The sequence below is a fragment of the Rousettus aegyptiacus genome, unplaced genomic scaffold (genome assembly GCF_014176215.1).
Source record: "Rousettus aegyptiacus isolate mRouAeg1 unplaced genomic scaffold, mRouAeg1.p scaffold_m13_p_2, whole genome shotgun sequence".
Lineage (NCBI taxonomy): Eukaryota > Metazoa > Chordata > Mammalia > Chiroptera > Pteropodidae > Rousettus > Rousettus aegyptiacus.
In genome coordinates, this window is record NW_023416295.1 from 3711246 (window position 1) to 3781642 (window position 70397).

Below are 70397 nucleotides of genomic sequence, written 5' to 3' on the forward strand. Positions count from 1 at the left end.
GGTATTATCTGCGGGAAGCGAACAGGTCCTGGGAGCTCGTGCGGTTCTTCCCATCACGAGCCCCGTGGTTCGGCCATGCACCGGGGTGGCGGGCATGACCTGAAGGAAGCTAGCGTCAGGAGCTGGAGGCTGCGTGAGACCGGCTGCCTTCTGCTGGGTCACCCACAGGACTGCCACTGGGGGAGGCTTGTTGAGGAAAGGCAGGCAGAAGTTGGAAGGCCACGAGGCGCCCCGGTCTGGGGTAACGTGAAGGCGCAAACACATGTTAGCAGACAGGGTCACCGGGCCAGCCAGCAGTGCCGTGGCAGGGCTAGATGTCACACCACCCGACACCAGGATCCTGAGGGAGAAGATGCCTTCGGTGTTAGTCACACCCCAGAGGACAGTTTGTATAATTCAGAGGCCAAGAAGCACTCTGGGGACCTTCTCTACTGACAGTATTTGTGATACATTAAGGTAAAGCCAATTAGCATAATAAATCAGATGGGAAGTCGCAATGAGGTCAAACGCCTTCATGTCTGTCAGAGAAAAAGATGGATAACGGTCAGACATCAACCAACCTGTCTTATCTTTCGGTTCCATCCAGATCTTGGGAAAGTAAAACTGTCAACTAAGGAAATTTTTAGAAATACTTAGAAATAAAAACGTAGATATGGATTAGAAAAGTAAAAGTATACATCCTGCGAAATACAATTTTTACCCAATCTACTACAGCAATCGCACTTATCAAATATAAAACCAAGTTTTGTTTTGTTTTGTTTTGATTTTTGCTTTCAGAATACAAGTAAACACCAGGATATAAAGAAAGAACTTCAGCAGAAGGCTTTTTCATTCCTCCGCCCAAAGTGGATGGACTTTTCCCCCTGGGCCGCCTCCTGCTTAAGCAGGACTGAAAAGGATTAGGCCACCGGGCCCCCCCTGGGGCTATGTGAGGTGCCTGCAGAACCCCCTTCCAGGGCTTATCAATCATCCCTCCTCACCCGAGCCGAGCCCGACTCGCCCGTTCTAAACCATTCTCCTCAGCTCTGTCCTTCTCTACCCTCCCCCCTCTGCGTTTGAGATGAAAAAAGACCCATCCTTCACGGCCTGTCATTCAAACCCGCAGAGGTTTGGGCTGACGACATGTTCAAAGACTGAGATGTTTATCTCTCCTTACACAACCTACCGGCTGGGCTGTTAAGATGTGGAGCCAGCAAGATTTTGCAAACCCAAAATTTTCTCTTCATTATTTACTGTTAAAGTGCTCATCTTATTGGTTTTCGGCTGCTTTGAAGAGAGTGTGCACCGTCTCTGCAGCCGGGGTCTCTAGGCGAGGACACATATCAGCAGATGAAAAGGCCATCGCAGCCCCCAGATACGAGTCCCCGACATGCTCTCGCCATCGCGCATCGGCTAAGCAAACTTCTTGCCTGTGGACTGTGGCCTCGAGCTCTCTCCCACTTTTTTCCGTCGGGCGCCCCTGCTGAATCCTGGTTGCTGCGGGCGTTGGTTCGTCGTGTGAGGCCGGCAAAAGAGCCAGAGCCTTTCGTCAGCCACCTCTTTTCAAGCCCCCGGCCGGAACTCCGCCGCAGCCTTTCCCACGCATGCCGGGCCCTGGCCCTTGGGGGTCGTGCGGCATCTCACGGGACTCGCGTCCCTTCGAGGCGGCTGTGCATTAGACGCGCCACATAAAAGCAGCGGCGGACAAGTCGTGTCCGGGGTGTTCCGTTCAGAAACGTTATTAATGAGCCAGTTGATCGTTTTTATTGCACTAAACCTTTAAAACCTGGCACCGCCTCCACGTCGATGGAACAAGTGGAGTCACGTCAGCCGCCTTTCGGGTGCTCGGCCTTCGCAGAGCGGGTGACCCGGAGGAAAACACTCTCAGGTCGAGCCCCTTCAGCCCCGCGGGAGGCAGAGAACACGCTGGGGGGGGGGCGGCAGGGGAGGGGGCTTTGTGACCTTTTAATGAAGTGCAGAAAGGATTCCTGAGGCTTTCCTGCCCTGGGGCCCCCGCCCCACTAATCCTCAGTTCTGTTTCCTCAGGGAGCTCAGGGAGAAAAATGTTTACCCTTAAATTGCCTGGAAGGAATTTTGAAAAGGTTTTAAAAAAAAAAAGGCTGGCGTCAGCTCCCGAGGCCGGTGCCCCTGGGAGGGGGTCGGGTGGGAAGTGGCCGCCGGCTCCATGTTCGCTGGTAAACGGTGCGTCGGCTTCCAGCGGCCAGCGCAGCCGGCTCGGGAGACTCAGCTGGAAAAGCAAACAGGTCACAGGGGGAGAGGCGCCGGGCTTGCCTGCAGGACACCCTCGGTTGTCGTGAGGGGAGAAGCTCCCCCTTTCCGGACAAATAAAAGCCGATTGTTAATCATCTTGTGACATGAGAAAACCAGCGTGAGAAACAATGACGGGTTTTAATGGGCCCAAAACAAACAGACAACAAACTAAAACTGAAACGAGGACTGCTTCCTTTCTCCCTCTAAAGAAATAAACCTCACGACCGGCTTTCTATGGGAGATGAACCGGCAAGAGGAGCTTCTGGAAGGTGGGCGCCCCAGAGACGCTCGTCCGGTTTTGGGGAGGAGGCGTTGCAGCCCCACTGAGCCCCTACCCGCTCGGCCGCACCACGGGAGGCGCTGCACACACGGGTCTGGCTGCTCCCGGTCTGTATTTGCAAAGAGACGAGTGTGGAGGACCGGAGATTGGGGGGTGGGCTGGAGGGAGGTGGGGAGCAGACGGCAAGACGTCCGCTGGGCGTGGGTTAAGTCGCCTTGTCCCCCACCTTGCAGCCACCCGAAAGACCGGCTGAGAGGTGACCGGGGATGGGGGCGGGCGGCGGGTCCCCTCACACAGCGATCCCACTGTCGGCTGCCGCTACTCAGCTCGGCAGGTGGAGACCGGGGTCCCCCGACACTGGGAAAATGAAACGGTCAAGCTGCCACCTAAATTTCCTGCTGCCGAGGAGTGTTTGACCACCGGATGGGAGGGGCGAAGGCCCTTCACGATGCTGTGGTCCTGGACCCCGAAACGCGAGCCAGTTCGCCGGTTCGTCGTCCAGACCAGAAGGAGTTTCCGGCCGAGGGGTCTGGGCGGAGGCGGCCGCTCCTTCCCGTGCTCAGGCCCGAAGGCGCTAGGCTGCCCGGGCCGTGGTCTGCGCTTTGCCGTGACACAAGGTGAAGGGAGAAAGTCTCAGGCTCTAAGATGTAGCCCGAGCCTCTGAGGGCCCGTGTAGGTGTCCCCGGGGCTGCCCTGATGGGTGACCACAAACTGGGTGTCGCTCACACTGCTGGAGGCTGGCAGTCCAAAGGCGAGGTGTCAGCAGGCTGGGGCCCTCCCCGAGGCTCCGGGGAGGAGTCCACTGCGGGCCGCTCGCAGCTCCTGGTGCTTGCAGGGACACCCACTTCACCTGTTCCCAGTGTCACCTGGGGTTCTGGTTGTGTGCCTCTGTCCTCACAGGGTCTTCCTGCAAGGGCACAGGTGTTGGAGTTAGGGCCCGCCCTAAATCCAGGATGACCTCACCCCAACTAATGACGCCTGCAAAGACCCTGTTGCCAAACAAGGCCCATTCTGAGGTCCCTGTGGGACAGGGATTTTGCTGGGTGAGGGCAGGGGATGGAGCTTGGGGGGAAGGGTCACTCTTCAGCCCAGGACTCGTGATCCCTCCACTCCGAGATGGAATTTCCCCAGACTTCTAATTGCTGTTTTTATCACTGCAAAAGTTGTCACCTTGACAAGCAAACAGCTGTGGTTAACTCCTGGCTGCATTTGGAAGGTGTTGCCTGCGGCTCAGAGATGAACCTGGGAGAGAATGTGACATGCCCGCAGCGCAGGACTGAGTGCTAAGAGCCGGGGGACCAGGAGGGAAGAGAGTGCTGACCTCCGCCCGCGCCGGGTGCAAGGAGGAGGCGGGGAGGAGGGCAGGTGGCTGGGCAGCGGGGCACCAGGCGGCCAGGGGAATGTGAGGAGGCGGAGACAACCAGAATGCCCCTCGGGGACCAGACCCTGATCAACCAGCGGGAAGACCCCCACCGGCACGGCCCGCAGTAACCTTGCCGTCTTCCAAGAACGATGCTTCTGCTCTGTGGGGCTTCTGTTTCGCCCATTGGGGGCATGGGTTTCCGTGGAGAGAGGAACCCCTCGAGACAGACGGCGGTAGATAGAGGCGCCGCAGCACAGAGCGGCCTCCCCCGGGGAGGGGCCCGTCCCAAGTCCCACTTCCTCTTAACCTCGTCTGCAGGGTGTCAGCTGGTAGCCTCTGCGGGCCACCACGGCACCTCGCTGTGGCTTTGCAGCTGCATGAGGCCCACTGGAGGCGCAGGGAAGGGCAACTTAAACCCGAGGAGGAAGGCGTGGGAGGTGGGCTTGGTCCGGCCCCGCCCCACCCTCTTCAGGGGGCATTTCAGTTCAGATCCTAGGGCCCGCTTTTGGACAAGGCTTTGTTACAGTGAATTCCTGTTCTTGGCCACATTCCACCGAGTTCCGTGCCTCCTGCCTCCACCCCCGCCCCCCCCAGGCCCCCAGCTGTCCGTGGAAAGCCCCTGCTCGCTTGGAGACTGTCACATGGGAAGCCTTGAAGGAAGTCAGTAGGGCCCATCGGGCATGGCGGACCGAGGTCTCGCTTCCTCTTTCTTCTCTTTCGAGTGCTCATTTCAAAATTATCTCTCTCTCCTCTAGAGCACGGCTTCTTTTTTTAACCCTCAGGCTCACGTGGAAAGAATTTGTCTCGCTCACAGCGGCGGTGCGTGGCGCAAACCGCCGGTGGAGTGATCCGGGCGCCCGGGCTGCTGGCTCGCACGGGGCAGGGGCGGGCATGTCCGCCGTGAGTGCTCACGGCGATGAAGCAGGTCTGAGGCTGGTCGGCCAGGATATAAACGCCCCGAATCAGTCTTCCATTGAGACGCTTTTCTGTGACGACATAGTTTGTGTTTGTTGACGGGAGGATGGGAAGGTAAAACAGGAAAGCCCACGCGGGTAAAGCACCGAGTTACAGGTGGAGCTCTGTTCATAGAGAAATGAGGCGTGAAATTCCCGAGGGTGCCCGAGGGAGTGAGCGGGGGAGCCACGCGGTGCCTCGGGCTCACCGTTTTAAGGTCATGTCCTTCGCGGTCTGGGGGCATCTTAGTGGAGAGCTGGCCTTCGGAAATTCCGCGAAGTCTCCTTCCCTCTTCCCCGTGTCTCAAAGCTCAGCGTCGAACAGATCTTATATGTGCTTCTAAAAGGAGGCGGCTTGACTAGGGGACAGTGAGAATCTGGACCCGTAGGCCCTGCTGGCAGGAAGCGCGAAGCGCGTTACCTCAGTGCGGCGGGTTGGCCAGGCTGCCCCAGGCGCCGGGGAGGGTGGCAAGGCATGGGAGGTCTTCTCATGGTGCCTGGTACTCGGGATGCATCCGATAAGCGGTGCGGGAGGGAAAATCAATACCGCTCCCCACCCCCTCGCCTCCTCAGTTCTTCCAGCCGGGCTGGTAAGTTAGGAGCGGCAGATTAATAGGAGAAAAATCGCGATTTTGATACATGAATGCAGGGAATTCGCATAAGCCTGAGAACTTCCAAACAGTGAGCAATGTGGGGTGTAGATGCGTCGTTTCGGACAAAGGAGAAGCGAGGTGGGCACAGGAGTTGGATTTCGGAGGTGAGAATGGGTGACCTGCAGGTGGCTGAGGAAGAGCGAACACACACCTGGCGGGCAGACTCTCGCGAGGCACCTGGGGAGCAGCGGGAGGCGAGGAAAGGGGGCGCCTGGTACGCAGGCCCCGTCTGAGGCCCTCCCATCCCACCCACCGCACTCCGCCAAAGCAGGAGAGATTTTTTTTTTTTTTTTTTCTAGAGCAGGTCTTTCTCTCCGAATCTCTTAGCAGATAAGAGGAGGGGTCAAAGGTTCCTTTTGAGTCTTGTTTCTTAATGACCGGCTTAAAATCGATAGCCCAAAAGGCAAGACTTTGGTCCCCTTCGGGAGAGAAATCACTTCTGGAGCTTTCTCATGCAGGCTGGACTCCTAACGACCCACGGACAGGCCCTCTGCCCAGACGCCCGGACTCGCCCCACCAAACATCCCAGTTCTCGGAGCGCCAGCGGACACCCCGTGAGTCGCTTTCCTGGTGCAGTCAGCCAGAGGGGGTTTTCCTGCCTGAGAAAGTCGGTCGTATTTCTTTCCTGTGGCTGCTATGACAAGTGACCCACATGTTGGGTGGCTTAAAACAACAGAAATTTATTCTTTCACAGTTGCGCAGGCCTGACGTCCAAAATCAGTTTCCCTGGGCCAAATTCCAGTCTGCGGGGCTGTGCTCCCCCGGAAGGTCTCGGGGAGCCCCTGTTCCTTACCCCCCGCCCCCCAGCTTCTGGGGCAGCCGGCATGGCCCGGTGTGTGGCTTGTGTCTCTGCCTCCCTGGTCACATGGCCTTCTCCTCGTCTGTGGGTACAATCTCCACCCAGGTCGTCCAGGATAATCTGCCCATCTCAAGATCCTCAACTTAACCCTGTGTCAGAAAGCCCTTTTTCCAAATAAAGTCACCTTCACAGGTGAAAGAGATCAGGACCTGATATCTCTAGGGGCCATTATTCAGCCTACTCCATTGTCATCGATGAGGTTTGCTTTTTCAGGCTACATACGATGATTTTTATCACGACGAAGCTTAAGACACTCACTGTAGCCATCGGGGAGTGTAGCCACCTGCGGACATCAGTGGCTCTATACCTGGACCCGAAACAATAACAAGGCGTTATGGGAACCCGGGGGATTGGCATCTGCTTGACTCTACTGTTCGTGTTGCTGTTCCCAGGTCTCCACCTCACTGAAGCTGCCGCTAGAGGAACAGAGCCCTTCTTCGCATGCTTTTGATGAGAAAAGCTGGTGGGGTGCAGGGGAAACCCCCCAGCGAGCTGTGGTTTTTCTTCATTCACAGCGGTGCTAAGCGCGGTATTAAGAAACAGGGCCGCACACCTCTCCTGCCAAAAGCGGGTGTCATTCTCCACTGGTTCTGACAACGGCATGTGTTGCCTCGGAGCCAGAACCGTGCGCTGCTTAGTGTGCATCGCTGCCGAATCCCGCCCCCCCCCCCCCACACACACACACAAATGTGGGGAACGTATCCAGCACGCCGGCCACGGGGCCACCTGTTCAACCTGTTCTGTAGGAGGCCGCCGTCATCCGAAGGTGTGCTTCAGAGTTATACGTGGTCTTTGTTTCTTTCAGTCGTGCTGCGGATACCTAGTAATCATGCCTTTTGTTATTCGCCTTCAGTCACACTACTAGTCCTGTGTAACATTTGTTCAGTAAAAACTGACCGTGCTGATAATTTGCAATTCCTCGACTTCCTGCTGGCGCTCCCCTTAGAAAGCTATCTGGAACAGAAACATGGTTTTGTTGGTGGGATTTGGAATTTGTTTTTCAAAGAATGAAACAAAAAATAATAATAATAAGAGTCGTTTATTATTATTATTATTTTTGTTTGAATTCGAATCAGCTCCCGAAGCTGTGGGACTAACAGCAGATTCGAGAGGCGGCAGGGTGGGGGGCGGGGGGCCCGGGGGGGGGGCTGGGGAAGGACACCGACCGATAGCCAAACTCACACGGCAGCTGAGCGGAAGCCAAAATGCCGCGGGCACGCGATAGCGCGTGTTCTCGGTGGAGACCAAATTGGAGCTACGGATAAGGGGAATTTTAATCAGAAAGTGTTACAGGTGCACTCATCAGGCAGCCTTTTTCATCAGAGTAGGGACCGTGGGCCCAGGAAATCTCGTTAATTCATTCAACCGGCATCTGAGGAGCACCTAGTATGCAGCAGGTGCCCACGGCGAGACGACGAGCCGGTCGGCATCCTCGTCTTCACTGGGAGACATCCTTGCGGAGGAAGCAGGCATTGAGAAGACTAGGGTTCTCCTGATTTCACCCTCAGAGCAAAGAGGATTCTTGGGAGCATCCTGAACAGAGAAAGAATGGGCTGTCATTACTAGATTTGCCTCTGAAACAAACACTGTGGGGAGGCTGTTATGCGCATGGGCGGACCTCGGCCTTGGGAGGAGATCAGGTGTTGGGGCTGGGATGGTGGCCGTAGCAAGGAAGGGAAATACCTGAGAGAGATTTACAAGGGAAAGACCTCACAGCCAGGGGGTGGGTCCGCTCTGAGCTGGGCGGTGTAAGTCTTGATTTGCTGGGATGGCTCTGGTCTATTCCTTTCGGTTTAGCCTAATGATAAATGGTCTTTTTTTTTTTTTTTTTTTTTTTTGCTCCTCAGAGTGACCTGGCTTGAGCACTAACCATTCTGGTCATCCTATCTGTGAGTCACGAGGGGGAGGGTGGTGTTGGAGTGAGCTCTGTGTCTGGCTTGTGCAGCTAACGGAATGACAGTGCCATGTCCTGAGTTAGTGAACGGGACAAGATCGCGGGACCGCGGGCTGCACTGTTGCGAGCACCTCCCCTGGGAATTAAGTCGCATACTTCTGCAGGCTGCATGGCATCCGTATTTGTCTGGCCGGTCTCCCGAGCAGCCGTCGCCCAAGAGTGCCAGGGAAGACAGGTACCGTCCACCACCCTGGGTGTCCTTCTGTCCTTACCATGTCCCACGCTCACCGAGGCTTCCTGGTGACTGTGGTCGCAGTTCCCTGGCCGTCTCATCGCCTAGGAAACCCACGCCGGTCTCACGGGTACCGCTCAGCCCCTAGCACTATTTACTACTGCTGGCCACTGAGTTCCTATCAAGGATAATGAAGCTCTCCTAAAAATTTTCCTCATTTTATTAGATTTTCTTCATATTTAGATCTTGAATTATCAAAAACATAGCACCTTTTTACAATTACTCCTAAAAACAACTTACAAAAACTTAACAGAACTTAATATTTTTAAATCACTCCAAACGAGTACCTTCTGTGAAAATATTTCATTGCACTATAGGAAGATAGGACTGCACGGAACCGAAGTTTTCTGTCTGTTGGACATTTACGGGGAGGAAGGTCCGGCTCCCCATGTGCCATGTTTTCCGTAGGAGACGGATGAGCTCATGTCTCCCACCTGGGCTCGAGAGGTGGGCTTTGTCCCCACAGCTTTGCCTCGGGACCAGCTGTTGCAGGGCTGGGGCATCCCCCGTCCTGACTCCACTCTGAGGAGGTGCAGGGTCCTTGGGGACAGCCCCTCCCCTCCCCCCTTCAGCTGTTCTTCCATCCCCGAACCAGCCCGAGGCGGAAAAACCTGGTCGGATCTGAATCTTGAACTTCCTGTTTCTGGTGGGGTTGTTTTAAACGTGGCTTCACTCTTCTATTTTAAAGATATTGCCTATTCATAGCAAACAAACAAAAAAGGACCGTAGCAAGTAAAAAGTCTTCCCTACGTGAACCGAGGGAAGGTCTCCAAGCACCCAGTTCCAGCCCCCGACCCCAGAGCCACCTGTCCGCTCCTGCAGCCGCTGCCTGGGGACGGGCCGGAGGCCAGTGTGAGCCACAGGGACGGGGAGATGGTGGCCTCGCCTGGGATTGGCGTTCCAGCTTCCTTTCTGGTCCCCGAGGGCTCCAGAAGGGACTCTTCTGCTCCAGGCAGTATGGGGACACAGGACAGGGAGAGGATCCAGTCCAAGACCAGCGTAAACACGGAGAGGGGGACGGCCAGCGGGAGGCCGTTCAGACGCCCCGCGGGGCCTGGCAGAGTGCGATTGACGGAGGCCGCCATGTGAAAGCTGGTGGCTGCGGCCGCTGGCCCGGAGGGGCGGGACGTCTTAATGGGGCCTGCCAGGCAGCTGGAGGATGTGGGGCAGTATCCTGCCTCTGTCCAGCTCTCCCCAACTTGATCCAGAAATAGGCACACCATGAGGAAGCCGCCTGGTGCCAGATGGCAGTCGGCCCAGAAAGACAGGTGCCCAGGGTGGCCGGGACATGCACACGCATTAACAGAGCGGTTCCCAGTCCTCGGGCTCGGAGGCCCGACTGCGGAAGGAGCCCCGATTCTCAAGGGATGGAGGGAACCGGGCGCGGGCGGGGGCCGTCTTTGTTCTGAGGAGAACCTCTCAGGGGGAAGTCGTTTGGACACTTGGTTTTGAGGGGGTGGAGCATGAGGTGCAGCCCGACGTGATAAGCACCGAGCCGAGAAAGGCCACTGCAGGAAAGCGTCTAGAAGGTTCCTTGGGGAGGCCAGGTTATTTTTCTTTGATCTACCTCAACCCACAAAAAGCCACCACGTACCCCACGTGCAGGGAGCGGGGGCCTGGCCGGGGGGTCTGCGGCCCGGGGGAAGGACCAGGTGGCTGAGCAAACAGTGCAGACCAGAGAGCCACCGTCTCTGGTGGGGGACGATGAGGGAGCCGCTCAGGGTGCTAACAGAGAAGGGCCCGGAACAATGAGGGCGAGACCCGGGAGCCGCTCCAGCGGCACGGCCGGGCCTTCCCCCGGGGCCGCTGGCGGACGAACAGTGGAAGGTAAAAGGCTGAGGCTGAGAGGATACGGCTCCGCCCGCCCGGTCCCTGCTCCGGAGGCAGCCCCGGGGTCCCCCGGCGCCCTCAGCCAGGACCTTCTCAGTCCCGCTGTTCAGAGGGGACCTTGCTCAGGGCAGCACCCAGGGGTGCAGAGCCAGGCCGGGCCCACAGCCAAGGCTGGCGTCGGCGGAGGGGGCTCCTGGAGTCTGATCTCAGCGTCGACGGGTCCCCAGACCACGACACGGCGGAGTCTTGCAGGTGTCACTCCAGGAGGAGCCAGCTGACCTCCGCCTCCTCCTTCCCGCCTCAGACCCCGCATGCAGTGGGGGCGGCAGGAGCTGGGGATGGGGCAGTGAACACACACCGACCGCGCCCTGCGGTCCTCCCATTCGGGTGGGAGAAGGCAGGGGCCACCACAGAAACAAACAAGTCTGTGTCTGGACCTCCGGCAGCGACAAGTACCCTGAAGGCAATGAAGTGCCGAGGGCGGGGGCCTACTACGGGGCTCTCCTGCCGCTCCACCCACCGCTGCCGGTGAGGCCAGGCCGGTGCTGACCCAAGCGGGCCCTTCCCACCACCCACCGCCGGCCATCTCAGCCGCCCGCCCTCCTGCCGGCGGGAAAGGGCCTGTGGCCCCAGCATCCCAGGCCCCGGACTTGGGGAGGGCAGGCAGCACCCAGCACGCCCAGCCCCCCCGACCCCGACCCCGGACTTCACGTGGGTGTGAAGGGCCTCATCTCATACGGACGGAATGCACGCCTCCCCTCGAGCGATGCTTTCTCTTCCTTTATCCGAATGGCGCAGGCCGCGCTAACCCTCTATACATGCTTTCCGTTCTCTAACTCCGTCGTATAAATTTAATTCGACTTAGATTTAATTCAGCTTCAAACAAATGCGCTAGTTAATTCTGAGCAACGATTGACGTGTGTGGGAACGTGATTTAAAAATAAGCCTCCGCAATCCTTGCCGCCGTTTGCCCTGAGTAGGGCACAGAAGCCCGTTTCTGCAGAGGAAACAAAGCACGGGAGAGCGAAAACTTGCTTTATCCAAGTTTTTTTTTTTTTAAATAAAACATCATTTTTGGTTCTTTAAAAAATGAAAACATTATTTATATTCCTCTCCCCCAGCCCTCCTCCTTTCTAATATGATCTGTCTACTTGTTTAATCAATGATGCTACAAACAGTCATTCGACAAATATTTAAAGATGAGAAGAATGTGCTCATTGCCTTGAAGGAGTTTCCACCCCAGGGTAGGACAGCAGGAAACACCGCCCAAAGTGCAGCATTCCACCGAAATACCTACCAGGGACCGCTTCCTCCTCCCAGGGGTCAGGGCGTGACCCTTCAATTACAGGCCCCGGAGTATGAAGAGTGCGGGGAAGAGAGACAGAGTCCAGTCCTAGAAAAGGACTTGGAAGCTCCCAAGAACATTCGTGTTTCCGTTTTGAATTAAACCATCTCTTAAAAAAAAAAAAAAAAAAAAAGAATTTTCTTCTAGATTCGAGGCCGTAAGGGAAGGAGGTTCTCAAACTATTCACTAGACTCCCCTTTATAGCTTAAAACTAGAGATCGGCTCCGTCCGGCACACGAGCCATCTCTACGACCCTCGGCGTAGCCATGCGAGTTTTCTGTCCTGGCCGTAACAACTTGCCACCGACGCGGTGGCCGGAAACCACACGAGTTTACCATCTTACGGCTCCGCAGGTCGGAAGTCTGTCTTGGTCTCAGAGGGCTGAAATCGAGGTGTCGCGCGCCGCGGTCCTTCCTGGGGGCTCGGGGCGGGGGTGGGGGGGACTCCGTCTTCTCCAGCCAGTGGAGGACGCATCCTCCTCCTTCAAAGCCAGCAGCGGTGAGTCGAGCCCTTCTCACAGGCCATGACCGTGACTCGGACTCTTACCCCCCCCTTCAGCGTTCAAGCACCCTCGCGTCTGCGTTGGGCACCCCGAGATAATGCAAACCACCCTCCCGTGTGTGTGTGTGTGTGTGTGTGTGTTTGTTTGTTTTTTAACATCAACTGAATAGCACCCTTAGTTTCACCCGTAAGTTCAATTCCTCCAATCGTGTAATATAACACAGCGCAGGTCCCCGGAATGAGGAAGTGGAATTAGCTAACCACAGTAACATAGTAATTATTTGACACGTTTTCTTCTCCTCCCGGTTTCACGCAGCCCTTAAGCTGAGAACACTTGTCTCCGCTGATCACAGTTCCTGGCACTTGCATGCGATGGGTCTCCTGCCCACGGCCCTGCCCATTCCCAAAGCTCTTTTCCCTGCCAAATCCATTAACGTAAGATTTCACGTCTGCCTCTGCAATCTACTTGATTTCCTTCCTAAAGATCTGTTAGCTGTTTTCTATGGCTTCTAAATATTTCCGCGGTTTCTAAACTTCTTGCTGCTGTTCGGCCATCTTTATGCTCTTGAAACTTTTCGAATTTCGAGTGAGTAGAAACGTGCTCGAACATGCATAAAACTCTTGAAATGAATAAACAGAACCAATTACAAGTCAGAGATATCTTTATGGACTGTGGTTAATTCGAAATCAGTGACATGCTCAGAGTCGCGTGCCCTAGAATCCCTAAGCGTGGATTCCAAAAGGTTTGGCAGGTGCGCAGATACATGTCCACCTCTGCGGTGCATCACTGTCCGCGAGCGTGAACAGCGGCGGCCTCGACCGTGACCCCGTGGGAGCCGCCGACGCTTGGGGAAGCATCTCTCACGGCCGTGTTCGCTGACGACAGCATGTCTCCCTTCCCAACATAATTGTCCCTTACGCTTTACGAGTTTATTATTATTATTATTATTATTATTATTATTATTAAAGTTATTGGGGCGACGGGCATTGTGAGTAACGATGACACTTAAAGCACGCCCAGCTGGGGTTTAGGCGGCCATGTCATTGACCGACTCGCCCATCCCACAAACACCAGCGGATGCTGCTGGCGGGCCGCGGCGTTGGCTGGGCTCGCTCTCTGGTTTCAAGGACCAGAAACGGCAAGGCGCCGGCGGCCAGAGCCCAGGGCATTCCGCTCGTTTATCTTAAAAACGTCTCCAGGTGGAGAGAAAAACAGAAAACAGGGCAAATGCCGCCGCCGAGGCCACGCCCAGCCGGAATCACCTGAGCCTCATCCGTGTTGGTTAACGGGCTCAAGACTGGCCCTTAGAACCTAGTTCATCACGGAACTCTGCGCAAGCCATGTCTCCCGCTCGCACCGTGGGCGTGCGGCCGTGGATGCCGAGACCCTCCCCCGAGCGCCTTCCGTGCGGCCCGCCGGCCGCCTGCCAAACGCGGTCTGGTTTCTCTCCATCCCTCTGCCCGTTCTCCTCCCGCGCTTTCTCCATGCTCGGCTACTAACGACTGTGGCCACGTGTCCAGATGTCCTAGGAGACCTGAGTGGTGGCACTGGTCCTCACCAGCGTGTCGTGGTCCTGCTGGGCAGAACTTTCTTACTGGGACCTTGCAGAGGCTCTGAACTGGGAGGCCAGAACGGCTGGAACCTTCTCGACCGTTCTACCTCTGGACGTCATCTTATAAGAGAAACTAACGTCCTTATTGCCAAAGCCATTTCAAGCGAGGGTTTGGTCTTATTTGCAATCAAACGCATCCTGCTGACATAACATTTGTTTGACAGCGAACGAAGCCTTTCTTATTCGGGGCACCGAGGGGAGAGAAGCTCACCGAATGCTCAGGAAAACGCCAGGAAGCTCTGCAGGGGCCTCTCCTTGTGAAGTCACACGTCACTCGCCGGATAGTCCCAGGACCTCTTCTTAGGGGTCACGCCGAACCCTCCTTCGCATGCATCCCCGTCAGCTCAACGGTGTACGTACTCTGAAGCTATGTCACCACCAACTCAGGTTCTGACCTTTCCCCAAAAGAAAAAAAAAAAAAGAATTCTTTAAAAAAATTATCTCCTTGCAGACTCTGCACTGCAAGCAGCTAAAGTTACGTTTGGTTTGCAGTTCATAAAGAACAGTTTAACAGGGAACCCAGCGGCTACCGCTGGACCCCCCACCCAGCCCACGAGCCCTGCTTTCTCTCCAGTTTGGGGCAAAACTTCTAGGCACCCGCTCCATCCAACGGGACTGAGGCTTTCTATCTGTGATGGTTAGCTTTGTATGTCACCTTGACTGGGCCATGGTGCCCGGATGTTGGGTCAAACACTAGTCTAGATGCTACTGTGAAGAGATATATATATATTTTTAGATGAGATTAACATTTAAATCAGCAAAGTTTGCGTTAAGCAGATCACGTTCCATAATCCGGGTGGGCCCCATCTCATCAGTTGAAGGCCTCAAGAGAAAAAGACTGAGGTCCAGAAGCAAGAAGGGACTTGAGCTACAGCATCAACTCTTCCCTGAGTCCCCTGCCCGCTGGCCTACCCTGCGGGCCCCACGACCACAAGCCAATTCCCTAACATAAATTTCCCCAACTGACTGACTGACTGACTGACTAACTACACACACATACAAACCCTATGATTTTCTCTGCAGAATTCTGACTAGTGTACTGTCTAAGAGCGTTTCCTTCCTAAGACCATACTTAATCCTAATTACCCAGGAGAAGAGCATCAGACAGACCCCAAGTGAAGGTCACTCTATGAAACGCCTGAGGAGTGCTCCTCAACATTGTCAACGTCATCCACAGCAAGGGGAGCCTGACAGGACCCCGCGACAGCCCAGGGGGGCGTGAGGACTGAATGCCATGCGGCATCGCGGATGGGTTAAAACTAAAGAAATCTGAATAAGGCGTGGTCGTTAGTGGTTAATAACGTGTCCATATCGGTTCCTCGGTTGTGACGCTAAATCACAGCACCGTGAGGTGTTAATAACAGAGGACATGGAGGTGGTATCGGAATTCTGTGTCTTTCTTGGCAACTTTTCTGTAAACCTAAACCGATTTCAAAATCATAAGTCTACTTAAAAATAGATTTATTACTTTTCTTTCTCACACGTAATTTATTCGAAACCTGAGTACTGAACACTTGCTGTCCACCAGGTGTGATGCTACACGCTGACCGTAGCCATGACACATGAGCCCGGGGCCCTGCCTGTGGGGACCTCACGGCGAACAAGAGACCTCAGGTAAGGGGGCGCACGGAAAACATGGGGGGCCGAGAGGCAAGGCGGCTCTTTTAGATTGGAGGCTCCAGAGAGGTCCCAGAAAAACTCGGGCGTAAGAGGGGGCGAGCCGGCCAGCCTGTTGGGGTGTGTGTGTGTGTGTGTGTGTGTGTGTGTGTGTGTGTGTGTAGGGGTGTCGTCCCAGGCAGAGGGAGCAGCAAGTGTGCGCCTTCTTCGCGGGACAGAGCTGGCCTCGCTGGAGGAACCGAGCAGAGGTCCGTGTGCCTGCTGGGGCCAGAGACAGGGCGACGGGCAGAGACAGGAAGGGAGCAGCCGTGGTGGGGGGCGGGGAGGGCAGCGGGGGGTGTGCCTCTCGCTTCTCTGAGCCTGGAGTGTTTTCTGCCTGCAACAGGAAGCCACCTGAAGATGACATAATCAGATCGACTTCGTGAAATACATGTTCGTTATCGAATCATTAACGAATGCACAAAAGGATCAACATCCTCCATAAGCCCCTCTGTTTTGAACAGCATCCGTTAACCTGCCGTCATGTTAGTCGGTGCTTTTCTTGCTCTTTTTTTTATATATATTAGTATACGGTGAGTGTCGGCCCCTAACCCAGGGCACGGAGCGGTCTGTTTGCGTAATACTCCGATGCGTCTCTCCGCCATGATTTATTCAGCCACCCTCCTATTTTTATCGTCTCTTTCGGTCTCATCATTATAAATGGCGTTATGATGGGTCCTCCCACGTTTAAAGCTCCTCCGTCTGCGTTAACTTTATTATGGTCACTGTCGGCTCTGCTCGATGAAATTCCAGAAACGCGTTCATCGGCGCGTGACACACCGGGCCACTTCACGGCCGCGGCGACGGGACTGGCCTTTCGGTGCGGCCCCGAATCCCGTCTCCTGAGTTCACGTACGCACGGCCGTAGCGAGGTCCCCGTGTGTCACAGGCCCAGCGGCACGCTGACTTCGTGACTTTGCCGCAAAAGTGTGTTTTCTAATGCTTGCCAAACACATTAACCTTTCCCGCAGAGGAAAAAGGCCCAAGGGGCCCTTTTTTCCTGAACCGCCGTCATTTCTGTGATATTATGGCAGTTTCCTCTTTCTCATTTTGCTATTTCACTCACGAGCGAGCGGGTTGGTCAGGCCGGGCCCTCCGATGTGGGCGAACGCACTCAGACGGGCGGCCGACGCGGTTCGTTTTCACGCCGATGCCGTGAGGCGGGTGACGGTGGCCGGGAGTCCGGGCAGGGCGGGCGGAGGCGCGGGCGCACGGGCCTCTGTCGTCCCCTGTGGGATGCCGGCCGGGCTGGCGTGATTCTGCGATTGACATCGACACCGCGCGTGAGGCTGTTTATGGTGGGCGTGGAAACCCCAGAAGTGCCCCCGCTGAGCTCGCCTGGTGTCTGAAAGCTAAAGCGAGTCAGATTGGCCAGAAAAATACTCCCAGCAAAACCGTCCGCTGCCCGGGCTCACGGCGGACGTAGGGGGGCTGGTGGAGGCCACCGCCTCAGCCCTCCGCCGGACGTTTGCGTGTGAGGGGTGGCGCGGACGCACGGCACAGGGGGTGTCCGCTCGGGTGTTTTTTATAGAACCCTTTCCAAATTTAGGTGTATGCAAATCACGCCACGTAGATTTGATCGAGACACAAAGTACTTTATAACCGAATGAGTAATTAGAACGTGTGTGTGTGTGTGTGTGCACGCTAATTATGGGGAGGAAACGGCTTTTCCAACTTTTTAAAGGGAGCTTTAAAGGAAATGTTTTTCTTTCCACTTGGAAAGCTTTTCCTGTTTTTCCAAGTCCCCGCTTGGCAGGGGAAATTCATAGAGGTGTCTGTTCTGCCAACCTCAGTCGTGAGCATCTGACGAAATCCAGACGCATGGATTCGATCCTGTTCAGAGGATACTGTGAACTGCACATCGTCGGCGGCCCCGGAAAGCCCCCCGTCCTCATTTACTTATCACCACGCCCTCCTGGTCCTTCTCTCCCCTCAGGGCTCGTCCTCTCTTGGTTTCCACACTGGGTCCCACCTCCTCGGCGCAGCCTCAGAATGGTCTCCGATCCAGAGTTCTGTCCTTGAGCTCATTACTCTCCCTACACGCGCACCCTACGTGACCTTGTCTAGTGCCAGCACTTAGACAGGCGTCCACGGGCAAATGCCATTCCAAGTGTCTTACGTCCAGCTCCGACCCCTCCCCACAGCTCCAGACCCACGTGTCCGCCCTCGTACACGGACGCCCGACCCCAGTCTCAAACTCGAGATGGCCCAAACACAGCTTCCCCCCCATCGCGCCGAACCCACCCCGCCCCGAGCATGGGGCCACCCCCCTGTCCTCGCTGCCCACTTCCTGTTCATCCGTGACACCTGTCAGCTCGTCCTCAAAACTTCCCCAAACCCCTCACTTCTCTCTCCGGCACTTCGGCCCCGGGAGGAGGCGCACACTGCCGCTGCCTCGCACGGTCCACGAACGTGGCGTCCGCGTTTCGGCGCGTTTGTAAAATGCTGGTGTCCGATGGTGGCAGCTCTCCTCCTCCTCGGCGTTTCTGATGGCTCTCCGTGACAGGCTAAGCCCAAACGCCCGCCCGGCTTGCAGACCCGGCCCGGTGTCCGCGGCCCCTCCGAGCTCCCTCCGTGCTCCTCGCCAGCGCTCTCCGTGCCGGGGTGTCTGGGGCCGTCCCTGGGCCCCCCACGCGGGCGCCTCGCTCGGCCGGGGCCGCCGCGCTGGCTCTTCTCTGCCCGCGGAGCTCCTCTCCGCATCTTCACTTGGCCGACACGCGCCCTTGGGAATCCCGCTGCACGCCGCCTGCTCGGCATGCCCCCCTCACCGGCCGGCCGGGCGACATTCCACCGCCGCGCCTCGTCTCAGTTCTCGCTGGTCGGCCGCTCGTGCCCCGGCTGTCGTACGGCGTCGGATGGAGCAGGGAGTTTCCGGAACCCGAAGCCCACGCTCCAAAAGGCGCGGCGAAACAAACCACGAGTGCTTCGGGAACCATGGGTACCGTTCCGTGGCTCCCGGGGGTGTCCGTAGCGTGTGCTGCGCTCATCGGCCCTTCGCCTCTGTCCTCGCGAAAGGGCGTTCCACGTGAGACCCAGAGGAAGAGGGCGTCCGCGGCTTCCTGTCGCGCCGGCCTCGATGAGGCGCGTGAGGGCCGTGAGCGGGCCCCGAAATGCCAGGCGAAAATCTTATCAGAACGGGGGGGGGCAAAGATCTACAGCGGTTGAGAAAAGTTTTGAGTCCTCACACTTCTGACTTACAAAATGCCGGGACTGAGCGTCCTTGCGTGTTTCTCGTACACCACCACGTGATCCGTTCCTCTGGGTTCGCAGAGTTCCTTCTCCACGGCGACGCTATGTGCTGGGTTTCCCTTGCCATTGCCCTCTCCAGCGATGTAAAATATCTGCGCGACTCGTTCGCGTCTGTCAGAAAGGAATCAAACCTTTCAAAGGCGTTCTCGAGCCCGGATAGTCCCGCGTGTCTAATTCATGAATAAAATAATCATGTGACTGCTCCTTATGGGAAATAAGCAATTAAAGTGACACGCCCGCCTCATTCTGGCGATCTGGGAGGATAGCCTGCTTTTTGAAATGCCTTCGTCCTGTTTGCTCGTTTTGAGTTCAGTTTTATTATTATTATTATTATTATTATTACTATTATTATTAATACAGGCGACCTATGCCAAAGACTCTCTCCGCCACGTCTCGTAATCAAAGTAAAACAATTAGGATGTTTATTTGGTACCGACGCACAGTGCCTGTCTTTGAGACCGCTCCGCCCCCAGTCTCGGACGCTCGTTCACTCAGAGGTCGTCCCGAGTCCCACCCTTTATCCGCGTTCCCACACGCCCGAGACCGCTTCCCCGACCCAGGACAGCTTCGCCGCGTGCGCGAGTTTCAGTCGGCTGCAGAAACCAATTACATTTCACCCTCGAAGTTATCCCTCTGGTCAAGCCCGGAGCTCCGTGGCTCCTGGACTGGTTTCTTGTCGCTTTCGTTGTGACGCTAAATGAAATCGTGGCAGGGATAAGTGGGCGGGAAGGAACCGCGTGTCAGCGCGTGTGGCGGACCGTGTAAGCCGTTTATCGCGTTAGCTGCGCGCTGACATCGTGACATCTTGGCAGGCTTCCATTTGACTGGGGTCCAACGCAAAGTCCTAATGAATCCACGGACGCCGCTGATCACTTCCCATCTGTCTCTCGCGCTGGCGCGATTTCTCTGGGACAAAAGACCCTGCCAGGGGGTTAGGTTACCTCATTCTCCGTCTACTTCTGTGCACGGATTTCTTGACCTGCAGCTTTGGGTTTGCCCCTGGCAGCCTGTGGACTCACCGAGATAGTCGTCTAGGTTCAACGTTACCCACTGGGGCCGCATCTCAGGTTTCTCTCTCTGAAGCACGCATGCCCACGTGTGGTGCCAGAGAGACGGCTCGGGAGGCCATCCTGGACTTGGCGCGAGATCTGACTGCAGGACAAGACAGCGGTTTAGACGAAATTCATAGCCAGAGACTCCTGCGGCCGCTGCCTGGGGCGTTGGGGTTGTCTCCCTTCCGGGATCAGATCGTCTCCCATCAGCTCTTCATGAACGGATTTTCTTCCCGCAGTTTTCCTAGAATGCGTCCCACCTCCCCCTACTTCCTTCCCCACCTTAGAAAACAGAGCTTTCGGAGCTATTATTTTTATACGATGAGGTTTCCTCTCTGCCTTTCCCACTTATTGTGAAAACACTAGGCGTCGAATGTCTCTACCTCTACCTCCCCCGGCCGTAAAAGGCAGCGACAGTGTGAGCATCTCTCATCGGCGTCGTTCAGGGATCATCACAAGGAAAACAAGCCGACGGGGGTCTGCAGGGGTCCCCCCTCCGACGGAGCCCCTCCTTAGTGCTGTCTCTGATTAACAGAGTTCCTCTCGGCTCTATTCCATCCATCCACCTGCTTAGCATCAAAGCATTGTAGGATTTTAGCGGACAGGTGGTCCACTGCAGAGTGACCAGCGTCCCAAATCTCTGCCTCCAGAACTCTGGGAATGCCAGTGGCAGCTGGGGACAAGGTGCCCCTCCACTCAGAGACCCCGATTCAGCAGCTTGCTGTCAGGTCCAGATAGATCTACCTTTTTTGCAAGCTCCCCAGGTGTCTCGATCATCAGTGACGCTGGGGAACCTGGGAGCTTTTCTGCATTTAGATCTGTAAACACCTTATGAGTTCATTCAAACCTCCGCAGGAAAACAGAGGCCCACGACCACGCAGCCAGGCAGGGGCTTTGCTAAGACTGCGGTGGAGAGTGGTTATTGACGTCTGGCACCTTCATTTAAGAAAGACAGGACGGTCTGCGACAGCTTTGGAAAATCTGCATCGATGCGGCTTAAATTTCCTAACACCCGCGCCTGCAGTGGCCAATGCTTTCACATCGCGAAGGCGCGGCTCATCGGTCAGGGCTTCCCGGGGACCCCTGGGGGCTCCTGCAGGCCCCGTTCCCCGAGACACGAACGGGAGGTTTAAATCAGAAGGGAGTATGAGGTTTGGATCAGTTACTGCCCTGCCCCTAGACATGACAACGTAATTATCCGCATTTGCATTTTGGTCCCAGAGCTCCCATTTGAAACCCCGATTCGGCGGTGAGTGCTGGACAGTGAAATCTATTTGAAATACGACACGAAGGCTGAGGGGAAAACATTGCCTGGCGAAGCTGACCATCTCAGTGACAGCTTCGGCACAGTTGGGTTCTTGCTGAATGGTTTTTAGGTTAACTGGAAAGTCACTCAAACAAAAGAGGGAGGCATGATCTCTTTGTTTTTATTTTGTCGGGCGATTGAATCACACACGTTTGTTGCAGGTGCCGTTCAATCATTTTTAAGAAGGCATTGTGATGTTTTGAGAATAGTTGCTTTCTAAAATAATTTCGATAATTTTACCAATGCTTTGAAAACCATTTTAACGATGATTTGCGACGTGTGGACTTCGTATGTCGTTTAAATTAAATTCTTATCTTTTATTGTAGTTGCCATGAGCTAGACGCAAAACATACAAATATAAGAGTTGAATCCATTATAAAAAAAAAAAAAGACGATAATTTTTAATCGAAAAGTAAAAAGTTGGTGCTTGGGACACGTCTGAGAAGCGTGGCCTGGACCCCTGCGTTCATTCCTCAGGCGCGAGGACTCAAGGATCCAGAGCCGGGTTCCTGAAAGCCGAGCCATGCTGGGTGCTCTCCCCAGCGGCCTTGCTGTTTCTTTCCGGAGCAGGTGCTGGAGAGAAGGAATGCCCACTCTGCAGGAGGCTGGCCAGGAGTGTGCGCCCCGTGAGCCCAGACCGGAGGGCCGGAAGGAGGCACCCTGCAAGCACTTTTAGTGATAACCGAGAAGCTCGGGCAGGCCAGGCTGGGGATCCAGGTCAGCCGCTGACTCAGTCACCAGCTCTGTGGGACTTTGAAGGCAGAAGATAAACATGATGGCCGTCAGGGAGCTGCAAAGGGACCAGAGGCTGGTGTCCGGCTGAGGTCGGGATCCACCCGGCCGTGGGCAGTCCCGGTGGGGGAGGGGCTCGCATTATTCAGCACCTTCCCTGGGCACTTCACGGGCATCTGCTCGGATTGACACAGCAGTGGACATCGGTGCCGAGAAGCGTCACTGCCCAGCACCCAGGGTGCAGAGCTGGTGACTGAGTCAGTGGCTGACCTGGACCCCCAGCCTGGCCTGCCTAAGCTTCTCAGTTATCGCTGAAAGTGCATAAAAGAATCTTTAACGTTTTTATCTTGAAATCTAATCAAATCGCGATTGAAAGGCCTCTCAGAAAGTGTGTTTGCTCCTAGGATCTCCCGAGCGGGCACAAAGACCAGGGCGGTAAATCGAGGCAGGGAAGACTGTGGCGGAGGCTGCGCGGGTCACCGTGGGGCCCTCTTACGTGACGGTAAGGACAAGCTCCCCCCGGGGCCGCTCTCGGTCACTGGCCCAGGCCGAGGGCAGAGGGTCTTCGAAGACACCATTGGAGCCGCCTCCTCATGCTGCCATTTGGGGCTCTTTGTGCTGTGGCTTCTGCCGCGTTTCTGAAAATTTCCCGTGTGTCCACTGCATCCCGCAGAACCAGAGCCCTCTGGGCCCTCTGTGCCCGGAGCCCGTGCCTCCCGTCGACCCCCAACGGGGAGTTTGACCCCATCCTGCAGATCCCGGCTCAAAAGCCAGCCCCTTCGCCTTTCCAAGACACGGCCCTCGACTCCCTGGGGCCCGCTGTTCCCGTGTCTCCACGCTCCGCCTGCCGTGGCTCGCCCACCCGGTTAATTCCTTATATATATTTATTGACTAAAAATATCTAATATCCAATACAGCCCCTGATGAGGATGAGTTAGCTTTTGGGGGCACTGGCAGGAATTCGTGGGTTGAAGGACGTTTGCCGAGTGTTAATCTGGTCTTGCTCAGTCGTATCGTAGACAGGTGGGGCCTCCTCAAGGTGCAGCCGAATCCTGAGCTGACTCTAGACTCAAATGACCTCCGACCCGCTCACGTGACTAAATGAACCTGCCCCCCACCCACCGCCTGGATCGACCTGCCCTCCGAGCCGCGATGCTGTCCTTTGTTTTCAGACACCTTCGTTTTCGCCAGCCCAGGGAGTGTGATCTCTCACTGTCGTGATAATTCGTATTCCTTTTCGCATTTGTGTTTGGACCTGGATTGAGCGTGCTGTCACGTTTCTATTTGCCCGTCATGCTTTCTCCTCCCGCGATGCCCGCCAGGAAGTCGTCTCGGTGCACACATAGGTGTGCACGCACGGACACACACGCACACATCTGCTCACACGCAGCGTGCCGTGCGTTTACTGCTGGTGGAGTTCCGGGAGCTGGCCGCCGATTCTGCACCGTGGCCGCTTGTCGGTTACATTGGTTACAAAAACCCCCCTCTGCTTTATAGCTGGTCCTACCGTTTCCCGGGGCGAATCGCCCCGCCTGGCGGAAATACTTGTCCTCTCCCTCCCGGTGTGGCCGTGAGTGGCCCACCTCTCCGTCACTTGCTGCGCACTGGCCACACGGGGGGCGTTGGTCGTAGTTAGACGGTGAGTTCCTTGAAACGTGGCCAAGTTCATCATCCCATCCGCCCAGGCCCTTTGCAAGGTCCCGAACGGAATGGGGGTACGATCAGCGCCTCCGTCATGATCGCACTGGCGTTTACGGGGTGCTGAGCTCCATATATTCGTACCGGATCGATCCCTCACGAGCTCTGTATGAAATCAACACTCCCGGTGCCCCAACCTGAGAATGAGGAATGAAGCTCCCTGTCCAGACGACAGAGGTTAAGAAGCGGTCAGTCTAGGACCGAATGCAGCACCCCAGGCTGCCACACCGCCGTGACGCGAGCCAAGCATTGCGGAAGCTCCCGAAGGTGCCGTCGGTGCAGCCTGCACCCCGACATCCTCAGTGCAGACCTGCCAGGCGTTCCAACCTCACACATCTGCAGGGCAAGCACGTTGTTGGGACCGACCACGCCTTCGGGTGTGTCCCAGGCCGGATCTCCCTAGAGGCGGGACGGGCACCTTTGTCACCCTCTGCCTGCTGGACGCCGCTCTGACGTCTACTGCGGGCGGCCGGCCCCGAGCCGCGGCTTCTCTAGGCTCAGGAGCAGCACAGCTCCCCGCTTCCTCCATGCAGCTCTGCTCTGTGCCTTACTGCGCTCACACTTCCTTCTTTTGTCTCGGGATTCCCCTATTTCTGGTCGAGCTCTGAATTTTTCCTTGTCTCCGTTGCTATTCGAACATGCAGAGTGAAGATCGGGAGAGGTTCCCCGCCCCCACTAGAGCTCAGCTCCGGAGCCTCCCAGAAATCCCCCGAAGGGCACAGAAGCACGCCCGAAGGACGCCCACAGGCCAGAGCCACGGTCCGCCCCATCACACCTTCTGGAATCTGCACCTGCGTTCACGGAGATGATTGCTGGTCATCTTCCTGAGTGACATCAACCCGAGCCAACGAGTTGATTAAAAAGAGGGGCAGGACTTCCGAGAATAAATTTAATTTGAATTCCTCACACGGGCAAGTTATCAGAAGGGTGAGGTCCCAGAGGGTTGCCTGCTAATTGATTAACTGAAAATCAGAAGGTTCTTTTTTTAGAGTAATTGTTAGGTCCACAGGTGTTTGTCTCGTATGACCTCAAATAATAGGCCATTTTAATGGGAAAAAAAAAATGTAGTAAACAACACAATTGCATCCTTAGTAATTATCCAGTTTTAAAAACATATCCCAATGTCTTCAATACAAAACCACTCTAGGTGCAGAGGGCGATGAAAATGTACCTTGACTTTCATGGAGATGTTAACAGTGAGTTCTCAACGTTTTTAAGAGCTGTGTAGAGATGGAATATTGTATCTGGTTTCACTTAAAACGCAGGGCTTTACTTTTTCTTAACCAATGGAACTGGTCACGGCACTTTACCGCGTCCAGCAAGTACAAATCCGATCTTGTCAGATTTAACACAGTTTTTACTATAAAAAGCAGTAAAAGCCCTTGGGAGGTATCACGAGTTGCGTGTTACTTTGTTCTATCCGCACAACCACAAGTGGAGAAGGGTTACTGTTCCCGTTGCAGAGTTGTGGAAACTGAGGTTCAGAAGGAATTAAGTGACCACCCCCCCCCCCTTGGCAAGCTGTGGAGACCTGATGGATCCAAGTCACGCCTTTTCTAATAGCCCATGTCGCTTCACGGAGAGAAGGAGCTGAGCAGAGGAGGAGGAGGTGTGTGTGCTTCTGTGTGACGGAGGGCGACAGGTGGCTTCCGACGCCCTCAGCCCGGAGCTGGAGTAGCGGGTGCTGCTTGAATGGTCGTCATTCGACTGATGCTTCTCGTGTTTGATTCCATCCATTTCATCCTCGTAACAACTCTGAAAATTAAGTGCGTGTCTTAGCACTCCCACTTTGCCTGTGAGGAGACTCAGGCACCGGGAGATTAAGCTGCTTGTCCCCAGCCACGTCCCGAGCAGGGGAGGGGACCCGGGCTGCGCCCTCGGGCAGCTGCTCCTGAGCTGGTTGGCCCAGCCATGTCCCTTCCACAGCACAGCCCCGTGCAGACGGCGTCAGACAGTGAGAGGCAGACGGGGTGACGGGGCCCTCACCGGGGAGCAGGACCCTTCAGCTGTAAGAGCTCTCCTACGAGATGCCGTTGAATCCTGCCATCGAAGAGTCGTTCTTTTGCTGGAAGGAAAGCAGGGATGACCCTTGCGCCCCACCATTTCCGGGTGGCCCGGCAAGGCTTTGCCGTGCACACTCTGCTCTTCCTCAACTGCCTGTGAACTGCCCACTCTCGCTCCTGAACTCGAGAATCCCATCCCCTCCTTAGACACACCTGAGCAGCTCAGGACAATGATCTGTGACAGGATTCAGCCCACGGCCGGGGGCAGGGAGGGCTGCCGCCTTAGGTCAGAGTGGACGTGACCTCGATCGGACAGTCCCAGGGGGGGTCGGCGGAAAGTGCCCCCCGTCCTGGCCCGGGTCTGCCTGCTGGGACAGACTGTGGTCACATGACGGGAGAGACTCTGCCTCGCGCATGACGCCGTAGCTCGCGGTGGACTGAGGCACGGGATCTCCGCCTCCGGGTCGCTTCAGCACGGCTGACAGCGGCGGGCACGACCCCTCGGAGATGGCCGAGCTCTGGCCGCTCCCGCCCTGTCCCCTTGTCCACTCGCCGTGTTACCCCAAAAGGGGACTGTCAGAGCCCCACACTGTCAGGGCTCCCAGGAGAGCCCGCGGACTTACCCCACGACTCCCGGTGAGGGTCGACCAAGAGTTCAGCCAGCGGAGGTTATTTTGGGGTGCCAGGAAGCCTCTCACGCACTGTGTCTTCCTCGTGGGGATGCGCCGTTGAATCCCGCCATCGAAGAGTCGTTCTTTTGCGTAAACGCTGTTTTTTCCCTGCACTATTCTTCAGAAATCGGTACAGATGGAGAGTCGCCCGACAGACGGATGCATGTTTACTTTACATATTCACACATTTGCATATTTTCTCTATTTGCTGTACTCCTAGGGTGTGCTAATAGACCAGCTTGAGAGGGGGTTTGCTGATTAAACCGCACCTCGGATGATAAACAATAAATTTGTGTCACCCAATGAATCATAATGGAGAAAATTGAGTGCTGTCAGCCCGTGCATCCACCTCATTTCTAACCCAGTGTACTGGCTGACCCCAGCCATCGGGGGTGGGGGGGTGGGGGGGTGGGTGGGAGGGCTTACTTTTCTGTACGAATTACCACAGACCCCGTGAATTGGGGTTTAGCTGCGTGGTAAAGGAACCTCTTAGCGAATCAGTGCTGCGTGCGTCGGCTTGAAATGGTATTTCCAGTGGCTTCTAACCAACTCTTCTGCGTCATCTGGCTTTTTCGGGACGGGGTGTTCTGTTTCGTGGCCGCGGGGAGCTAACGCAGCGACTCTGCAGTTACCACACGGCCGGCCGGCGTGCAGCGAGCCGCGGCCTCGACCTTGGGAGTCCGGCTCCAGGACTGTGTGTCTCATTGTGTCACTGCTCTGAGGGGGTCACATCTGTCTCATGACAGCGGACGGAGCTGTGAGGCAGACGCACACGGGCGAGCGCCCCGAGACCAGCCAGCCTCGGCGTCTCCCCCGCTTAGTAAGGCGGCGTGGGGTCCTGCCGGCACAGCCGTGCCCCCTAAGGTGCCCTGGAAACGCCATGCTCGGCCCTGCCCAACAACTGCTCTCATTGTGATCAGGACAGGGGACAGAGCAGGGGCCCAGCCGCCTGCAGAGCGTCTGGCTGCCGCGACCCGCCCCCGCGTGCCTGGGGCGAGACAGGGTGCCGCCTGCAGGCTCTTCTTGCTGGCACTTCAGCCCCTTTTGTCCAGGGCCCTCGTGTCCAGTGCTGTGTCTTAGCCCCCTTTGTCACTCTACCGGAGACCAGACACTCTGCAGCCACAGCCACCGCACAGGGCTGGCGCCCCGTGGTTCCTGCCAACCCACCTCTACAACGAGGTCGCTCCGGTCCCCGGCTGGGGGTCAGCTCGGAATCCCAGACGCTGCCACGGGCTGACACCGGGTCCAACCACTTCCTGAACGTCCTGCCGCCTGGTTAGGTCACCTCGGATGGCACCGTGAGAAACGGCAGCCTTACCTGTCTGTCCCCAGTGTGGCCATAAAAACTGGTTCCTTCCTCCTGGAACCCACAGAGCTGCCTCCTCACTGATGAGCCCAGGAGGCTGTTCAGCTTTTGGTCTTAGAAATTCCTCCCAAGAAAATAACGCTGACTTCTCAAGTCCACACATCCTGACAAGTTGTTACCTAGGAATGCTGGCCTCAGGGTGGCATCAGAAAGAAATGTAAAATTCTTGTGTGGTGTGAGGGAGCTGATCACAGAGCCAGGACAGATAAGAAAGGAATGCGAGCTCGTCCCAGCCTGGAAGCTTATCTCCTGCCACTAACTAGGACAGAGGTCAAAAAAGCTGGTCCTGTTGGTCACCCTTGCTGTGGCCTGGGCGGGCTGCTTTTTCAGGTGGCTCACATCAGGGACCCCTCCAAAGGGAGCCCAAGCCCCGTTAATCATTCCAGACGAGGCTGGTGGAATGTTTTTCTAGGAGAGGCTTGGGGCTTCTGCGTTGGTGGACTCAGCAGTGCCAGCATCTACGAAAGACACAAATTCAAAGACATAGCGTCGCCACCCTAAAAACCGAGACGGAAGGCTCTTTTCCGACACGCCGTCCGCCTCCTCATCCCTTGGCCCGTGTGTCTGTCGCCATGACTTCCACGGAGGCAGGTGCCACCAGCGCCTCGTGCTGAGACTGCCCGTCATCTCCGGGGTGCGAGTCGTTCGAGAGTCGCTGACGAAAGGGGGAAATGAGCGCCTCTCGGTGGTCCCCGCGGGCTTCTCAGTTGCCAGGAGAAGTTCGGCGACATTTAAACAATCGCGGAGCAAAGAGGAGTCTTCGAATAAACGTGAGCGGCAAAAACTTGCCCATGAAAAGTCTTAAAATGTGTAGAAACGAAATTGTTTACTGAAGTTGAGAAACCAGCAAGTCCTGGATCGTCTAAAAACGCCCCCTCTCCTGATCGTCTTGGGGAGGGTGACTGGGACCCTTCCAAGTGTTCACTTTCGCAGCAGGAGTTCTGCTGGGTCGATGAATAGTTCGCCCCTCGCCGATCCCTAGGCCGGTAGAACGAGGCGATCGATCAGATCGGCTGAGGCGGGAGCTGGCGGCGCAGCCAGCGGGAGAGAGGGCGGTCGGCCTCCTGGGCCGCGGGCTTCTCCCTCTTGCTCTCGTCCCTGTTTTCTTTCTTTATTTCTCGCCTCGTATTTATTTTTATTCACGTCTCTTTCACTTTTTTTTTTTTTTGGTTCCCCTCTTGAGCATGCTGCTCCCAACGACTGAGGCTTGAGTCTGCCCGGCCTCCCTTGCCACGGATGCTCCCTGTCCCCTCCCGGCAGAAGCTGCTCTGGCTCTCGGTGTTTCGCCTCCGGAAATTTCCTGATACAGCGGGGTCCTCAGAAAACCTGGGCACAACAGGACAGTAAGCTAGACACAAATGCGGAAGGAAACAGGTGGGAAGGAGGGGCGCTCGGGCAGCAGGCCAGAGGTTCCTCACGGGAGTAACGTCAGGAGGAAAGCGCGAGCCGCCCCCTCGCTGGCTTCTGCCAACACTCCTGCCCCGTCCTCCCTCTGCTGGGCTCCTCACGTACCCCGCGAGGCTGCATAACTGCCCCAAGGTCTCATCCACCCACAGAGAAGCCAGGCAGGGCCTCAGGAAACTTCCAGAACTGAGGGGAATGTCGTGTTGTTTAAGTAGTGCCTCCCCCCACGTCCCCCCGCCAAGGGACTTCGTGACAATAACATGGATTCCATGGAAACAGACCACGGAGCCTCTGGGATGCCACACATTTCCCATCACCACAAGTCACAGCACCTGAAAGTCAGAACATAGCACCTTGTCCCACCTCCCACTTTTATGCCCTGCACCCCGCACTCCCCACAAGAAGGAAGGGAGATAAATAAGCGGGGGGGCCACCTGTCGGGGCGGGGCGCCCCCCTCTGCTGGGGCGGCCAGCGCCTCCCCTTCGCTCCGCCCCGCAGGCACAGCCGCCGGGCTGGTGCCGGGCCAGTTGAGGAGACAATTAGCGTTGGTTGTTTGCTTTAATGAGCAGGGTGGATAATTGTTCCTGGCGGGAGCCGCCGAGGACACAACCGGCCATCTGCGTCCATGCCAGCGGAGTGCTCTCCTCTGAAGGGAGCCTGGGTACGACCCCGCTCCCCGAGTCGCCTGGTCACGCCTGACCTGGGGCGGGCGGTTCGCCCCTCCCACCCCTTTGGGGGGTGGCAGTGTGCGCCCACGGGTGTCTGCAAGGTGGCGCAGAAGAACAGCGATGCATCCTGCGCCCAGGTCCTGGAGGAGGGGGACGAACCGCCTGTGCCCCCTGCCGCAGCACAGCGCCCTGCCCTGCTCAGGGAGATGGCGGGCAGCCGCCTTGGGGCCCGTCTGTCAGCCTGGAGGCCAGGCGCTCCAGCCTCACCTGTCCGCCTGCTCCCAGAGCAACACCTTCCGGGGCAAGAGGTCGGATTTCCGTCTCGGCCTTGGGGTTAGGACTGGCTGGACATCTCTTTCCCCAGCCGCCTTCTGGGCAGCCGGACACCCGCCGTGTAAGCTGATTTTCTGTCCCCGGGGCTCTCCTCTGCGGGGTTTGCAACAACGCCAATTTGCATACTGGTACGCCTGGGTAAAGTTTGGTAAAAGTTGTACATTTTGTGTTGTTTGGGAGGATTGCAAGAGGTTTGGAACATGCCACTTTGGCATTTGGATTATTTTGAGCTAAAGGCAGCAGAGAACCAGCGTGCTCGGAAAAAGCTCTTTACCTCCCCCGAACTGCCAACCATAAGGTAGAAATGTCCCCTTTCGTAGAGGAAACGCACATTTATGAAGGAATTTGGTTAAAGTACCTTGATGGGAGCCACTCCCAGAGGCCGCGCCTTTCCCCTGGGAGGCCCACCTGCAGAACGAGGCTACCTGCTTTCGGCATTGGTCTCCTCCCTTCCCCCACGCATCGTGTGCCCCTACCACTCCCGGAAGGCCCAGACCTCCCCGCCCCACACCCTGTTCCTTGGCTGGGGATGGTGTGTGTTCTCAGTTATCTGAGAATCACCTTGAGTCTCAGATTTTCGTGAGCTCCCTGTGAACATCCATGACTAAAGTTGCCTTTTCTTCTCCTGTTAATCCGCCGTATGTCAATTTAATTCTTAGACCGGCCACAGAACCTAGAAAGGTAAATGGAAGTCGAAAATACCAAGCCCTTCTTTATTAAGTAGTTGAATTATTCAGCGAAGCCAGAAATAGAGAAAAGATTTGCTATGAATAATTTCAAACCTACTAAGAAAAGCTGGCCGGATGCACGCACCAGGCGGTGTGTCGTGAGGGCGTGCACGTGAGTGTGGCTACGCGGCAATTGCGGGTGTGCAGGAAGCTGCATCATTTGCCTATTCAGCTATTTTGCCTGTTTATCTGCTTTCTGGACTTCAGTTTGCTCTCTGTTCCCCTCTTATCTGTAGCCTGAAAGTGATGCTCCCTGAAGTGTCTGTGCGTGATTAGTTGTTTAAATCTGCAAACCTTTTTCTAGCGTATCTGTTATCGGGATTACAAAAGGGTCCGTCTGCCTGTGAACACCTAAGCCAAAGGAGGGATATGGGCAGGTTTTGAGCAAAGAAAGTAAGGTTTACTTGCATTTTCTTTTCAGTATCCAAAGCTAATGGTTTTTCCCATTAGGTTTATAAAAGGAATGCATGCTCATTATTGAGACTGTAGAATGTCCAAGAAAAAAAAAAAAAAAAAACTCTCCACAAAAGCTGGCTTGGAAAACATTATCCATAATCCCACACCCCAGGACACTCACTTAACCTCGGACACGTTTCTTTCCATTCTTTTTTTAATGCTGTTTTGTATAGAGTATACATTATTGGGTTCTGCTTTTATTTTATTTATTTTTTTTGCACTTCTTAAAAATTTTTTAAACATCTTAAATAGCAACAGTATACTGGAAATAAAGGCAAGATTAACTGAGAAACGTATGTAACAAATCGTTAAAGACAACAGGCCCCAAATAGTCACTTATGTTAAGCCCCGTGTCACCAAACTGAGACTTAATTATGGTTTCGAGTCTCCTAGAAATGGAATCGTCTGATCAGCCTTGGTGAGGTCATCTGCAGAGGAGGATCAGTTTCTTTCTTAGTCTTTGTTTCTTAATAACCATCTTAAAATCAATATCCCTAAGGCACAGTTTTTTGGGGGAGGCAAAACTTTGGTCCCCTTTGGCCTCAAGATTGTAAAACCCAAACTCTCAGAGCGACCAATCACAAACAGCCAATCCATCATTTCCTTACTTGGCCTGTCTTTTCTCCACCGAAGCCCACTCCCCCCCACCCCCCGGCTCCTGTCTGTGGGGTACACGCCTGTCCTAATGGCTTCTGGCTTAGTGCCGCCCCATTCAAGCCCATTTTTGTTCAAATGAATAGCCATATATGCGTAAATATGTTCATAATAGCATTCATTACAGTTGCAAAAATATAAAAGAAAAACTGCCTAATTGCTCAGTATTAAGGGGATGGGCCAAGAGGCAAAGGACCCACTCAGTATGGCAGGTTATTCAGCCATCTAAAGCCGCCAGTGTGAAGAACATTGATGGATGTTAATTTTTAAAAACTGGGTACCGATGTTTATGCAAACTAGCATGTAGATTCAAATGCACATGAAAAGGGACTAGAGCAAAATTTAAAAATAACAATGGCCAACATGGTAAGGCGGTGCAAGCTTTTCCTCTTCCACTTTGCTAGATTCTGGGTCTTCTACATTGCCTTTGTTAAGTAATTCCCGTGTTCGTTTTTGTCCTCTAGTGACCTTTCAGTTGTCAAGTCAAAGAGCTGCATCTCCAAGTCCCCTGATAGCCACCTAGACTTGTGGGCCCGGCCACGCCAAGCGTCCCGCGAGTCTGACTCTGATGTGACGGGTTGACTTTGCCAGTTGCGAAGCTCTGACCTTGGCCACACTGTGGAGGCTGGTTCGTTACTCAGAAAATCCGTCGGCACAGACCTCGCTGCTGCAGACCCTGACACTGACCTCTGCTGATGGCACGAGGAGAAGCGAGCGCAGCAGGGCGGAACCGGAGGTGAGCCCTGCCTCTGCCCTTTGCCGGGGGTGGAGGCGGATGGCCATCCCCCAGCATGGGGCCCCTACGGGGACTCCGGGGGGCTGTCCTCAGGAGCCGAGACCCGTCCCCTGTCCTTTCCTGCCTCTGCCACTGGACTGTAAAGTCTGTTGGCCTCTCGCGGTGGGATGATGAAGAGCTGAAGGAAACTTGTCAGTCCCGGGGGCGGGGGAGAGGAATGAATGTCAACAACCCAAATCCATGCATCCAGAAGGGGAGCTAAGCTTGTCCCGGACCTCAGTGGGTGTGCGCACATCAGTGGGTTCGTTTGCTCTCAGAGACACAGTCCCAAGGCCATGGTTGGAAGCCTGGTCATTCTGGTGGCCCAAATAACATGGAACAGAACTGAAGCCAAAGGACGGGAAGGACCATGAGGCACAGTTCCAGGATCGGAGCGCCAATCCCTGGGCCGAGATGCCATGTACGGCGCTGAGAGGAGGTGCTCTGTGGGAGGAGGAGAGAGAACACAGGGCTTCTGATTCCAGCCCCTCCACGTCCGGCCAGCCTGTGGTCCCCTCCCCGGATGAGGCTGGCCCGTGGCTCCAGTGCCTTTGCTGAGCAGATGCTGGGGATGGGACTTGCTTCGGCCAATGAAACGAGAGCAAAACTGACTGACGGTGTGCCGGTTCCTGGCTAGAACTCGAAGAGCCATTGTGGGGTTTTACGTGCTCTTTTCCTCTTTGCCCCAACAACACCTTGGCCCCCCAGTCGCCTGTCCCTTTGGAATGTGGTTGCACAGTCGGGCACAGCGCCAGAGCTGCCCCTCTGCCAATCGGCACCTTGTGTGACGAAACAAACCTTCGTGGTTAAAAGGGACTGACTTAGGGACTATTTTGTTGCCAAAAACAGATGTTAAAAGTGCTGTCCCTTTCGGGGGTCACTTAACCTCCCGTAGGGCGTTTAATAGAGCTGTTTCCTGTGGCACTTTTGAGAAGGAACGAGGTGATGGTGGGGGTGCCTCTGGCCCAAAGAAACGAAGGAGAATTAAAGGGGTGCGCCATGTCCAGGACACTGTGCTCAGGTCACGGGAGGAGACGGTCCGGGGCGAGAGTTTAAGCTGCTTCTGCTAGTTTCCCTCTAAATCGTAATTTCTTTCCTTTCTTAGAAAATACTGATCTAGGAATGAAACTGTTAAAACACACGTGCTTTTTTGCCTTTTTTTTTTTTTTTTTTTTTATGTTTTGGAGAAATGCAATGTTCCAGAGAAAAAAAAGGCATCGTCTTTTCAGCAGCCTGAGCGTGACCTCTCTCGGATGAGAAGCTGCATGATGCTTCCAGGCCCTCCAAGCTCGGATCTATTTTTCGCAAATAGCTGAGCTAGAAAAACCTGTTTATATCCCGCAGAGCTGCTTCTGCGGCGGCAACGGCAGCGCCTTTGCTGACGGGGGGAGGAGGCTGCCCCACGAAGATGCAACGTTTCTGTACCTGCAGCATAGCCGAAATTACGTCTCCGAGGCCTGTGCCCCTCCATCGTTCAGGTTTAAACCTTCAGTCCCTTGTGCCTGGACTGGGGAAGTCGATTGAGCGCCGGCCTCTCCCCAGGCCCCTGTCTCCTACGCACCGCGGCCAGATTCTGCTTTTACGCCCCAGCCCTACCAGCGTCTTCCCTGGGCAGGAATCTTGACTCGCCTCCTGTCGTCCGGCAGCACCTGCCTCGGCTTAGCCATTCTCTCCGATCCTTAAGAAAGACTCATGGTTAGCACCACAACGCAGCAAATGCGTGGAGGAAGCCGCTGTGGCTTCGACAGCAGGCACAAGCTGACAGTTGCATTGTGGGGCAGTGAGGGCGCTGGTGCTCCTGCCGCGGAACAGTTTGCATGAAAAACACTCGGCACCGGGGGACGAGCAGGTTCCCTAGGGACAGCAGCGGCCTGGCATCCGCGACGCGGCAAAATGCGACAGCCACTGCCCTAAAGTGGAGGCCGGATCATTAGCCTCGAGACACACCTCTCGCCCCGGGATGCCGCGCTGGAAGTTTCTCCCTTGTCCCTTACTCAGCCCTCTCCCTGCTTTGATCTGCAGGGCATGCGGAACCCAGAAGACAAGCTAGATGGCCGTGGGCCGCGCAACCCTCCCCTGCGGGAGGCATGGGAAACGAGCCACCAGCGGGAGGCAGGCCGGGAGCCTTGCGACACCCGCACCCCCAAGAAGCCAAACCCCTAGTGCAGACAGCTCGGGGCGGGCTCTCTCCGCGCCGCTGCGCTTTCCTCGTGTGTGCGCTTTTGAGTCAATACAACTCGCGCGTTCCGGCCCGCTGTGTCTTCTGTCCTTAAACTCTTTCTCGCGGCCTAAGACGCGAGATCCGGGTCGGGGTCCGTCTGCAGACGCCCACCTGGTCGTGCGGCAGGTGTCGCCGTAAAGCAAGATCTTTAACCAGACCAGGGAGCCCGAGGTCGCGCTGCGAGCAACGGTGCAGCGATGGCTTTTTAAAAGCAAGTTACACGACGAAAGAGGCGGCCTGACATTTGCGACGCTGCACGCTTGAGACGGCTGCTGCCGTAAAGCGAGGGCCCTAACGACGCACGGGCCCTGACACCCGCAGTGCTGCAAAAGTGTGGCGGCGGCGGCCGTAAAGCGAGTTCCCGCTCGTGCGGGCGGCGGAAGCCGGGCGTTCCCTTGCGTCGTGATCCTCACTAACCGTTTTCTCCTCTCCGGTCCTACGTCATTTCTCTCAACCATGGAAGCTACGTAGCACTTACACTTCGATTGTACATTTCGATTTGGATATTAAAGAAAATTATGGAGAAAACAATAAAGCAGAAACATAACCGGGACTCAGGAGATAGTCCCTGGGAAGAGTGTGTTCTTCCCTTGCAGCTGGAGAGGAGTGAGAATCCTTAGGGCTGGCAAACGAGATGCAAAATTACCAGGGGGGCGGGTGTGCACATCGGGGTGATCGTACATTCAAAGGCGGCAGGGAAATAAAAATTCAAAGGCCTCGAAGTTGAATGATGCACGTATTCTCTGGCTCAGCAATTCTACTCCTCAGAATTTAGCCTATGGCAATAATAATATAAATAAGCAAAGATATTGGCTTGAGAAATCTCATTGCATCATTGTTTTTAATTGCAAAATTAATTGGGAATTAGCTTAATCTATTATGAAACATCCATTTGGTGAAATTCTATGAAGGTGTTAAGAAGGCAAATTGCCATTTAGATATCGAGTATAACCTAGGCTGCGACACTTTTTTAAAGTGTATTATTTTTACGTACCCTAAGCCAGCCCCGAAGTCCCTTGCCTAAATTGTTTTTACAAACAGAAAAGGCTTCATATGCACAGAAAAAACTTTTGGCCTGAGCTATACCAATGATTAATGGTGGTTATCTCAGAGGGATGAAATCCAAAGACTTTTTCCCCCCAATTTGTATGTTTTCTGCATTTTATAATAATACATGAAATAGTACAGTTTCATGCTAGAATAACAGTAATGAAAATTCATGACTGGAATTTTTTGAGTGGGAAAATTTATAGGACTTTTTTAAGGACTTAATGAAAAAATAAAAACTTCTTAGAAAACTGTATATTTAAAATCGCACCTCTGTGAGCGTTAATGTAAAAAGTTAAAAACAATAAAACCTTAAGTGGATCTATTAAGCTGTTGTATCCATAATTGTTGGGTTCAGTTCTGGGAAGTCTGTGAATCTTCGTTTTTACTCTTCTTTATAACAGGGGCCCTGACCCCTCGGGGGCCAAGGAGGTGACCTGGAGTGTGAAAGGGTCAATGCTTATTCTCAGACTGCTGTCAAGACACCCCTTCCCTGTCATCTCCATCCAGCCACTCTCTGGGCCCACCCCTGGAGACCCAGGCTCTCCTGGCCTAAAGCAGTGAAGCCCCTTCCAGCCCCTGATCATCTTCGCACGTAGACAAGAATTTGCATCAAGATAGGGAAAAGGTAAACATTGCATTCCACAGTTACTCACACTCCAAAGAGGCCAGCAGAGCAGTGTTTTAAGTCTTCTTAAAATGGGAGGCTTATCACCAAAGGCAGGGTCCTGTGATCTGCAACCTCTCAAAGGTCAGCTTTGCAGCCACAGAGACTTCAAAGAGCAGAATCTTCACCAATTAAACCAGGGAGGCGGCAGCCCCTGACCCCCTCTGTATTCTGCATAGCTCAGAGCTAGACAGGTTAGCTCGCTCTGGGCAGTAAGTTTCTGCAAGGGTGGAGCTCCAAGCTGGGCCTTCTTAGGGCCTGGACTCAGGGCCAGGGGTGGGGTGCGGAATCATGGGGAGTCGCATCTTTCTTGTGAAAGGAAAAACCACTTTCAGGTTGAGACAGAATTTAAAACATAGTGCTCAAAGGAAAAAAAAAAAAAAGCACCACACACACAAAACAAAAATACGAACACACACACAAAAAACAAAACAATGCTTCATTAGGCAGAAAACCTGAGCGCTTATCCATCGAACAGCTTGTCGCCCAGGCTGCATAGTTCAAACCTTCTGCATTTTCTGATGTGATTCCCAGTCAGTCAAAGAAATGTCATTTCACCTGCAACTCTGGGAGATTTCAGACTAATTATTTTCCACAGAGATGTTCTCTCTTGAATTGCCCCCCACTAATGGGTCCAGGTTCCGACCTTAGCTAAGCATTGAATTGAAGGACAGTAAGTACTCAACATTGCCGGCAGAGACTGTTCCAGATGCTGTGGCTTGGAGAGCTCATTAGCATATTTTCCAGGGCTTGCTAAAAACGTAAGCAAAAGTGAAGATGAGCTTTGAACCCTCACTGAGGCTTTCCTCGTGTGACCGAAACATAATGGCTGTTTCTCTAGGGAGCTTCTGAGACCTCTCCCTTTCGAGTTTCTGGTTTGCTACAGGTTCCCAGGTGCTAAGCCGGGCTCCTCCCAGCCCTCTGAAATTTTCCACCCTACAGGCTGGAAAGGCTGCTGTGAGTCAGGTTTTCCGCCGGGGGGAGGGGGTGGGGAGGGGGAGAGCAGTAAACCTGACCCCTGCAAATAAACTAAATGAAGCCAGGGTTGGGGGTGCCTGGCCAGCCTTCTGCATATGGCAGACCCGAGGGAGAGGGTCCCAAGGGGCAGGTATGGACACCATGGCAGGATCACTAGTTCACACTAGAAGGAGAAGGTCATTCTTTAACATAAAAGTCGAAGCAACCATTTTTGTTCAAAACTGCTCTGAAAGATTTTTTTTAAGGCCTTTGGAAGGAGGCGAGGGAAGAAGCTGTTTCCACGTCAATATTCGGTTATTTCTCGCTGCAGTTCCTTGCGTGAGCACCGATCACGGACCCTTAGTCATAGGCTCAGTCGTCGGGCTCCCGCGTTTCTCACTGCGGGGCAGGCTGCCTCTCTGCGGATGCTGAGGTTTACCTTCGCTCTGCCCGTTCGGGGCAGCGACAAGTTCTCCAAAGCTACCGTCTTCCCAGAGGCCGCCTACGAATCTCCAAGAACACTGACCGCGGTATTTCTGACACCTGAGCCGCTTCCTGGATATCGCCGGCGTGGATCGTGGAGGTGAGGTCTGCAGCCAGGAGAGAGGCTGCCATGTGGATCCAGAGAGAACACGGTGCCTTGGGCGAATGTCTCCATCGGAGCGTTTCCCAGTGGGGCAGCTGGGAGACGCTACACGTACACCCGTGGCATGTCACACTCACACACACACAGGGACTCACACCGGCACACTCCCATATCGCCCATCCCCCACTGTGCTCAAAGGAGTCTGGAAAATCCTGCCAATGACAGTAAGAGCTCTGAGCGGTCCTGCAGGAAAGACACCTTTTCTTCCCCAGCACGTCCCAAGAGTAACGGGTCACGCACCCCCTGCTTACACGACCTGTGGTTTCAGAGAAGCACCCCGAGGAAACGGTGTGCTGGCGAAGCAGCCGCCCGCACCCTCGGACTTGCGTTCGCCTTCCCGCCTTAGACGTCCCCTCGCTTTTCTGCACCCTCAGCTTCCAGCGGGGTGGCGGGGGAGGGGGTTTCTTCCTGTTGTGATGGAGGGGGCCGCCATGGCTTTGGTAGGACGAACCAACACTCCTCAGGCCAGAGGCCGTGTTGACCTTCACCTTCTTTTCTTTGGTAAACCCCGCACCGAACCCGCCCTGCGGCTGGAGGGTGAGCCCAGGGCGAGCCCCGCCGGGTGCTGCTCCCCTTCCTGCTGCCTCGTTCTAAGCCCACACTTAATCTAGGTTAACTGGCTACGCGACGATGATCCCGGAGCGTCCACAGCGCGAGACTGAGCCAATGGCTTTATGGGCAGCTCCCTCTCTCCCACAGTGGGCGAAACCAGGATCCAGAATCAGGATCTAAAATGCCAGTCGTTCAGCAACACATGGTGGCCCTCCAACGGGAGAGTCATGGTCAGCTGTGGATCGTCTCTGAGATGAGCTGAGACAAACAGGATGGAGACGGACTTCACGAGAGAGTCGACCCAACTTCGCTTCCAAAGATGTAGGCAGAGAAAGGCAAACCCGCCTGCCCAGCTGTTTGTGCCTCGAGGAGTAAGTGGCTGGGTTTCTCTCCAAGGCCCTGTCCGCGTGTGCAGGCCATGGTTTACTGGTGGACGAAAGCCTGTTGAGTCTCAGCAGCCCGTGCAGAGAGAGAGACACACAACTCCGTCATCGGGCATGGGAACCGGCACCTGCGTCGGGTCACCTGGAGGTGCCAGCAAAGGGCACCCAGGTCGGGTCACCCAGAGGTGCCAGCAACGGGCACCCAGGTCGGGTCACCCAGAGGTGCCGGCTCTGCAGGGAACCGCTCCCACGTGATTTCACGCTGCTGGCTTCACTTTCCAGGACCACAGAACATCTCAGTTACAAAAACAGGCGCCATCCAGGAAGATCATAATAAATAATGTATAATAAATGGGATGAAATGAGTGGAGTCCAGGCTTACACAGGCTTGGTTTTCATTTCTAATTCGGAAGTTCATGGCTGTGACCCCAAGACGCCGTAAGCCTCCGTTGTGGCAACCGTCGAATGGGTATTCTTTTATGCTAGTCTCCTCTCGTCGTAAGGGTTAAGTGACACGAACCTGTGTATCCAGCGAATCAACTGTTTTACCTTGTGCCCGCCGCATAATAAGCATTTAATAAACGTAAACTATCATGCGTGTGTTGCACATATACTAGCTATGTGACACATAGTAGGTGCTCGACGAATGTTTTCTTCTATGTTTTTATGAGTAAGGAAAATGCCACAAGCCACAATCCTCCCCCACCCGTCTTACTGATAAGTTTACACAGGAAACAATTTCTGTTTGTTGTCTGGGGGGCATTTTTGTGCCTAGAACTTATGCGTGGATAAAACGACCCTTTCTATGTTTTCCCTTAGGGAGCTAGAATTTTTAACCTGGTGCCATTGCTATGTATACTGGTTCTGTTGTTCATACAGTCCCACGGAACACTGGTGACCGTGCTGCATTGCGTGACATGTCACAGCACTGTGGGAGCATCAGCACCCCCCAGGGACCTCGGGTGGCAGGAGGCGATGGCGTCTGTCCTCGTACGGAGGTAGGGATTTGCAGGACACCGGGGAGATGCTCATGGGTAAAGGAAGGCTTCTGCGCCCTTCTGGTCCAGCTTATTTTAAGCAGTTCGAAAGGGGCCTTTTATTGTTCTTCGGTTTGTTCTCTCCCAGACTTCAAAGCCGGGGCGTTACTCCTGGGAACAGAAGAGGAGATTACAGAGTCCTAAACAGTGCGGGGCGGATGGAGTCGGTGAGCGTGACAGCGTCTCGAGCAACGGTACGGAGGGAGGAAGGGAAGAAAATAAACAATTAATCGCTGGTGTGCTTACGGTAAGAGATGTTATCTGACACGGCCACGGGCGTGGTACAGAATGAGGCGGTTTATACCTCTGGAAACAAACCATCTCACACTTCCAATGAGCAAGACAATCACTTGGGGGACATTTTTTTAAAATTTATATTTATTTAGTTATTATGTTTTTAAAGGCCTGTTTCCAGGACTCGCCCCTACTGCTCTGGCAGTAGGTCTGCAGGAGTCTGCCCTGTAACCCGCTGAGCGGGTGCGCAGCATCCTTGACAAGACTCAACAGATTCAATTTGAGAAATCCAGGTCCTAGGGCACCTCTGTCGCCTGGCCACAGGCAGCTGTTGACTTTCTCGGTGTGATTTTGGACTCCTAAGCCCCTGGAGCTCTCTGGAAAATGCTTGCCCTTGTTGGTTGAACAAAGGAGGATTAAATCAAAACAAAACCAAAAAAGCCCCGAACCCTGGCTTCCTCTTTCCTGGAAACATAGTTCCCAGCACTGCGCCAGAGCCCCTCCGAGGGCTGGCGTGTAGCATCGGCCTTGGGAGGGAGGAGGTGGAGCTGGTCCACAGAGGTGAATGACTCAGGACACTGGCCTCTGGACCAGTGGGCACCAGTACTCCCCAGGAGCCTGCAGTGCACCGCGTGGAAACACGCCTCCCCGGAGAAGTTCCACAAAGACAGCTGCTGAACAGCCCCAGAAGCTCACCTGCAGAGTCCGGCAAGGCGCACACCCTGCAGGTGTCCGTGGGCAACAAGAATGCAGAGATTAAAGAAGACCCGGAGAGAGTCACGGTTTATGAACACGAAAGTGGAGAGCGGCTGAGCTCACACTCGGGGGAGAGGCACGTCTCCAGTGATAGCGTGAGGTCACATCTACGTTGGATCGCACCATAAACTAACTAGTCGCGGTTATAAACAACTTCAAGTGATTGACATGAGGCTTCCATGTAATTTTCAGTTCACTACTCGCCGATGAAACGATGAGACTCCTCTGGGCGGCGCGAGGGAGGGCCGTGTGTTTCTCTGAGTGTTTCGCAGACCCGTGCTGTCCCTCGGCAAGAAGGGGGGTATGCGATGAAGTGTTTGGAAAACTCTGGGTTAAACTAAGTGAAATACGTTTCTTTACTGCAGGACTTCTCTTGGTTCTTTGCACATCTGTGGGTCTGACCGCTGGACCCCTTTGGCAAAGACCGTCTTTCAAAATTAGTGTCTCCTGAACAGCTTTGGGAGTGCGGGGCCCCATGACCCCACGGGTCCCCTCCGGCTTTTACAGCCACCCCCACTGAAGCCAGAAGGTGAAAAAGCCCACAGATGCCACCGTTGGTACAGCAGGATGACACACAGCTGTCTGAAAGCCCGCGAGCAGTTATTGACATAAAACACTAAACGTTTAAAAAAATCCATACCTACCAGTCGCAAAATAATCGCCTCTCCGGAGCACACGTAACGTAGACAAGAAAACTGCTATTGTGTGTCCTCAAAAATCAAAGTAAAACCCAGCTCCACTCATATTTGTGGTACAAATTACAAGAAATCGCACTACCATGAAAAAAAAAAAAAACAGTGCAAGTCTCATTGAAAAAGAAAATAGGAATGGCGCCCTTCTCCGGCTTCCCGGTTCGACTGTACTGAGCCTCAAAATCAAGCAGTGATGTGACCCCGGAGAGGAAGGCAGCCGGCCGTCAGCAGGGCACGAACTGTGCCCCTGGGGCCCCAAGAACCAGAGCCTGGGGGGTCCAGGGCCCGAGAAGGGAGTCACGAGTGGGCACAAAAGAGAATGCCTTGTCCTTCCCTTGTTTGTTCCTTTTCTTTTCCATTTTTTTTTTTTTTTTTAAACAGACAGTGACTTAGAAAACTCAGCATCTCGGTTAAGGTAACCTGATAAATAGGGATTATTGCCCGATGAATTTAGTAAAAATAAAACCAAGAGAAGACAGTCTGTAGCCTTACCAGACCGGTCTCTTTCACTTAGTGATTTGCATTTAAGTTTCCTCCTCACATTTTCATGACTTAATAGCTCATTTCTTTTTAGCACCGAGTAATAAAAGTCAGTCTGCTGTCTGGATGTATACCCATGTATCCACCCACCTACTCGAGAACATCTTGGCTGCTTCTAAGTTTGGGCAGCTGTGAATGAGCTGCTACAAACCGTCCATGTGCAGGTTTTTGCGGACATAATTTTCAGTTCTGAGCACACGTCAAGGGGCGCAGTGGCCCGATTGCACGGGAAGGGTGGGTTTTGTTTTCTAAGAATCTGCCCGACCGTCGCGCGAAGTGGCTGAGCCGTTTTGCATCCCCGCCGGCAGCGTGTGTGAGTTCCCGTGCGTCTCTCCTCGCTGGCTGTCGGTGTCCGGACTGGCGCCATTCTCGCAGGAGTGCAGTGGTACCGCGTTGTTTTAACCCACCTTTCCCTGATGACGTGTGGTGCGAACTATCTTTTTATACGCTTGTCTACGACCTACATATCTCCTTTGGTCAGGCATCCGTTCAGGGCTTTTGCCCACTTTTCAAACCGGGTTACTCGTTTTCTCATTGTTGAGTTTTAAGGGTTTCGTTTTGTTTTGTTTTGTTGTACATCTTGTGTATTTCTGGTCAAGTATCTTTTTTGCAAATATTTTCTCCCGGTCTGTGGCTTGTCATTCTTTTCATTCTCTTGACAGTGCCCTTGTGGAGCAGAAGTTTTTAATTTTAATGAAGTTCAGTTTATTACTTACTCTTTTCATGAACTGTGCCTTTGGTGTGGTAACTGAAAAGTCATCACCATACTGAAAGTCATCCAGATGTTCTCCCATGTTGTCTTTCAGGAATTTTATAGCCTCGCATTTCACCTTTAGATCCACAACCCATTTTTAATAATTTTTTGTGAAGAGTATAAGTTCTATGGCTAGATTCATTTTTTCAGTAGGCAAATATCCAATTTTTTCAGTACCATTTGTTAAAAAGACCATCTTTTCTCCACTGTGTTGCCTCTGTACAGTTGTCAAAGATCAGTTGACAATACTAATGTGAGTCTGTTTCTGAACTCTCTGTTTTATTCCGTTGTTATATTCTTTCGCTGATGCCTTGATTACTGCAGCTTTGTAAGAGCTGGGTGCTCTCGATCTTCTGACTTCGCTCTCCTTCTATGTTGGGTCTTTCGCCTCTCCATGTAGACTTCGAAATAGTTTGCTGAAATCAACAAAATAACTTGCTTGGATCTTTATTGAAATTGGGTTGACTCTATAGATCAAGCTGGGAAGAATTGACGTCTTGACAATAGAGTCATGAAATATCTTTCCAGTTACTTAGTTCTTTTTTAAAAAAATTTATTTAATTAGTTTTGTAGTTTCCCTCATATTTTTTTTAGATTCATGCCAAACATACCTATTTCCTATTTCCTGATGTAAATGGTATTGTGTTTTTCATTTTAAATTCTACTCCTTTGTTGTTACATAGAAAAGTGATTGACTTTTGTGCACTTACCTTGTATCCTGCAAACTTGCTACAATTACTTATTAGTTTTAGGCAGGGTTTTTTGTTGTTGTTGTTCTTTTTGATTCTCTTATGTTTTCTACATAGACAAACATTCTATTTTCAAACGGTGACAATTTTATTTTTTCCTTCCTAATCAGTATACATTTTATCTCCTTTTCTTGTCTTATTGCATTAGCTACCACATCCAGTATGAAAAAGTTTCAAGAAATGAAAGCTTTCCCTGTCCTCAATACCTATGAGACCTGCTGTAAAACAGTCGAATGAGGGATATAGAAAAAGTGCTCTGGGTAACCCCGGAGAGTAGCACTCCTGATCGGGGACAAGGGGTGGTGGCCTTGAGACTCCTGTGATAAAGCCAGATGTCTTGTCTCAGTTGTCTTACAAACCAAGGGGTCACCTGAGCCTGATTAGATGATGATGATGGGTGAGACATTCCAAGAGCCACGCCCTTCCACATTCACACTTGAACTTTAGATATAACTGTTTCCCACACTTCGATGGGTGGGTCTAAGCTTGGCCCTTAGGAACTTCCTTGCCACCAGCCCCTGACTAAATTCCCACTCCAGGACTAACTACTAGAGGAGTAGCACTCAGCAACAAATGAATTTTGTAAACTGATGCGCCCCTTCCACATTTTTAAGCTATTAATTTTTTCCCTGTAAGTTTAAAGAGTTGCAACAGATAAAATACGCAGTAAATTTTAACTATTGGCACTTAAAAATAAATTGTAACATCACTCTTCTAAATTATCCGATAGACTCTAAACATCGTACTGAATTAATATAATACACACTATTATCCATTAAATCAAAACCAGCAACAAAAGCTCTTCTTCAGCAATTGGAAAGTTTACATCCTTCCTTTTCTCTTTGAACTCATGTTTCTATTCCCACAGAACTTCATTTGACATGAAACATTTTATGCTTCAAAATATTTTATTGACTGTACATCTCTGGATCCAAAACAAATGTGCCCATGAACAGGAACTGAAATATGTTTCTAATATCCTGTGATCATAAACATCTAGATGCTAAAAATTTCCTCTGGACCACATTATCATTACAATTATTAGCAGCAGAGAATTGATCAAAACACAAATAGATTCCACATTTTGGTGGATAAATGTTAAACATGAAGAGGGAATGTTATCAGAATTTCATCTGTTTGTGAGATGGATGGCATTATTTCAATTTTCAACTAGTTGGTGTGCCTGAGTATTCTAGTGCTAGAATAAGGTGGAATTCAGTATGAAAACGATTCCTATTTTTCATTTTCATAGCTATCAGCACTTAGAATGTTGCCCTTGTCCACAGAATCAATCAAGGCCAATCAATTCTTGGAACTTCCTGAGTTATGTGCTAAAATCATGTAGCGCTCTTTCATCAGGAGCAAAATAATTTTAATGATCAGTCAAACGATGATTGTTTTGAAAGCAAACATTTAGAAACCGTCACCTGGCTTGTAAAGTGATTCGTTATCAGTCACTCGAGCCATTCATATTGTCAAGACCAACTCCAATAAAGAAATGTCCTTTCCTGCAGAGCCCTGTAGACAGGGAAGAGACTGATCCTTTATGAAGTGGGTAAACGGGGCTGTGGGAGGGGGTACCTCTCGGCCGTCACGAGAGCATTCCCAAAAGAGTTCTGTTTAGGACACTGGAACTCTGAAAATGACTCCTTCAACTGCTTGCGCTTGGTCTCCATGGGAAACTCAGCTCGTGCCCAAGGGTACCTGGTCCCAGGCCGAAGACGTCTGGCCAAGACCTGCCACCGGAATCGTCAAGCACAGTCGAAAAGCATAATGAAAGGGAGTTCTCGGCTGAGAGGGTTGATCGGCTACGTATGTCTCGTTCCGTTCTCTCCAGAACAACATCCAGTTACTTTGGGGTGGGGGCGGGGAGGGAGAAACAGACAGATACCCCAGCGGGCGAGAGAGGAGATGACAGTATGAGAGGCATTGAAGAACTAGATCGTGGACGAGTCCAGTGGTCACCGACGTACGCAGACCTTAGACGGTCGCCCCTCGCCTGGCGGGGAGACAGCCTGCCCCTCTCCAGGCGCCTGGGCGTGGGCGATAGAAGCCTCGAGCTGGGGAGATGGCCGTGCAGACATAGAAGGCCCTGGCGCCCGATGCAGCAAAGCCAGCTGGGGACCAGAGCTGTGCGGAGCGGAAGCCTCGCGCCGTGGAGGGCGTGAGCGTCCGGGAGCCGCGCGGGGCTGCCGAGGACAGGACGCATCCACAGGGTCACCAGGAGTCAGAGCCGACTGGAAGGCACGTCACACACACAACGACAGATCGTCAAGAGTCAGCGCGGGGCGCCTCTGAGCGTGGGTGCCCGGGCGGCTGTACAGGTGGCTGCCCATGCGGCAGGTCCTGACCCATGACCTCGATGCCGTGGGGCGTGTGACCCCGAGCAAGTCACCACGCCTCAACTTCCTCACCTGGGCATGAGGGCATCGGACCAAGAGCGTTCCGGTAAATGCCTCCGGTAAGGGGGTTTCCACAATGAGTGCCCCACTCGCTTGGCTGGAGGGGGGCACGTGGGCCCGCGTCCTGAGCGGCCTCAGAAAGGGGACATCTAATGGAGGGGGGGCGGGGAGAGCCCAGGAAATCACACCTGGTACTGAAACAGCTCATCGCAGAGCCTGGGCCTTGTGTGTGCAGCCACTCCAGGTGCCTGGACACCAGACCTCAGGGGACAGACCACGCGGGCGCATGCAGCCCCAGGCAGCACGCACCCCCCTAGGGGGAGGGGCCTGGGTTGCCCGGACTGTGTTCCTCGCAGAGGGGTGGGCAGCCAGCTGCCACGGTCGGGGAGAAATTGTCCTGTAAACTCCTGTCCCAACTCAGACACACCTCTCAGCCTGCACTGGTCTTCGGAGGCCAGGACGAAGGTGGAATTACCTCCATCCTTTAGGAAACCACCGAAGCCATCAAGGCACCCCAAAGGGTGTTGAACGGAATTGTCCTGACGCCCACGTGTCCCCAGGGGCGTCTGTTTGCGCGGCGCGCTGCTCCTTTTTTCTGGACCACCTGGGCCCTCCCCATCTGTCTGGACGACTCGGATTCGTCTGGGTCCTCTCCAGCCAGGGACTCTGGTGACACCCCAGTCCGGCGCCCGCGAACCCTCAGAGGAGCGTTGCCTTGCGACCTCGTTTTCTCTCCTCTCGCTCCCGTTTGGCTGACGTTCGTTCCTTGAAGACGTCATCGCCTCGGCACACGGCCGTGCCGGGGCTCGGGGTAATGAAAGGCGCAGAGACCGCCGACAAGGCTAACTGTGTTTACACTGGACAGCACGCTGGCCGGTTGTCTGCTAACGGTCCCTAGCGCTCTGTGGACACTTTGTCTCACGGAGGGACTATTTCCTAGAAATATGACTAATGGGCGGTTTGGGTGTGATCCATGCTTTCCTGGCCATGTGACCACGGGGAAAACCAAGGTCAAGGTAAAAGTCATAAGCCATTTTCCTAGGGCTCTGCCGACACCCGCTATTCTGGGAACTCTATTCCCTCATTCTAGAAGTTTCCCTGCCCAACTCTTTCAAGGGGACACCCGGAGGTTCCCCTCCCTCCCAGTCCTATGCTGTGAGCGGTGACTGAGGACGCGAAGCCTGGACGCCGTCGCTGCAGGTGCACCCAAGGGGCCTGCTCCCTGCCGGTGCCGGCCGGGCCTGGGTCAAGGCTGCGGGCATCAGTGCCAGGGCCCCGGGTCTGCCCGAGGACCCAGCCTCCTGGGGGGGTGGGGGGGTGGCGGGTGACAACTCCATCACGTAGGGACAACAGATAAACTGGCTCTCCCTCGGAGCACTTGAAATCCCTGAGTCTTTCTGTCTTTGGGGTGAGTGAGCCCCAAGCCTGAGGTGACCCTTTTCGTCCCAGAATGTTCTTTATGAGACGCAAAGCCTCAAACCGTTACACCAGTGGAAGGAAGTCCTGTTTCAGGAGTCTCTCTCCTTCTTCCATAACGATGACCGTGCTCTTACCAAAACGTTGATTATTGACATCTTCCCACCCTACTATTCCCGCAGGCTTACCTGGCTGGCGCCCTCAGCGTGAGTGACAAGCCACTTGTACGTGGCCCCGACTCACCCAGCGGCCCTCGCTGGGTCCCCGAGCCCTGGCACCGAACACTGGGTTTGAGTGTCCTCGCACTTGGGCGGAAAGCTCGGAGCCAGAATATGGCGCCATTCGCTTTTTACGTGAAATTTTGATTCACATATTTGAAAAGGGAACAAATGCATGTTCTAAAAAGTCTCTGAAAATCGAGCAGCATAAAATACAGGTGAGTCTTTGAGGGGCCTCTAATCAACCTTCCAGTCTCTCTCTCCCGAGTGCGAACTCATCTCCAGTGTCCCGTGAGTCTCCAAAGACACGTGTGTGTGCAAACGGGTGAACGCGTTCATGGTCGTTGACTCCGTAAAGATGCACCGGACACTTCCTGTGTCAGCCCAGGCCCCAAGAAGCGGAAAACCGCTTCTGGTCTGAGATCGGAGTCTCAAGACCAGACAGCGGAGACCCCTGGGCCACCGCATTATGACAACAAATTTAAATTGCCTATAATTTTGCCTGCGTTTCTTTCTTTCTTTCTTTCTTTCTTTCTTTCTTTCTTTCTTTCTTTCTTTCTTTCTTCTTTTCTTTTCTTTTTTTTAAATTTGTAGCTAAAAAATCAGGAGCATGTGCTCTATGTTGTTCTGTCATCTTTTTTCGTCCTTAGGTTATTGTTTCAGCGTTTCCCAGGGCTACCACAGAGGCTTTGAAAACCCAGTTTTCACAAATGTCACAGCCATCTTTGTAACGGCAATGAATGGTCTCAGCACCTCAAAATTGCTGACAGCAGGTAGAGCTCCCAGCACGTGCAAGGAATTGAACTCCTCCTCCCCCTCGGAGTTGTTTATAAATGTTCGACGTTTTCTAATTATTTTGGCTTCTTTTGCATAAATTTTAGTTATAATTTCTAGTTTAATTGTGAAGTTCACATGGTATAACCATTTCTATAATTCAAGGTTTTACTTTGCACTATTTATAGCCATTTTATAAATATGCTATAGATGTTTGAAAAGAAGGTGTATTTTTGCTTTGAATCCACACTGTAATCACGATCCCTTAATCAACCATCATTATTTTATTGTCCAAATTTTTTATGTTTCTTAAAATTTTCTATTCATTCCTTGACTTTCAAAGGAAATCTTATGTGGTTCGTTAAAATCTCCTACTACAGTTATATATATATATATATAATTTCTTCTTAGATTTTTAACAGTCTTTGCTTTAAATATATCACTGCTATTTTATTTGGTACATGAAGGATCATAATTATTGTAGTTTCATCATAACTGTATCATTGATTATTTCAATAATCTGAAATAATCTTTTCTACTTAATAATTTTCCTTGCATACTATTTTGTCTGATATCGTTTTTAAAAATTCTGCTTTACTTGATTCGTGCATGCCTAATGTATTTCTTCCCCCTAAAAAGAAATCTCTTCTGTCCTTTAGTTTTAGGACAATCTCATATCAACAATACGCAAATTTTCTTTTGATCCGGTCTTAGAGTCTGAAAAGGAGACTTTAACGCTTTTGTTAATTGTCTCACAAAGTGTGTTTGCTCTTACTTTTGCCATCTCACTTTCACGAATTTCTGTTTTTTGTAAACCTTCGATTTTTCTTTCTTTCCTGTCTTTGCTTTATGGACTGTCTTTTTAAATTCTTGCTATAATTTGGAAGATATAATATCCTATTTTTAACTTCACTAATATTTCCTCTCAGTTGTGAGATACTTCGCCATCTGCCCGAAACTCAGCGCCGCTTTACCAACCTCATACCCACTAAAATGATAATCCCACGGCCACAAATAGAACCAGGCTCTGGGAGCACACGAGAGCTGAGCCGTAGGCAGCACCAGCGTCCCCGGCCTGTCCCCTCTCTGTCCACTCAGGTGTAGAAAGGACTCCCTTCTCGGAGCCTGAGCAGGTGGAAGGGCCATCAGCCACACGTCCGGTGTCGGTAGGTGTTTAACTAGGCCCTTCCTACCTGGAGGAGAAGAGTATTTCCAGATACTGTTTAAACGAAACAGATCTGCAGGTGGTTGGGAGAAGAAAGTGGCCTTCGTCTCGGGATGCAACTCCTGTCTCACCTGGCGCTCACTGCCAGGACCTGCCGGCACCTCTGGACGGCCCGGCCCTCTCTCGTCTGATGTCGGAGCCGTTTCAGAAGCCACATCGTGCGTCCGCTAATCAGAGTGCCTCCATTTGTCCTCATCTGCACCGCCATTGGCAAAAATCCCTTTGAGACTGGGGCCAAGCTTTAATTGATATTCTTAGCTTCTGGTGCACTTGCAATTTTGCAATTTCGCATGTGCCTTCCTGGGGCTTTTAGTGGGAGGCTGGGAGAGGATGAATCAGGCAATCAGGCACCTGCTGTGAGCCCCTTGTTAATCTGGAGTCTGCGAGTTTGGCTCTAAATGACAGCGCGTGAATCATGGCGCTGTCAGTGTTTGTCATGTAGAGCTTGTGTCCCTCATTTCAGCCGTACCACAGCCCGGCGTGCTCCAGACGGTGTGTTGAGGGGAAAGAAAATAAAGCACACCACGTTTAGAAATAAAAATCAGGTGAGGAAGACGGCTTCCACGGTCAACCAAACTGAGAAATCAGACCTAGACTGTGTGGGAGAGAAGGCAGCCCCGCCTCTGCGGCCACTGCCCAGGTCTCCCCAAAGCTCCAAACGAGGGGATAGCCTGGCGAACGACACCGGCTTGTCGCTGCTTCTAGATGTGAGTTAGATCTTCAGAAAACAGAACGCCCGCAGCACGTTTTCTTAACCTCCCAGAGAATCGCTGCTACCGACTTAAAATTAACAATGTATTTTCAAACTTCCTAGAAAATTAATTCAAGAAGCTTCCATTTAAGTTATATCTCCATGTCTTACATAAAACAACAAATGAAAATGCTCTTTTAGTGTTACTCAATATCCAAGAATAATCTTTGGAGATAGACTGTATTTCATCATAAGCGTAGTTTCATTACAAACAGAGATGAATTTGTCTGATTTCGTTTTCAACTATTGAGTAAAATCTGTTTTTCTTCGGGCCTTGGTTGCCAGGAAACTCTGAAACAAATATAGTGATGTCTTTCTCTAAGCTACTTGCTCGAAGTTATCTTGAAACATCAGCTTTTTCTGTTCGTTGTGCATAATCTCTAAATTTTTTTCCGGGTTTATTAAGAAACAGTCGACATGTAATATTGTGTAAGTTACAAGTGTACAACGTAAATTTGATACACATACATGTTACAAAGTGATTGTGGCAATGAGGATAGTTAGCACGTTGGCCATCTCACGTAGTTACTATGTTGTGTTTGGGCGCGATAAGAAATTTTAAGGTTTACTCCCAGCAACTTCGTATCCAACACGGTGTTGTCATTGTAACTATAGTTGGCGTGTTTACATTACGTCCCCGGAACTCATTCGTCTTATCACTGGAAGTTTGTCCCCTTTGACCTCCGCCCATCATTCTGCCTCTGGTACCCACCAATCTATTCTCTGTTACTAGGAGTGATCTCTGAATTTCTAAATCCGCAGCTCTCCCTTTTTACGTTATGAATATTTCGTAGACCATCAAGAACTAAGTCGTATTCAGATGATGTAGCTTTACGTATAGCTCAAACAGTTAAAAAGCAACAAGGGAAAAACAAGTTGATTTATAAAAAGAAATGAAAGATAGTAAAAATAAGTTCTAATATGTCCCAGTACGAACGCGAAAACATGTCTCTAGCGTTGAAACATATGAATCAACAGCACAGACAATAATGGTAACAAAGGAAAAAAAATCGGTAAATCTCATTTTTCAGTGTCAACAGAATTTTGAATTTTCAGATTTAACACTTTGCACCCCAAGATTATTTTGATGTTGACTTAATTTCATTTACATAACTATAGCCAGCTGGAGTTATTGCTTTTTTCCCCTTTTTATTATGAAAGTTTTAAACATACCCCAAGGCTGAAAAGTATAATAAACTTCCATGTGCCCACTTACTCGCTTCAAGTTCAACAGTTATCATTTTCCTTAATTTTGTCTTAATTTTTCTAATTTTGTCTCATGATGCTCTAATCCACATTTTTATAAACTTTTAAAGCAAATCTCAAACATCATGGTCTCTACGTAAATGGATGTTTAACAGGTGACTTTTTTTTTTTTTTTTGCATAACCACCATGCCATTATCACCCTTTAAAAAATTAACAATAATTTTTAATATCAACTTACACCTATTCCATAATCAAAGGTCCCCAGCCTTCTCAGAAGTCTTTCTTATTGCCGGTTTGCCCAAATCCGATTCTCCAGGCGGTCTGCACACTGCCTCTGGTTATCGCATTGGAGTTGTTCTTAAGCACGTCGTGACTTTCTCCCATTTGGAGTGAGGAGGTGTCAAGGTGTTTTCTTTGATTCTGTAACTTGTGAAGAATTCTATAAAACTCGACATCATAAAACAGTTTCCCTTTTGTTCTAAATACTATATTCGACAAGTGTAGGGGAGGAAAATGTGTTCCCCAACCCTCTTAGGGTCCCTGGTTGGGTTTAAAAATTAAACTGATGAAGACGGATTAACAGGAGAAAGTCACGCGTATAGATTTAACGTAAGTGCCGCGTGATGTGGGGGCCTTCGCAAGGAAGCGACCCGCGAAGCAGATAAACTGAGGGGTTTCAAGCCCAGTTGGTGGAGGGCGGGCAGATGCAATGGGACGGCGGGAACGGGCCAGGCGAGGCCAAGCGGGGCACGAGTGAGGCCTGTTCGTGTGGCGTCTCGGGGTCCGTCGGCCTGGGGCTGAGGGTGCGCCTTCCGCCCGGGGGTGCAGGCCATCTCCCAGGAAGGTCCCAGGACCTGCTTCAGAGGAAGGTCATAGAGTCTTTCTCGTACCTGTAGTTTCTCAAATTCCTTCTGTTTCAAATATCGATACGCCAAGGAGCCATATTTTGGGGTAGCGCATCCTGAATCCCATCATGAGAAAATAAAAAATGATAGCATCACCAAAAAAATGCACTATCTTTTATTTTTTATTTTTATAGCAGCAAACACAGCGCACGCTGAACTCTGCATTCTGCTTTTATCACCTGATGTTAACGTTCTATCAACACCATTGCTATGTTGCTAGAGTCTGTGGGATTATCATTTTTCAGAGCCGCATAGTATTTCGCTTACTGGGCTGTTATTCTATTGCTTTGGTCATTTTGCGCATTCGCTCGATCCATTAGATATATTGGAATGGGGGACGCTGGCCACTGAGGGCAACTTTTGCCTCCCCACCCCCTAACTTTTTACCCTCGTATCTGACACTGCTTAGAGAAAGCGAGGAAGGAGACAGCGGACCGGGGGCGGGGGGTGGAGAGAGAAGGCGGCGGCTTGCCTGGGTTGTGTTTGAAAGGGCAGCTTCTCTTCTGTTGCCGCGGGTGACGTATCTGCTCCATGTGACGCCGGCCCGGAAGCCACGCGCTCGCTCTCCGCGGAGACCAGTTGCACTCACAACAGAAACCAACTGTGCGAGGTTTGTGTGTTCGTTACAAGCTGGACTGAGCAGGCCCCAAGCAGCCAGGAGCAGAGATGGACCTCGCCCTCGGTGCAGAGCAAAGACCTCCTGTCCTGTCCCCAGCGGGGGCGAATGGGTGATGGGCATGGACTTCCACATCTGCTGGGAGTCAAAGCGCATAACGGTAAATCATGTGAATGCTGTTGGTCATCGATTAATCATCGCACAGTAACCCGTGCCCAATGACTGGTCTGATACCCAGGGGAAAACATTCATTCATTCATGGTGGCAGATGATGTGTCCCACGCAAGACAAAGTGTGATATTGGTAAGGGCCACGATCTGGGTGTTCCTTGTGGCAGCAATTGTACACTGCGATATTTAGATAGTATTATTTTTTATTGTTATCAAACAAAACAAAACAAAACCTCCCCAGGAATGTTTTTGTGGAGATAGTAATTTTTCAGTTGAAATTTTTCTTTAGAATTCATTTTTTTGGAACAAGATTATCAGATCTCAAATTGAGCCTTTTTTAGAGGGGGGGGGGAAAAAAGAGGGAGAAAGTTATATCGTTTTTCGAAAGGATAATACGCTCACCAAACCCGCACGTACAAATGCAAGTCTCAGATGCGGCCGTGTTTACATGCGAGCTGTAGGGGTTTTACGCAGAGGAAATGCAGAGGTTTCGAGGGAGAAACACTGAAAACGCCTTTGCCACACTCCGAGTGCTTGAAACGAAACCTAAGTCCATCTCCACACTCCTGGTTTAACTCAGGAACCTTCCGCTAGAACTCAGTACCTCGGTCGGGAGGCCGTGTGCAGTGGGGGGTCCCAGAGCCGCGTTCAGAGGTCGAGGGACGGGGAGATGGCGGGGGAAGGGCACGCGACTTTGGGTCCAGCAGGGTTCAGAAGTCTTGCGATTAATCTTTTGGATTTGCAAAAGACCAGGAGAAGCCACAGGAGTCACCTAGTGATACCGTTTTCACTTCTAGAGCCACACTAAACAGTAGTTCTTGCAACAGGGGCCTCATGGAGGCAGCGTCATTAAGAAGCGTGCCGGCGAGGAGGGCAGTGGGCACGGTTTGTATTCAGATCGACGTGACTCTGGCCCCCAGCATCGCGGATATTTGTTCAGGAAAATCACGCTATGTCCCAGAACCTGTGAGACAAGGCTTATCTGACAGCTATAGGAAGTGTAAAGTCAAGTACTGGGGGGCGGGGGGGGGGGGTGAGTATGTTCCAGACAGTAGCAGATGTTCTTAGAGGAAACATTTCTGTGAAAAACCGTGGTAGAAGAATGAACCGACAAAACAGCAGAGACTGTTTCGGTGGCTCACAGCTCGGCACGGAATAAAACAACAGCCGCCGCCTCGCCGCTGGGCTGGGCGTCCGCGTCTGGCACGGGAGGCCCGGGCGACGCTGCTTCGGGAGCCGCGGCCGCAGATGCCGTTCCCAACACCGTGTCCTTCTGGAAGGCGGTCGACCTCTTACTACTACAGACGAGACGGCTTCCTGCCGGAGACACGCGCCGGGAGAAGAGAGTAAAAAGGCAAAAGACAAGACGAAGACACGAATGGGTGAGGAGTACGATGGGCGCGGGCGTCGGAGGAGGAGGACTGCGGTGACATTCCTTAATCCCGTGGCCCGCTCGGAGCAGGGTTACCGGCTCGGCTACCACCACCATTTCGTGGCATGTGGAGTGTTCCCAGAATTTTGGGTGAAAAATCAAGAACCACACAGAACTGGCATTCAAACCTAGGCCTTTGGGGAGAGTCTCGAGGTCCTCCCTGACTCCAGGCCATGTCCGCCTTCGGGGTGTCGGCCGGTCTCGAAAGGAGACCCCTTCGTCCAAGCACGCGCTCTCTAAGCTTGGGGGTGCTGCGCCTGCTCCCCACGACATGGGCACGTGGCTCTGGGGACCCGCGTCACGCCGAGGTCTCTCTGGTCCTTCTTCCCTTCCTTCTCGCTCCTTCTCACTTCCTCTCCCGACACCGGTGGAGGCCAGAGCTGCGTGGTCCTCTCCCTCCCCCGCTGCAGAGCCGCTGACGCCGCCCCCGGCCGTCTGTCAACCTGAGCATCCAAACAGGTGCTCTGCAGCCTGAGCATCCAAACAGGTGCTCTGCTCCCGCGTCCTGTTTGTCAGGAGCCTTGTCCTTCCAGTCCCTGATGATGCTAAAGAAAAAACATGCAGAACCATAAACCAAGAAGCATTTTTTTTTTTAAATTTTATTTTACAGTTAGTCATTTTTTTCACCACCGGCCCTGCGATTAAGTCTTTGGACAAAGTAAGTTTGGCCCCTGCTTGTAAAGAGAGAGACCGAGAGGCACTCCTGTCAGACGCCCCTCCTCGTTTGGCTTTGGCCTCTGCTGCCCCCCACTCGGCCAAGCTGGGACTGTTGTACCCCGTGCCAGGGGAAGTGGTCTTGCCCCCACTCTGAAATTGGCAGGAAGCAGAAAAATAAGCCACGACGCTCCATCACATCTCCTTTGTCACACTGAGATGAGATTAGATGGAGTCACCTCCCCCGGCCGGCGGACCTAGCAGCTCACCAGCCCTCACCCGGTTTCTCGGGCTAAACACCTGCGGCGAGGGGGCGCGACCTTTCCAGCTGCTGCTTCTCAGCACGCTGCCCGCCGCAGAGTCGCACACGCCGAGTCGCGTGTACCTCCAGGGCACGTGCGAACCTTTCCACGTCTCTCCCTCCCCGGCGCGCGCCTGGTTCCTCTTCCGCCCAAATCACCGCGACGGTCTCCCAGAGGGCTTCTCAGGTCTTCTCATTTTTCTCGACACGCCAAACCATTTGACCTTTTAAATAAACGCGGTTCCGGTGCTGTTTGTCTTCTGATGTCCCCTCCCGTGTCTTCCACGGAGTTGGGGTGACGGCGGCTTTGCATCTAGATCCCCTTCCCCGGGGACAGCCTCCCAAGCTGTCCGCACGGTGTGAAGGTCTCACTTCCTTGGGACCTTGGCTCCAGTTTCACTCTGACTACAGGATTCTGCAACTCCCACGCCCCACCCCCTCTACCCTCCTTCAAATTCAATTTATCGCCATCCGACCTGCTAGAGCTTTGCTGTTTTCTGTGATCTCCTTCTCGAAGTTCATCTTCTTCCCTCAGGGTCAGCTCCACGAATCAGGGCCCTCGTCTGTCCCGTTTGTCGGTCTAGTCTCAGTGCCTAGAACGATGTGTGACACGTAGCGGGCGTTCGGCAAAAACCGATCAAGTGTTGAATTAAATCAAGGTCTTAGTAGTAAGGAGTGACCTTGGGATTTAAATTCAAGCAATCTGACCTCAGAGGGCTCAAGATTCACCGTCAAATGAGCTTTCATGTACCAGGCAACGCGGTATCCATAAACTTAATCACAAAACACATTTTGAAAAGAATCACATACAATAAAAGCCGTTAATAAATCGCGGACAGTTCACAAGAGGTCACACAGACGATCTTGACATCGGCGGCAGAATGCGAAGTCATCATGTGGCATTTACAGATGGCTACTTTACATATCACCCAAAGAAAGCACAACTCAGGAAAAACCCACGCAACGGCTTCAAAAAAGACCAGAAAACTCTATGCGGTAAAAGTTTTAAAGAGAAACATAAATCTATTTATTAGAGTCTGGAGAGAGGAGATAGCTTGACGTTTTCTTTATCAAGAAAGCAAACAAAGGGCAATAATAAAAGGAAAGGAAGCGTGGTTGTGGGGTCCCCGAGGTCCCACGGGTGAGCGGGAGAGGGACCCGGCGCAGCTCTCCACCGGTCTTTGGTCCAGACAGGCTGTGGGGAGATGTGATTCGGCCCAGACTGCGGCCGAGCCGTTGGTTGACCTGGGCGGAGTTTCCAGCGGGGAACGAAACGGAGCGCGCGGGGGCGGGAAAGCCGCCCACAGCTCCGGCCCTCGCCCCAAACGCGACGTGTCATCATCTCCAGGGCGGACCAGGCCCTGTCATGCGACGGGAAGAAGAGCATTGCTGGTGGGGAGAAGAGTGGGCCCCGCCTCGGGGACAGGTCCCCAGCAGCCCAAGATGTTCCTGGAAGCCTCCAGAAACTTAGCTCCGCCCACCTGCGGGGCACGCAGGGAACCTCGTGGAGAACCAATAGCCTTGTTCTTACCTGGTACGACCACACCCCCAGCACCTTGGCCGCAGCTTTGACAAAGGGACAAATCGACAGAGAGAAGCAAAGTTCTCTGACCCAGGGCATTAAAGTAAATAATTAGTGACATTTTAAACAATATCCTAACCATCTGGAAACTGGAAATTAAAAAAAATTTCTTCCCCCAAATAACAATTTGTGAGTCTTCATCAAAACTTACAGTACCCTGGCACTTTACCCAACAAACTTGTTTCTCAGAAACCATCTTCCAGAAATATTTGCTCTGACACGGAGGTGTCTATCCTGGGAAAGTCACTGCTGCCTGTAATAATAACAACCTTGCGGGAAGTCTAGATGTCATCACAGGGGTAAACCTGAATCGATTACACGGCCATTACAAAGAATTAGGTGACACAACTTCCGGTCTGGAAGCACACCTGAATGTAAGCCCCATGAGAGCACAGAGCTTTGCTTTGATCACGTATGCACCCCAAGACCCCGGAACAGAAATGGGCACGTAGCTTAATAAATATCGATCTCTGAAATAACTTGTTGACTGAAAATAGCAAGTCGGAGCAGATTCTACAGTGCGAACCATTCGCGTTGGGTACGTCCTCTGTGCAGGGGTACAGACGTGTGTCCAGAAATGCCTGGGAAGGAGGCAGGAGGGGGCGCCCCCTCCTCCTGGCGACAGCCACCCTTGGAGAAGAGAAGGGACCAGGACTGAGAATGTGGGATCACCCCCCTTCCTGCTCTCAATACTCCTGAGTTCTAGATGAGTTCTATACAGCAAGAATATTTCCACCCATGTATTTCTAAATGCAAAAAAGACAAAGAGCATAAAAGAGACTTGACAAATAAAAACTCAAAGCTGGTTCTTGGAAGGTTCCTTGAAGAGAAATTTAGTGAATAGCATTAAAAAATGATACATGAAAATGAGAAATTAAAAAATATGGATATTAAACTTCTCAAGAAGACTGGGCATAATAATACGCCAACGAACTTTAAACTGTCGGTAAAGATACATTCCTTTCCTACCTGCTCTATTAAGTGGAAAACTTTTGTCTGAAAGAAGCATGAATAGAATTATAATGATGAAAATCATTTTAAACAAAATCAAACAATAGAAAATTTTAAAGAGCATTGCCTTCTCCCCCAAATTCCAGACTCAAAAGATTTCACTGAGGAATTCATTAAAACTTTCAAGGAAAAGAGACTTTACATAATTCATAAACTCTTCCAGACAAAAATAGAAAAAACGATACTATTCTTTCCATGTAAATAATCTATTTTCTAATAACACTTTTGACCAAGATAACGTTATTTATCCTAAACAAAATTCTTGCAAATAAATTCATAGGTATATTACAATATTTCAATACATCAAGGAAGGCTTATTTCGAGGAGACAGGTAATACATAATGGTTAGAAATCTATTAATGCACACTTCAAACTGAAAGATAAAAGCAGAGGAAATATCAATACATGTTGAGGAGGCATTTAATAAAGTTCGATGGTCATTCTCATGGGGAAAAATGAAACCTCTTAAAGTAACTAAGTATTGCAGGGCTACATCTTACACCAGACAATGCCATGCTTTAAGGGCAAAGAGCTAACGTCCTTTTCGATCAAATCGGAAACGGGGGTGCCGCATTCTACTCCCTCACTATGCTCTAGAAGTTTGAGGAACGACCAAAGGTACAGTTTTCAGAGCACAGAAGACACGGTGGTCTTTATATGCCTGTGACAGGACTGTGTACCTGGAAAACTCAAGAGTCACAAGTTTAAACACCATCGCGACTACAAGCAGAACCCACCGAAGATGCCGGGCTTCGGGTCATGCACGCGACTCTGCGGTCATGTAATATAATAAGCTCCACTCGTAAAAGCGGCTTAAACCGAGGTCCTGGGGATGTCGCCGGTGGCCGGAGGATGAGCACGGGTTAGGATGGGGACCTTGCCAGACGCTCACGGATAGAAGGGGCAGTGGGGAGATGGCGGCTTGAGGCGCCGCTTACCGCTGGGCGTGGACCCGGACTCTAATATTCTGGAAACTCGCTCTCTCTGCTGGTTACTTGTATCACCCTCCGTATTGCCACAGAGATGATCTGTTTACAAAACAAGGTACGAAAACCGAACTTCAGGCTGGTCTTCTGGCCACCTCAGGGTGAGACGACAGGCAAGAAGGTGTCTCACTCGGCGCCTGAAGTGCCAGCCCCAGACGAGGGGCTGACGTAGCCCCCCACCTGGGCCCCATGGCCACCGCGGGGCACTGGGGGTGGCGGCTAAGCCCAGGGGCGCGGTGCTGCGAGCTTGGCGGGAGCAAGGTCCAGGAGACTTCCCGGGTGCTCCTCCTGCAGACCTCCGGACCAGCTCAGCGACTTGGGGAGACGCACCTGCTGCTGCTCCGTCGCGTCTGCCCGCGGCAGGCACCTCGCAGAGGTGGCCGCGCTCGGAAGTGAGCGCATCGTGTCCTTGGTTTTGGTCGGGGAAAAAAATATTCTCGTGTTTTTTTCTTGTTGTCTGAAAGAGTGATTTTCAAAACTGGGGGTCGTGACTTGTTAGAGGATAGAGAAGCTATTTAGTGGGTTTTGAGCAGCATTTAAAGAAAAAAAAAAACTAAACGGGAAAAGGAGAGACTATGAAATGCCAGAGGACTTCGCGTGTCGGAAGAGCATGTGGCGTTTTGTGACATTTCAATTTCAAGGCCGCGCATGAGTGTGTGTGTATGTGTGAGCGTGTGTGTGAGTGTGTGTGTGTGAGCGTGCTTGTGTGTGTACTGGCTGGTGATGTAACAGTGTTTTTTACTGTGAGGCACAAGGGAAAGAGGCTCGCGGGGCACAGCCGCCCACCCCCTTCCCGGGGCCGGGCGTTCCCCGTACCTGCTTCTCATCTCCCCCAGCAAACGTCTCTTCAGGGGCAGCATTTGGAGCCAAACTTCTCTGTATGAAAAGTCAAGATCCTCCCTCACCTCTGACTGCGGAGGAGGAAGGGGGGGGCTGTGACGAGACGAGGGGCCCCGGCTCAGGGAGTTACGGCGTCGGGGAGGTGGCTGCCACCAGGGCAAGCGTTTCTCTACGTCGCCGGGGACCTAGCAGCGACAAGGGGCCCGGGCTGCGCCCGGGGACGCCCACGCCGCCCCCCGCTTCCCTGCCCCCCAGCCCCGCGTCTCAGCCGCGTGCGGGCGACGCCCGCTTGACCGTCCGTCCGTGAGTGTCCGGGAGCCGCCCGCCCCCACTGCTCCCCCTGCGGAACGGCAGCCGGAACGCGGGAAGCGGCCGTGGCAGGCCAGCCATAATGCGGGGTCTCTGGGGGAGCGACATCCTGGGGCCTGATCCCGGTTATCGCGGTTAAACTTGGGGACGGATGGAGTGAAGGACCGTCCTCTCCGGGGTTTACGTGCGCTTCGAAGCGCCGGCACAGCCCGCTCTCTGGCGAGTCCCGGACCCCGGCCCTGCAGCCAGCCGTCCGCCGGCCCGGGCTGCCACCGCGTGTCTGGGCTTCTCCACTTCGGCCCGCGGCCCGAGGGAGAGGCACCGTCTCTGCACCACCCCCTCCCACGGCCGGTGGGGGTCTCTCCGCGGGACTGGCGGGGCTGCTCACTGGTCTGCGCCGTGGTGTCTCCATTCTTCAAAAAGGGAAAGCAGTTATTCTCTGAGTCACGCGCTGTTCTCGTGACCGACGGGAGCATGCTGAGAAACGTCTCTGATCGTCAACGATGTGTGACACTGAGCAGTCTGCTCTGTCCCCTTCTGAGAGCATCGGCTTTGGGGGGGGGGGAGGGGACGTCCAGGTGCTTTTAGATCAGGAGCTAAACTTGCTCATGTGGCCAGGGGCTGAGGACCGGCCAGCGGGGCACCGACCCCGTGACGCCAGCCACGGTCCTGCCTCACCCGCCCGAGACCCCCGCGGAAGAAGCCTTCTCGTGCTGGGGTGACGAGTTTGCCCCCGGCACGGTGAGCTTCTGCCCAGGACGCGGAGCTCAGCCCGGAGGGAGCTTTGTTATTTTGTTCCCAACCAGGATTTGATTCGGGGCTTCCAGCAAGTCTCTATTTTACAGATGCAAATAAAATTGCAGAAATAAGTCAATGACATAGAAACGACGCAGAAATCGCAGGCTCTTCTGCTTTTCTTTGCTGCCCACGTTGGCACTCCTGCCCTTAGTCCTGTGACAAATGTTATCGAAGGCAAACAACGAATTTTACAAACTATATACAACCGAGAAGTGCAGAGGACTTGTTTTTTAAAGGACTCCCGGAAAAATTGATCTAATGTTAAGCCTTTTCAGGTTTAGGTGCCTAGTTTCTTGCGCTCTGTTTCATGGTGTGATGACGGCCAAACGGAAACTAAGCGGGAGTAAATCTTGCGTTTTCAAAAACGACTTTCGCGGTGTGACTTTATTTCATCTCGTTGAGGGGACTCTCAGTGGAGAAAACCAGGGAGGAGCAGACGGCGTATGTTCATTTCCGGAAAATAAGCAGCAAGCAAGTCGCAGAGTGCACCCCCAGACCAGGGCATCGGCTTCTGATTTAGAATTCTCGTGCTTGTCCCCGACTCCACTGAGGTTAATAATAATAAAAACAACTCGCCAACGCTATTGACTGCGGAAGTGACGTCCTAGAGAGGACTGGCTCATGCAGGGATTACTCGCAGGCGGTCCGCTGGTCCCTGACGCTCGATTCTGACTAGTGAGATGTCAGGCAGAGGGTGCGAGGCGGGGCCTCACGCCCTGAGAAAATGCCACAGCAGCAGGTCTCGAAGCGCGGTCCCCAGGTGTCAGCATCACCAGGTGAGTTGGCTCCTCCCCACACCTATGACTCAGACACTCGGGGCGGGGCCCAGCCACCTGCGTTTTTGGAGGCCCTCCGGGGGATTCTAACGCCTGTTGGAGTTTGAGGACCATTTAGCGACCTGGTGACTTCTCTGGTGGCACATGAGGCCGCAGGAACAAAGCTGTCCTTAGATACATCAAGACCTCGACCCACGTCCGCGGGCGCTGCAGGCAGGGGAAGCGAAGGCGGAGGGTGGGCCTATGAAAAGGCGCTTGCGGGGTTTTCATCCCGTGACTTTCCACATTTGGTGGACGCAGGTTAGAGACTAGAGGCACGCGGAAGACCGGCTGGATCGTCCCGCGGGGCAGTGGGACGTGGTGACCGAGATCGAAAGCCTTTCTGTTTCAGAGCACGAAGCTGCGCTTCCTCATCCCCCGTGGCTCCTGGCGTCCGGGGTGTACGTGCTCACGCTGTCCTCAGCTGCGCTGCTTCTGGCCCCGAGCGTGCCCCACCCCAAACGAAACATGCCGGGTCATGCGACGCATCATGCTAAGCGGCGGTGCGGCTCGCTCGTGCGGCCTTGGGGGTGGGAGGGACGGCCTCTCGTTCTGGAGCCTGTGAAGAGGACTCCGCAGAGCCGGGGCGGCCCAGGGGAGCGAGGCCGGCAGCTTTGCCGGACACCGGCCGCGGGCTGGGTTAGCGCTCCATCACAGCCTGACATCTGTCACCTATCTGCCTGTGCCGGGTCCTCGAGCACAAGACCCGGGGTCCTGGGATCAGGCCTTTGGTCTGTAGGGGCCCAGACCCAGACCCTGCGCTTTACTGCTATGATTGACCATCAAGCGGCGCCCGGTCAATGGTCGTCGAAGGAACGGTGACTCCAGAAAAGCTTCACAGACTCTCCGTGACGCGTGGGAGCTGAGGACGCCGCGAGCAGAGTCCCCCGCCCAGGCCCTGCGGAGCTCGGGCACCGGGCGACTCCCCAGGCCCGGCCTCGGGCTGCCGTGGCTGGTGGGCAGTTTTCACACCTTCAGAACTGTAATTACCAAATTTTAAAAGAAAATAGGGGAGGGGTCAACGCATACTGGGGAAATAAAATCCTCAGGCGCAGCCGACAGGAGACCGTGGGTTGAAATTTCTGCCAGGACGTCGCGTGCGTGTGCGTGCTTCGGAGCACACGTGCGTATTATGCACGCGCGTCTGCGTTTGAGAGCACACGTGTGCTAATGCTCATGTGAGTGTGCGCACGTGCATGTGGACAGGCGTGGCAGTCTGCACATGCGTGTCTGCATGTGTGTGTCTCTGCATGTCTGCGTGCACCGGTCTGACTTTGCACGCATGTTTACGTGTAAGTGCGCATAAGTGGGTCTGTGTCCATATGTGGCCATGGCGGGCGGGGTGTCGGGGTGTCGGGTGGAGGCAGAAGCAAAACGAGAACTGTGCACAGAACCGCTGAGCAGGGCGGGGGTCCGGAGCAGAAGTGAGAGCCGAGCGCCCTCGGAAGGAGGATGTCAGGGTCCGAAGTAAAAGTCCCTCGCTTTCCTCGCCGTGACATTTGTCGGAAACCACGGCCGATGCCAACGTCACATGCCCGGCTTGGTTCTTTCTCCCAGAGGAAGTGGGCAGGAGGTGTGGCTTTCCGATGTGACCACGCGAGGCATGCGCCCCCGACTTCCCCTCCCTCCACTGTCCCTGGGTCTCCGTGACCTGAGAACTTAACCTCCGTGGCCCACGCACGCGAAATACACGCTGAGACTCGAGTTTGATTTGCACGGGGCTTGTTATCCGCCAAGTTTCCGGTCCTCGATTTTCTGTCTGGCCGAGGCTGTGTGTGTGTGTGTGTGTGTGTGTGTGTGTGTGTGTGTGTGAGAAGAGGGAGAAACTGAGAGACACAAATGGGATTAACTTTCAAGAGACAAGCAGAGGGACAAAGAAAAACGATTCCTCATCCTGGTGTAAGAGACCCCCTGCTGCCATGTTCGCCGGCCGCGCATTCGGCTCCAGGGTCTGGGGCCCGGGCTCTCTCTGCCTCATTAACGGACGGTCAGGGCATCAGCTACCTCTTGCCTCACACACACAGTGCAAGCATCACGCCAAAACTCAGTGTTCTGTTTTCTTCATCGTTCCATTTGCATATCTTATTATTTTATTTGCTTTCAACAGTTAGGCCTGACCCAATCACATGAGTCCTTACAAGAGACGGGGACCTTTTCTGAAGACATCGTGAGTGGGACTCGACCTGAGGGAACCCAGGTGCCGGCTTTGGAGGTAGAGGGGTCCCCATGACGCGAAATGCACGTGGCCTCCAGGAGCTGGGAGCGACCTCTCGCTGGTCGTCTGCCAAGAAACCAGGAAGTTGGTCCCACAGCCCCAAGGAACTGAATCTGCCGAGTGAGTGTGCACGCGGGGTCTCCCCAAGAGCCAGCAGCCACCCCGATTTCACTCTTGCAAGACCCTGAGTGCAGAACCTAGCAATAGGACACGAACGCAGGCCGGCCACTTTCTTTGAAGGAGAAAAGGTAACTTCAGAAGGAAAAACGCAAATTAATAACTCGCTGAATTAGCCTGCCGCACCTAGATTCATACTTGGTCCCCCACCGGTGATAGAAATGGACTAAATTACCATATCTGCACCAGCAACGAGTTTTATAATTTTATTTTAATCATCAGCAAGTGAAAATGTCAATCCATTATTTTAATTTGCATTTATTTCTCTGCCTTCTAGTGAGAAACCTGCTTTTTTCACGCGATTCTTAGCGAAACAGCTATTAGGAGCGTGCTTTCTTAATTTCTAGCTGGATGGATTTTTCTATTTAACCTTTATGGCTAATTTCTCAATTTTTACAGAAGCCCCTACACATTCAGTGCTAGAGGCATATTTGCTGAATGAGTGTCTGACTTAACAAATAGTGAATGAATGATTGAGTCTTCAAGAGCAGGCAAGGGTTTTTGCTGCTGGAAAATTCAGCACGTTGGTGTCAAGACAGGACTTCAGCTGCCCACCCAAATCAGCTTCGTAAGGCAGGGAACCACCTGACCTTCACATGCCTTTGGCCACGGCAGCCTGCGAGGCAGCTGGCCCAGGAGTAGCCAGCTGGGGAGACGCCCTCACAAAGCAGATGAGAAAAGCGAGCACCTGGCAGGTGGTCCGGCTGCTCCCTGTGGGCGTGGCGATGCCATCCACCTGCCGTCCACCACCCTTATGTTATCGAATGTGCAGGACGAGGGCAGAGTTTTGGTACGCTGGGAACATTATTACAATGTTTGTGTGTTTGGAAACTATTGTTACAATACAAAATACAAGGTAAGAGAATTGTTTAGCTCTCTATCTTGCTTCCCTCGGATAATGAATGTTAACCTACATGTGTAGTATTTTGTTTTCACTTAACGAAAAATCTTGGGTAGATTTTCCTGGACGTGAATTTCAGACTAGGAAGCTAACATCCAAAGAGCTGGAGAGGGCTCTGTGGGTCGACTTAGAACTCACAAGGATGCTGACATTTTAGATGCATTTGCAACCACTTGGGGCCATTCCATAGGCCTCCGAGTCTGCTGTGACCCCGACGATGCAAAACGAGCCCCCACACCATTTTTAATTCTTTTTTTTTTTTGGCATGGTGATCATCTTACGAAACTGCGGCGCCTTACGTGAAATCGCCTCTCGGTGCTGAGTATCTTCAAGCTCAGAAACTCTCCTCATGTAACCGACACGAGCCTTCTTACGCGCGCTGGGAGATTAAGCGTGCGTACCGAGCATAGAGAAACCCCAACCCGCCGGTCCCTTTCGCGTCCATGGTCGAGCGCATCTGCGCGGCACACAGCGGGGTCTCTTCGGGGGCCTCTCGGGTTCGCTCTTCGGGCCGCCTCGCTGCAGGGCGGTTACTTCTGTCCCAGCGTGGGCACCACTCGGCTCTCAGTGCGTCGGGGGCCGGTCATCGCAGCTTCTGTCCTCATTTACCAGCGCTGTGCGGAGAGTTGCACGCGGTCCCCGCCCAGGCCGAGGTCTCTGTGTGCGGCTCAGGGGGCTGCCGCCCTGTGAACGACAAGCACCCTGCGGCCGTCTGTCCGCCACTTGTGAGTAAGGTAAGAGACGGCGAGGAAGGACTTAGGGCGAGGGACGGAGACACAGCATCTCCTCGGGAAACACGAGTGTGAAGAATTCGTTCATTCAAGTGTGAGATCCGAGGGGCAGCGTGTGGGACCAGGTACGAGGACTGGGACCCAGGCAGGGGACCCCCCGGGGAATGGGCGTGCATTCAGGTCTCGCAACGCCCCGGGTCCCGAGCCCACGCCGCGTTTAGTCACGGGCTGGGTGTGAACTCGGGGCAGACGAGGTCGTGGCAACTGGAGGTGTGTGTCTACCTGCGGCAGGTTCTCGCCAAGGGACACGAGCGCTTCTGTGCCGGGACGCAGGCGTCGCCTCGGTGGGCGGCCACTCTGCTCACACGTTTCTGTCATTACTGGGAAGACACGCGCCCGCCCTGGCTGAAGGAGCACGGGCTTTGCCAGAGGCGCGGGGACTCTTCTGGGGGACATGGTCCTTCTGTACCTCGTCCTCGCAGGGCCCCTGTACCTGGGACCGGCTCTCTGCCTCCCAAGTCCGGAAATGTGAGCCGCCGGCCTGTGCTGACGCTTTGCACGGGCGATTGTGTTGAGCTTCATGACGCTCAAGATGCTGGGTGGGGATTTCACCCTCCACGTGCAGGGGTGACGCCGGAAGCACGGGGTGGCGAGCACCGTCCCCCAAGTGCACACGGGGTGAAGGGGAGCCGAGGTCGAAGCCAGACTTCCTCCAGCGGACCCGTGCGACTTACACGTGCTCGATGAACAAAAACGTTTAGAGAAAAGAAAATGCTCGAAAGCATAACCAGAGAGCCGGGCCGTGCGAGCAGAGACGGAGGCCGGAATGAGAGGCCACGCGGGGCCCGGCCAGGCGGGACGATGTTGGAAACCAGGGTGAGAACGAGCGACACGGAGCGAGTCTGAAATTCATTCGCTCGCGAGACGCCGGGCCACCTGCCGGGCCACCTGCTGGGCGCGGGGCTCTGCCCCCAGGCTCACAGTCCAGCGAGGACAGAGGAGCAGCATCGCGGTGGGAAGACCACGCCGAGGGAGCCGAGACCAGGGACAGCTTCCCGTGCGAGATGGGGAGGCGGCAGAGTCCAACGGGAGAAACGGGTGTTGGGCAGGGGACCCCCGCGGAAGGGGCAGCATGCGCGGGCCTGGGCACACTCGGGAGGACGTCCCCTGGGGACGACTGGCCATCGGGGAAGGAAGGCGAAGGGAGACGAGGCCGGGAAACAGGCGGGGGTCAGGGCAAGGTGACTCCGTCCGGGGAGCCACTGCAGGCGGAGCGCCTTAGGTTGGGGTGGCTTGCTGCACCCCGACTTTACTGGGGCAGGGGTTTTCAGTAGGATGTGGACTGTGATCTCCCCCCTCAAAGCTCTGTGTGTGTAAGGGCGGGGCGGGGGAGAGACCGGCACTCAACAGCTACACGTGTAAATAAACGTGTAATCGCACCGGGCTGCGGGATCGGCACGCTTGTGTGTGGGGGTGACCGTCTGACCGGGCGACTAGGCTTTTCGAGGCTCCCCAGGGCGGCAGCTGTGGGACGGAGGCAGAAATCAGCAGACGGGCCTGAGAAGCGGAGAGGACGTGTCGGGGGTGCCAGGGGCCTGGGAGCAGGGAGGAGGAACCGAGCACGGGGCGGGGGGCGGGGGGGGGCGGACGAGCTGGTTCCCCAAACTGGAATCTTCCCGAGAACTCGTGGGAGAGCTCCCCACCGCCCGGTGGGGGTGGGGACCAGGCGGGTCTGCTCAGGCTGCTGGGACAAAATGCCACGGGGGGGGGGGGGGGGGGTGCCCGAAACGGCTAACGCTTCTCCTGGGCCTGCGGCGGGCAGTCCGCGGTCGAGGGGGGCCCCCTCCGGCTGGCCGATCGCTGCCCCCCGCTGTGTCCTCACGTGGCCTTCTCTTCCAGCCTCTGAGGAGAGAGAGAAAGACCTGGCGATCTCAGCCCCTTTTTCCTGTGAGGGCACCTGTGCCCCGCCCGCGTGACCTCGACTAACCCCTCGCACCTCCAAAGGCCCCAGTGAGGGGTGAGGCGTTAACACATGAATTTGGGGGGTGGGGGGAAGTGCCCTTGGGGGAAGCCGGAAGGACTTCTTCCTGTTATTCCCTGCAACTGCAGGTGAATCCACAATTCTCTCAAAAGAAAAAGCTAAATCGCCCTGAACGGCTCACCTCCCTCCCCGAGGACCTTTGACACACACGGTAGTGCCACACAGAGGCCCCGGGTGTGCACGGCACCCCGGGAATGCTTCCTCGTCCGCATCCCGCCCCCCCCCCCAGATGGACCCAGCGGATCTTGCTTGGCTGTGGCCATTGCCGCTCTGCGGTTTTCAGCTGCAGCTCCAGCGTGAACGCATCTCGCATCTCGGATTCACGGCCTCCGAACAGCCGCGAGGCCGTCGCCTTGGTTACTCTGGGCAGCACTTCCTCTCCGGATGTGGCTTGTTCTGCCTGTGGAAGGTTTGCCCTCCGCCGACGCGTCAAGAATCATTCTGGAGTATTCAGAGCCCCTCCGCAGTGCCTCGAGGCATCCCAGGCGCAGACGGGTGTGCCCGGGCCCCAACTCCTTCCACCCCCGGCTTGCTGGTCCCACATCTGACCCCTAGAAAGTACTCTACGCACGTCCCGCGGGATGGCTCTGGTCTCCCAGCGCCCTGTGCTGGCGTTTCTACCTCTGTCGCAGACACCACCCACCCCTCTCCTTGCACAGACTCGCAGACTGCTCCCCTGGGTCCCCTCTGGCCTCCCCCAACTCCGCAGGCAGCCAGACCGAGCTCTTTAAAGCATCCTTCCATGCTTAACGCCTTTAGAGTCTCCAGCGTACCCAGGACAAAACTGAAACGTGGCCCGTGTGGCCTTCCCTGACCTGGCTGCGCACACCCGCCCAGCCCGCCGGCGTCCCTGTCTGCAGGCCACCCTCAGCTGAGTGTACGAGGCTTGTGCATGTCAGCCCCATGGCCCTGTGGGGCTCACGTGGGCTCCTCAGAGCCCTGGCGTTCCTTGCTGGCAGCAGCTGGGCTCGGTGGCTTTGCCGGTGTCTTATGACTCTGGGAAAGTGTTCCCATGCCCGCTCCACTTCCTCCCGAGGTATCTGGGCCATACTGATCTGCTGGATGGTGGTGGACCTGGCTCCAGAGTGGACCGTATGCAGTCATCATCTTGGTGAGATGGTGGGGCAGGTCACATGTGTTACCGCAGGGCACCGAGGGGCAGCCTGCCCCAAGCACCTCTGCCTCCTGACCCACTGAGCCCGGAGTGGCCTCCGCATGAGCAAACGTTACCACTACATGGTCCCAACACAGACTGCAGCCACGAGATGCAGGACTCCTCTGAGACAGTGGGGCTGGGCTCGCCGGGGCCACCTCCACGGCCCGGCGGGGTATCCGCGCCTGTCACAGAGGGTCCCGTGATGGTGCCGGAGCAGCAGCCGGCTCGAGGCGGCATCTGGGGAAGGACCGAGCTGGGACCTGAACGCCGAGGCTGAGCAAAGGCACACATCGGGTGAGCCCGAAGGCAGCGGCCAGAACCCACTGGAACAGGTGGGCTAAGGTAAGCGTGAGAAGCTCTAGAACCAAGGAGCCAGGACAGTCTGGCAGGTCTGGCAAGTGAGCTGGAGATATCAGCCTGTCCAGCCCTTCCGCCCACAGCTACGGAGCCCAAGGTGCAGAGAGGTCCGAGGACTCCCCCCTCACAGCTTGGGGGGGCTGGGGGGGCGGGAGTGGGGGGAGGGCGGGGACGTTTGGAGACCAGGCCAGGGCCAGCCAGTGCGCGTGGGTCACAGCAAGGTCGTTGCAGGGGGCGAGGCTGCTGTGGGAGGCTGCCCCTGCCTGGCCTGGCTGCTTGTAGACTGCAGCTCGAGCCCCACGCCCTCGGGGTGCGCAGTGACAGACCACACCACTGTGCAGAGAGGCTCTGAGCGCAGTTAGGGCAATGACTGTGGTGACAGGCAGGGCCCATGGCCGCTGCGTCCCTGAGGAAAATGACAGCCGCAGGGCGACCCCGAGCCCAGAGCCTTTCCTCGGAGAGGTGGGGACATTGGCCTTTAGACCGGAGCGAGGCTCGGGGTGAAGATGCTGATCAGGAGGCCGCGATCGCCTTCCCGGCGGGGGACAGTGCCAGCTCCCGGCCCTGCGGCCAAGCCGGGTCAGCTG

At 53.7% G+C, this 70397-nt stretch overlaps 4 long non-coding RNA genes across 4 annotated transcripts; 3 read left to right on the forward strand and 1 right to left on the reverse strand.

Moving 5' to 3' along the window:
- Nucleotides 1-4218: 4218 nt before the first annotated feature.
- Nucleotides 4219-7350, forward strand: LOC118613667. Its single transcript, XR_004955645.1, has 2 exons — nt 4219-4922; nt 5958-7350. It is a non-coding gene; the product is annotated as an uncharacterized LOC118613667 (long non-coding RNA).
- A 6770-nt stretch (nt 7351-14120) lies between these two features.
- On the reverse strand, nt 14121-28026 carry LOC107517829. Its single transcript, XR_001598666.2, has 3 exons — nt 27519-28026; nt 26153-26469; nt 14121-14228 (listed from the first exon to the last, which is right to left on the reverse strand). It is a non-coding gene; the product is annotated as an uncharacterized LOC107517829 (long non-coding RNA).
- Nucleotides 14121-36182, forward strand: LOC107517827. Its single transcript, XR_004955644.1, has 4 exons — nt 14121-14185; nt 15362-15447; nt 22233-22330; nt 32275-36182. It is a non-coding gene; the product is annotated as an uncharacterized LOC107517827 (long non-coding RNA).
- An 11669-nt stretch (nt 36183-47851) lies between these two features.
- LOC118613668 lies at nt 47852-50708 on the forward strand. Its single transcript, XR_004955646.1, has 3 exons — nt 47852-48074; nt 48507-48629; nt 49560-50708. It is a non-coding gene; the product is annotated as an uncharacterized LOC118613668 (long non-coding RNA).
- Nucleotides 50709-70397: the final 19689 nt, after the last annotated feature.